This window comes from Thalassophryne amazonica, chromosome 22, assembly GCF_902500255.1.
Source record: "Thalassophryne amazonica chromosome 22, fThaAma1.1, whole genome shotgun sequence".
NCBI lineage: Eukaryota > Metazoa > Chordata > Actinopteri > Batrachoidiformes > Batrachoididae > Thalassophryne > Thalassophryne amazonica.
Window position 1 is genome coordinate 12,884,531 of NC_047124.1, and position 71,072 is coordinate 12,955,602.

General features: G+C 39.9%; 5 protein-coding genes and 1 non-coding gene across 10 annotated transcripts; 1 reads left to right on the plus strand and 5 right to left on the minus strand.

Annotated features, from left to right (window-relative positions):
* Positions 1–6,852: 6,852 nt before the first annotated feature.
* On the minus strand, positions 6,853–13,679 carry asb13a.2 (ankyrin repeat and SOCS box containing 13a, tandem duplicate 2). Its single transcript, XM_034163493.1, has 6 exons — positions 13,368–13,679; positions 12,502–12,689; positions 12,200–12,356; positions 11,941–12,075; positions 10,575–10,766; positions 6,853–7,737 (listed from the first exon to the last, which is right to left on the minus strand). Exons 1-6 carry the CDS (start codon positions 13,546–13,548, stop codon positions 7,571–7,573), a joined length of 1,020 nt encoding a protein of 339 aa, XP_034019384.1. The 5' UTR covers positions 13,549–13,679; the 3' UTR covers positions 6,853–7,570.
* Positions 13,680–14,261: 582 nt separating this feature from the next.
* Positions 14,262–18,611, minus strand: asb13a.1 (ankyrin repeat and SOCS box containing 13a, tandem duplicate 1). Its single transcript, XM_034163494.1, has 6 exons — positions 18,506–18,611; positions 17,173–17,360; positions 16,509–16,665; positions 16,286–16,420; positions 14,797–14,988; positions 14,262–14,666 (listed from the first exon to the last, which is right to left on the minus strand). Exons 1-6 carry the CDS (start codon positions 18,546–18,548, stop codon positions 14,521–14,523), a joined length of 861 nt encoding a protein of 286 aa, XP_034019385.1. The 5' UTR covers positions 18,549–18,611; the 3' UTR covers positions 14,262–14,520.
* Positions 18,612–19,777: 1,166 nt separating this feature from the next.
* gdi2 (GDP dissociation inhibitor 2) lies at positions 19,778–36,192 on the minus strand. Its single transcript, XM_034163017.1, has 10 exons — positions 35,976–36,192; positions 30,116–30,223; positions 28,809–28,908; positions 28,159–28,293; positions 26,420–26,615; positions 26,177–26,308; positions 25,792–25,891; positions 25,194–25,365; positions 23,435–23,634; positions 19,778–20,400 (listed from the first exon to the last, which is right to left on the minus strand). Exons 1-10 carry the CDS (start codon positions 36,018–36,020, stop codon positions 20,248–20,250), a joined length of 1,341 nt encoding a protein of 446 aa, XP_034018908.1. The 5' UTR covers positions 36,021–36,192; the 3' UTR covers positions 19,778–20,247.
* Positions 36,193–38,497: 2,305 nt separating this feature from the next.
* Positions 38,498–44,023, minus strand: ankrd16 (ankyrin repeat domain 16). 2 transcript variants are annotated; one of them, XM_034163024.1, is made up of 7 exons: positions 43,046–44,023; positions 40,779–40,969; positions 40,646–40,688; positions 39,541–39,649; positions 39,300–39,461; positions 39,108–39,186; positions 38,498–38,789 (listed from the first exon to the last, which is right to left on the minus strand). In XM_034163024.1, the coding sequence occupies exons 1-7, from the start codon at positions 43,375–43,377 to the stop codon at positions 38,626–38,628; spliced, it is 1,080 nt and encodes a 359-aa protein (XP_034018915.1). In that variant the 5' UTR covers positions 43,378–44,023; the 3' UTR covers positions 38,498–38,625. The 2 variants fall into 2 exon arrangements, with proteins under 2 accessions (XP_034018915.1, XP_034018914.1); XM_034163023.1 differs by having other exon boundaries at positions 40,779–40,999; positions 43,046–44,020.
* On the minus strand, positions 42,831–42,918 carry trnay-gua. The gene is given in 2 exon segments: positions 42,831–42,866; positions 42,882–42,918. It is a non-coding gene; the product is annotated as a tRNA-Tyr (tRNA).
* glt8d2 (glycosyltransferase 8 domain containing 2) lies at positions 43,191–58,511 on the plus strand. Of its 4 annotated transcripts, XM_034163020.1 has the most exons (11): positions 47,512–47,611; positions 49,481–49,534; positions 49,620–49,674; positions 50,656–50,748; positions 51,278–51,479; positions 53,065–53,182; positions 53,284–53,368; positions 54,794–54,906; positions 55,024–55,190; positions 57,508–57,620; positions 57,705–58,024. In XM_034163020.1, the coding sequence occupies exons 3-11, from the start codon at positions 49,656–49,658 to the stop codon at positions 57,869–57,871; spliced, it is 1,077 nt and encodes a 358-aa protein (XP_034018911.1). In that variant the 5' UTR covers positions 47,512–47,611; positions 49,481–49,534; positions 49,620–49,655; the 3' UTR covers positions 57,872–58,024. The 4 variants fall into 4 exon arrangements, with proteins under 4 accessions (XP_034018909.1, XP_034018912.1, XP_034018911.1 ...); XM_034163018.1 differs by lacking the exons at positions 49,481–49,534; positions 49,620–49,674 and adding an exon at positions 43,191–43,339 and having other exon boundaries at positions 47,347–47,611; positions 57,705–58,511; XM_034163021.1 differs by lacking the exon at positions 49,481–49,534 and having other exon boundaries at positions 47,485–47,611.
* Positions 58,512–71,072: the final 12,561 nt, after the last annotated feature.

Here is a 71,072-nt window from a genome sequence, read left to right on the forward strand (position 1 = left end):
TATTTTTATTTTGTTATTCCTGTCGAGTATCTTCTCCTTTGTAGTGATCGCATGATAATACTGACCCCACAGTTGACACAGCTATTGCAGCTCACAGGTGATCAAGCCTAGTACCAGCTAAGGATGAGAACTGATAAATCTTTATTGATATCAATGCCATTATTGATTTGTTTTATCAGCCCAGTTCTTTGGCGATTTCCTTATCAATACCTGATGAATGTTTTTTTCCCCCCTTTGGAAAAATGTGAGCCTACATGAATTTCTTCAGAACATATAACATATGTAAGAGGAAATGATAACTGAGGCACATGGTCCCATTGGATTGAAAACTTTGAACTGGTTCTCAATTGGAACCAGTTCTCCATTCCCAGTGGGTGGGCTGTACGGACCTACATTAGACCATGGCGCTTTATGTACATGATAGCTTGAAAAAGACTGAAGATCAACGTGAAACTTACAAGAGCATCTCACTAAGTCCTCGGATAAGTTTGACATGGGCGGTGTTTGAATTTCTGATTGCCACCATGTGGTCTAGTCTTGGAAACCTTGTGTGCATATCTTGATAATGACATAATATATCAAAGTGGTTACCTCACTAAAATGTTGGACATGCTTGTCATTGTTGGATCTGTGATAAAAAACATGGGTTTTTTTTTTTTTTACTCCCGGAATGTCTATCACTTAGTTTCACCAAGTGTCCTAATCACTTCCAGATAAACGCATGAGACTGTAAAATAAACTGTCACACCTTCTATCTCAAAATAAAAAGCTGAAGGTATGTAAAGCAGCCAGAAGGCCTGTCACCGGCAGAAACAGCTCTCAGTAACATCTCACAGACACCCGGCTGATATGTTCAGGCTAATTCCATTTTCCTATAAACTATTACTGAACTTAAACAGTGATTTTGTGCCGCTTTGTTCAGTCTTTTTCCCCCCACGTCCAAGCAAACACTCACCTAAATATAGCAAAGCCTCAGAATAACTTTGCCTAAACCATTTTTTTTTTTGTTCCTGTTTGAAACGCAGTCAGGTATGTCCTCAACAAATCATTCTGGTGCTATTTATGAGTTTTCATTCACATTCTATAACCGCTTCACTTAAAAGCATCTAAATAAATAACGAAATTGCCTGTTTCTGCACCTGTCATTTTTAATGGAATGCTGCTGTGTGCAACGCCCCCGTCAGACAACAGGAGGAGTGTGGGCGTGTCACATAGAGCACCTACAAGTCAAGTGGGCGTGTCTTAAAGAGCTATAAGCTAGATAGATGTCTCGGACATTTTAGACCCAGTTACACATTGAAATAACAAAAATCTGCAAAATATGTAATACCTTCCTAGGCATCTTCCTGAAAAACCTAGGCTTATACTATGTAAAATACAGTGAGGAATCGATACACAGATACTGATAAATTAGTTTGTCCCTTCTCGTCTGTCCACACAAGAACTCAAAAACAATAAATGTTAACATTTTCTACCTCGCCAAATACAAAGGGCATATAACGAGGATGAACTAGTTAGACTTTGCTAACTTTGACACACCAGATCAACCTAAATAGCAGCTTTGTTTGACGTACGTAACATAGCTGAAACCTGTCTGCTACATGCTTAACACATCACCTGTTAAACCTGCCTGAGATTATTGTAGGGAATAATCTTATCATCACTTGTATGATGGAAATTTGAAGCAGGTGTGGTTGAGGTTGCATGTAGCTTGAAACAAGCTTGTTACTTTCTTTCATTTCAAAAGCCTCGACCTAGTGGCCATCAAGTCAACTGCTGCTAGTATAAACAAATATAATATGCAAGGCCTTTAAAAATACAAAATTTGTTTTAGGTATTTGCAACTTAGAACAATATCAGGGGGCATTTTTAAGTCTGGTATTCACAATCATTTTATTAGAATTAATAATGAGTGATCATCAGCAAATGCTTTTATGTTGTCACATACCTCAGCACACACAAAAAAAAGTCAAGTGGATTTTTTGTTGTTGTTGTTGTTAGCATTTGCTTGTTTGTTTATTTTGTTTCACAGTTAGGTTTGTAACTTCATAGGAAATCCTTCACGGTTGATTTGACATTTCAAATTTTAATTTTGGTGAGGGGAAAAAAAAAAATCTTAAATTTGAAGGCGTCTGTTATACATCACAGAATTCTAAAACCAGCTCCTGAATGCATACATTTTGCTTGTAGCCTGCACATATAGAAATGTGAAACTTTGAGGATGTTTAACTTGAAACTATCAACATATTAAACGATTAAAGCCAGATAATTCTTGCACAACATGACCCGGATAAGAAGCAGATCTGATCTTATCGGGTGTGTGGTTTGATACTATTTATTAGTTTTTCGAATGTTGTCATTTTCAGATTGAGCTCACAACGTAGACATGACAAAAAAAAAAAAATCCATTATAAACTTTTTTGAAGTGCTGGAGCTCCCTAACATACTTGTGTAAAACAAAAATAAAAGAGGGTTATTTGACAGTACAGACAGTCTTGGCTCTGCTGAAGGTTGCTGGAAAAAGTCAGCTTGAGCTGCAAAGGAATGTGTGACACCAAACTGTGCTTGTGTTTGAAATTAGGCAACAGTGGGACAGGGAATCCCTTCTGAAAATACGAGCAGATGGTTGGGTCATCTGGCTGCTGTGGAAGTGTCGCGCTCTGTGTGTGTGTTTAACCCCAGGCGCTGTCATCCAGACATTTCTGTCAGTCGAGACCAGAGCAGACAAAGTGTACGTCTGGGAATCTGTGATCCTGTGAAACCCTCACTGAAAAACCCTTAAATCAGATACTGAAAACAAAGCTCACTCTCACAAAAGTGCTTAAACAATTAAGTAAATAATTTTTGCTTTCTATTTTTGCTTTCTGCCAACTGTTTTCTCAGATGGATTTTGTTGATTCGTAGACACTTCGCGTAATTTAATATTTGGTATTACAATCCACGGAAAAGAAAAAAAATTCAAATTAGAAGAGGGCTTGGTAGAGTGCATCCCTCCAAGGGTCCACAGTCATCTTTAACTTAAGCCCCAAACCAAATTCCAGTCTCTAGTCTGCTCTAGTGGACCACCACTGTGCTAAAACAAATCACTGTCTGCCAAATCCGGATCCTGCATCTCAACAAAAGTAGATCTATAGATAATTATCAATTCTCACCGAACCATCATCTTTGATCCTGATCGCTTACATTCTGATCTGTAAGTCTTTTTTTTTTTTTTTTTTTAACTTAACTGCTTTCCGTTGAGCTTGTTTGGTACCGATGGTCTATGACTCTGTAATGACTCTGATCACTCTTCCTTTATCATGGATCCTGAACTGTGATCCTTATTGCTGAACGTACATCCCAACCATTCGTTTTTTTGCTCTTTTTTTGCCTAAACTTAGATCCTGATCACTCACCTTTGAGCTTGAGATGTGCATGCCTTTTAATTTTGACATTATTGTATACTTATCTTTTTTGTGACCTTTGATCCTGCACACTTGTATCTGGGGCTGCCCTTTGATCCTGATCTTTGTGTGACCTTTGATTCTGATTAGCCATGATTGACCCTGAAATTTGATCCTGATCTTTGCTTGACCTTTGACTCTAAACAGTTGTATCTGAGACCAACCTTTGATCCTGATCTGTGTGTGACTTTTGATCCTAATCTTTGTGACCTTTGATTCTGATTAGCCATCACTGACCCTAAAATTGGATCCCGATCTTTGATCCTGAACAACTATATCTTAGGCTGACCTTTGAGCTTGATCTGCATGTGACATTTGATCTGCATCTTTGATCCTGTTCACTTATCTTTGATGCTGAACTTTGCTCCTGCTCTTTGTGTGACATTTGATCCCAATCACTTATATTTGAGACTGACCTTTGATCCTGATCTTTGGTTCTGATAACTCACCTTTGATGCAGACCCTGGAAGCTGATCTGTGTTTGGGCCCTATGTGTCTTTTTATTTTTTCAAAGGTCTTCGTCTGTTCTACTGTATCATGCAGCCGTGAAATACATGTCCCTACCCAGTATAAAACTGGTATAGAACATGTTTTACTAAAAAAAAGTTTGAAAATGACAAAATCCCATTACTATACTCCCATAGTAGCAACTATGCCAAACCTCTCTATTTGTCACTGCAGAGGTGGAGGCCACGGCAAGTACTCACGTGAAATAGGAACACACAACTATTTCCAGTCAGGAAGCAAAGCTGTTTTAACTGTGTTATTATCTTGGTGGAGGCACGTGTGCTGAGTGCTCCTCTAGTTTAAACTGATTTCTGGCTGTTGGACTTTGCTTTTGTTCATAAAGTCGCTATAATGAAAACGGATCAAACACTTTATGCCAGGCTAATCAGCTATATGAGCTTTATGTTTGCTCTTATAATGAAGTCACATCTGCTGCTGATTTTCAGATCCGCATTGGACCATCACAGCATCCAGATCCATGTTTATGCCCAACAAAAGCCTCTCCAGTCCCTCAAATCCACAACCTACATGCTTTCCGCTTTCTTTGGTCCGATTCCACGATTATGAATACTGTCTGTTTACACTCTCACAAGCAGATGCACGGAGCCGTGTTTCGTGACAGACGCGTGTAAATCTAAAGACGCACGATTAATTGGCTCCGTGCTGCAGACCGGCCACAGACACAGCAGCTTGTTTCGTTCCATCTGGACCTAAGCGCACCAGAAAACTCTCTGCTGCTGTCTGGATGGAAAACAATTCCTTTGCCTAGGACGTAGCCTAGTGGACATTAAGAGGAACAGCCTCATTGCAGCCTTGAAAGCTGCACAATTTGTCCTGAAACTGTATTTTAAAAAGCAATTTAAAAAGTGGAGAGAATTTAGGATGTTAAAAAAAAACTTCCCAATAAGGGTCTGGTTCTACCCATTTTTAATCATACTAGCAAGCCAAATGGCAAAATGAAAATAATTAAATCCATCTTGTGTTATAAATTCACTCGGCTGGTCCCAGTGCAGTGCACAAACATCTCTGGACAAGTCAGAATCTTTAAGAGACTCAAGATGAAACACAAAAATTTTTAATTGTAAATTTTCTGGTAGTTTTATAATGGGGTACCAAAAAGCCCCAATCTAGAGCCACTTATAGTTTTATGAACAGCCATCACTTTTTAGTACAATGTTGAGAACATTACAGTTTATGATGTTACACTTTTAACAATTACATCATTATTAACCTCAATGTGATGTCCAACTCTTAATATATTTTATCAACAATGCTTAAATAATTTGATCTTTACCATTAACATACACTTTGAATCGAGAAGTCTGCATGTACACAAGAGATGTCACAAGGACAGATTAGAAATCAATCTGGATCTGCTTCAGAAATGTAACCAAGTCCTTCCAAGAAAAATCTCCCCAAAAATGTCTGTCAAAATCTGACTCGGCACCAAATCCTGTTTTTCTTAGATATTAAGAACAATACTCTTCATGGAGTAAAAAAACCCATGAAGCACTCTTCATGGATTTTTTTCCCTCAAAAATACAGTTGTGCAAATCTCAGAAAGTTGAGAAAATGCTGAATAATTCTCCCGCTCGCAATGTTAAACAAAGCGGTGGTGGTGGTGGCAGGGGGATGGGGGGCTGATTCTACCCCTTTCATTTAATGAAAATCAGTTAGTTTTTGCATAATCCTGCTCACAGACAAACAGCACTGAAAACAAAACTTCCTTGGTGGCGGAAACCAGCTGCTCAACGCAAAGCGAGTAGAAATGCTGTGAGGAAACAACACGGACATAAAAACATATGAAAATCAGGTTTCTCCACAATATAAAATTTGAAAGTAATAATTTATTCAATACCTCAAGTGCTCATAATCGACATTTTGGAGTACAGTTTATTAAGATAAATATTTAAGATTTTTTTAATGAGATGACACGATTTTCATAGCACCGTAAAAAAGACAAATAATCAGGACATGTGAGATCATTAAAACATATTCATGTACTTTAATTCTTAAATAAGAATAAATAAATAAATAAATAAAGCTTGCTTCCCGTGCTGATAAATCTGAGGAGAAATATTCCAAACAGTGCAGCGTTCCTAGTTTGGATAAGTTTTCCCTTTTTCTCCTGAGATAACTGGACATTCTCTCCTCCACAGGCTAAAAGCGCTCTGAAAGCCGCCGTGGTTCATGGTGGTTATTTTCGGACTCGGGGTCAGCCTTAATGTGCACGTTAGATAAAGCAGCACAGGCCAGAGATCTGTGCTTTCAGGTTATTTACTAGCTGACATTTTAGTGCATTTTCAACATGAACGCTCGTCCAAATACGCGGCAGTGATTGAAGATTATTTTGAAAGGACTGATATTTCTGATTAAACAAACTGCGGTGGCGTGACATATTTATGGAGTGAAGTGAAACAGCTCGCTGTGGAAACCTGGGTATGTTTCAGCTCTGAATGAGGGCGCACGCAGAGATTTGGACATCATGCATCGGAGCGCAGGAAACACAGAGGTTGTATGTGAGCTGACAGGTGACCTTTGACCCTTGGCAGAACTAAATATAAGAAAGATTTAAGTGGCAGAAAAATCCTGCAGGGTGAACTCTCTGAACTCTTCATGGCCTGCGTCAAAACTGGAAAAAAAGATCTTAAGAGCAAAAATTATTGAATCGTCACACGATATATGAGACAAAACAATTTTTCTACTACACCTGAGCATCCTGACTTTGTGAAATATACCTTAATAACTGCAATTAATGGCATAATCATTCCCAGATGAAGGAAAGAAAAACATTATGGAATCACTGAGTGTTGCACAGCATCATGATGGCATCAAGTAGCCTTGGCATGCACACTGTAAAATGCAGTAAGCAAAAGAAGAAACAGATAGAGTCAAGTTTTTAACATGATAACTGAAAAACACTGCCATCATTTTGTGCATCTACAAATTAAAAGGGCAAGTAATGAACAAACTGTTTGAAATCTGGTGAGCTTTGACTGCCCAGATCAATCGAAAAAGTAACTTTGTTTTGCCTATATAATATCATATAGACTTCCATGCCACCTACTGACTGGTTGGTGGATGGTAGAAATTTGGCACAAGTGCTGCATTTACATTTAGCTTGTCTGCTGCATGCACACACAAGCATGTATCTGTTTGCTTTAATGGTGGAGCCCAAAGCAGTTCCACAAGGTGGTGGATGCAACTATAGCTTGAATGCAAGCTCCATAATATGCCTTAAACCCACTGAACCCAACTGTATCCAACAACTGCTAAGATATATATTTGACTTATTGCGCGTAGATTCTATAGTACCCGTCTCGGTGGTCTCCAAATGAAGTCCTGACAGGCTAAGGAAGTCCTCAGATACAGAGAGCCCTTGACTTTCTCTTGGCTACATCTACACTACCATGGTGCAAGTGAATGTAAACAAACAATTCCATGGAGCCAAACATAATAAATAAACAGCACCTCAGTGTCTCGGTCCCCACTTTGGTGCAGCCGCAAAGAGAAGCAGGTGAGAAGAACAGATTTGTCACTACAAAGTGTCTTGACTGTTATCCAGAGTGTAAGTTGTAAGTGCACCTTTGTTGTGATATTTCTGAGAATTGTGCTGCAGGTCAGTGATTTTCCAGTCTTTCAGCCTCCTGAGGGGATGCTCTCTGGTAGCTGAGGTAGCTGATGATGAACTTTGGTATGCCTAGTTGTCCTATGACCTTCAGAGCCTTGGTGCCCAAGGTATTCCGTACAGCCAACCTGCTGAGCTGCTGCAGGCTCATGGGAGTGCCTGCCCAACAAAAAAAAATTATAATTTAGGTTAGGATAAGGGTTAAATTAAGATTAGGTTCAATTTAAAGACAGGCTAAAGTAAAAATTAGGATTAGGTTGAGATTAAGTGTTTTAATTAGGTTAAAATTAGGCATAGAAGCTAAAGATAGGGTAAGGATAGTATTAGTTAAATTATGGTTAAAATTGGTATTAGGATTAAGAGTAAAGTTATGGTTGGGAATTGAGTAAAATTAGTTCAATTAAGATTAAAGTTAGGTTAATATTAGGAGCAAGGTTAAACTAAATATAGGATTAGACTGTTAATTGAAGATCAATGTTAGGATTTGGCTAGCGTGAGGTTAAGATTAGATGCTAAAATTAAAGTTAAGATCAGATATATGGTTAACAATGGGATTAGGTTAAAAATTTGCATAAACAATAAAGAAAAACATCCTGCTGAGATAGTATTTGTGAATAGGGTCTGACTCAAGATTGTATTCTCCTCACACAGGCCGCAGCTGCACTAAAGTGTCGTAATTGCTGGTTAGTTAAATACACAATGTGAGCAGAATTGTTGTTGTTGGTTTCTAATTATATCAGGTGAAGTACTGAAATTCCTTGTGGCTAGCACAGCCAGCGAAGAATGTGATCCGGACAGACCTTTTTGGTAGGGAATTTGGGACTTTGGGAATCAGAATAATATAGGTATTTATTGTTTTTACAGAAATAATACAGCAATCTAGGGGGAGAAACTAGCCCAACACAGTGTCAGTCCCAAACATGAACAGAAATCTAATCAGTCTGGGAAAATTCTAAGGACTAACTTTTTAGCAGACCACATCGGCCTCACCAGACTTTTAAAAATGAGCAAGAGGTACTGGGTCAAATGTAGACTTAGATCAAGAAGCTAACTGTAGAAGGAGAAGATGAATGATGAAGGTCAGTGAAAGAATGTTGAAGGGGAGGAGAAGTGCAGAGGGAAGGATGGAGTGAAGGAAGATGTGAAGGGAAATGGGGCTAAAGAGCGGCAGGACTGTGCCGTATGAAGAACCTTACTTATAAACATCGACCCCACACAGATGTGGGAAAAGATGAAAAAGTAGAAGCAGAAGGTTACGATAACACAGGCTGATACGAGTGGCATTTTGAACCATTTGAAGTACTTTGAAGTCAGACCAGATAACATACTGGACTAACCGAGCCTGAATGAAGCAAAAGCAGAGACCAGAGTCTTCATCGGCCAAGAATGGAAGACCACAAATCTGTTACACTGGTACAAAATGCAGTCATAGGGATTTCTGTGATACACAAATCAAAATAATGAAAGAGATCTACCAAATGACCATCATACCTTGTCCCAGGCTTTCGAAAAGCCGAGGAACCCACGATGCAAAATGCACCAAGTGAATGAATGAGTTCATATGCATGCCAGTTATAGCTGCAAACCAACAACATACTGCACGTAACAACATTCGGCTCATCAAAGTGTTTCCTCTTAAGAGTTCCTAAAAGCAATAAGCAGTCCTTCTCTGCCATCTGCTGGTCTGACATAAACACTGTTTTTTCAGGTTTACACAACAAATTTTGTAAACCATCTTTGTCATATTAAAACTTTGTTACAGTTCTATCTTACAGCGGGTGCAAGTGTTGTCGCTAGTGTGCAACCAACATGTCTGCATTTCCTTGCTTAGCACCAATATGGTGTAAGGCCTGATTCCCGCATAGTTTTGACTAACGCTGCTCCAGAATACAACACATTAAAGCTGCTGTGGAAAACTTGACCCAGTTCTGCCAACTCATAAGTCTTCCCCAAGACCCAAGGACACCAATGACATACTGCAACACTACCAAGGCTCTAGTACACCATCTAGGAACCCACCATCATCTAGGTTCTAGGCTCTGTCATGGTACACTCCTGTATAATCTTGCTGTATGACTTCACACGACTATCCAAGATTGCCTTCAACATGGCAACAAGAATGCATGATGACAGAAAGTGAATTTCCAAAAGTTCCACCACAGTTTTAAACTGTTTCAAAGTCATGACAGCATATCTACAGTGTTCAAGACACCATCACGACTTTCTCCAGGGCCCAACTCGATTTGCCAGTCGTGTTGGTGTTGTGGTCAAAAATCATGTATGAGAATGGGGCTTAAGTCGCGATACAAGATGTCTCAATGACAGCGAACTATTGTGGAACTTTTCTAAATCCTCTTGTTGCTGTTCTGCAGTCATTCCACCGTCTTGAAAGCCATCCTGGGCATTCTTGGATATTCGTGGAGAGGACTGTACCATGGTAGAGTCTTGATGGATTAAAGCCCTGTTCCCACATACACAATTTTTGACCATGACACCACCACAACTATCAAATCAGGGTGGATCCTGGGAATGGTCTTGAATACTCTTCTTGATGGTACAAGATACTGCTTTAATCATTTTAAAGCAGAGAAAGGAAAGTCTGGGATCCCCTGCTGGAGCTGTTGCCCCCATGACCCGATCCTGGATAAGCAGCTGAAGATGAGTGAGTTAGTAAAACCATCATGGACCTTTTACAAATCCTCAACAGGACGATACCACAACAGACTTTTACTTGAGTCTTGATGATGTCCTGCTAAATCATGGTGGTACTTGGTTCAATCACAATGTAGCATCATCGACAACATAATAAGGTCACAATGTTGTCTTAGAGAAGTCCTACGAGTTGTCAAGATGTGGCCAAGATTCATCACAACTCTGGCATGGTATATTCATAGACTATAATGGTCTTTAAACTGTGACTACACAAACAACATGTGCCAAGTGGTGCAATAATATATAATTAATGGCCAAAATGAGCTCTCGCTCTCTTGACTTACTCTCATAAAAGTGCAAGCAGGCTGCAGAGGGAGAGCCTGGGTTGGTGTAGTCCACAGGTTTCCTGTTGCACTGATCTCTGGCATATATGTTGGCTCCAAACTCCACCAACATCTCAATCATATCTTCTTGCATGTTTTTAGCAGCATGATGCAGCGGAGTCTCGAGTAACCTGGTAGCGTTCACTTTAGCACCTAAAAGAGAAAGCATACTGAAATTCAGACAGTTTCCACAGTTTGGAAAAATTTTCAGTAAGTAAAGAAGCCGAAGAATAGAGTTATCTCTCACTAACCGTCCTCTGTGTGCAGAGCAGTTAACAGTCCAGTCTGTTCAGTGTATTAAGGCGTGAAAAAATAAATTTAATTCCCAAGTGTTTCATTTTGACCCTGAACACTGACCTTTGGTCCCAGGAAAACATAATTTTAACTAGAGCACCGTGCTCGTAGAACGCAAACCTCCGCCAACACAAGTTTCCAAATCCAAAAATTTTTTACCTTGGAAAAAAATTTTCCAAGGTCAAAGTCCTGTTAGAAATGTCTTCTCATAGGCTAAATCAGATGTGATCAAATGTCAGGAGTATATATTTAGTTCATGCACTTGAATCGAAGTTTATTGTGGTGTTTTTCTCTCTCAACTTTTTCGCTTTCTGAATTATTTTTCAGGTAATATTCACAGAACATTGGTTATCTCTGCTACGCACAATTTGTCATTGTTTTTTGGCACTGGGAGACAAACAGGCATAAAATTGGAACCTCCATCCAATTTTGGTGGTGAAGGTGAATCCATAACAGAAAAATGAGAGTGACTGAGATACTTTTGATTGAGATATAATGCAAAATGTACACCAAATGGATGCTTCAATATTAAATTCAAATGTCCACAAAATCCACAATCTGGATCAAACTTTATCAGGTGATAATGTGCACCTCACATTAAAATATGAGACTGATTCGGGCACGTTTATTTAAGATATAATGTAAAATATACACTAAATGGGGTTTTCAATGTTAAATTTACATGTAATCTGGATCAGATCTGGATCAAACTTTGTCAGTCAATAAAGGATACCATCTTACATAACGCTGTCAAATATGAAAGAAATTCAATCTTTTTTGACAGAATTATGAATTTTTGAAAATTCGTCCAATGTTAAAGGATAGGGATTTTTCCTGATTTTGACCTCTGACTTTGAAATTTTAATCAGTGTTTGCCTATCAGGATATGAATGCTCTGTAAAAATTTCATAACGATATATGAAAAATTGTGAGTTCCAGGTTGTTCACAAACAAACAGGGGTGAAAACATATACTCCGCCCAACTTCGCTGGTGGAGGTAAAAATATGTGATTTGATTTGCACTAATGATCACCTGCATTCAGCAGCACTTTAACACATTCTGTGTGTTTAGAAGCACAAGCCACATGCAGCGGGGTCCCGTAGTAAAGGTCATACGCCTCCAGACCGGCACCCACTGCAATCAGGAGCTTCACACAGTCCAAGTGTCCTGAAATATAAAACAGAAAACTCCTGACTGATAAAAAGGCAACATACTGTATGTTACTCATCATACAAAGTTATTTTGAGCATTAAAAATCAACATGGAATGTGAAGTCAGTTAGTGTATTCACCACCCATGCAGGCCTCGTGGAGGGGTGAAGCTGTGCGAGAGGTGAGGGCAGGATTTGCTTTGGCACCGTGCTTCAGCAACAGCCTCACACAATCCAAACTGCCAACTGAACAGGCTTCACACAGCGGGGTGCTCCCGTCCACGTTCCTCGCATCCACCTAACACATAACAAAATGCCATAAAAACGCTATAAGCCTATAAAAGGGAATAATGAAATGAGTTGCCTTCCAAGGCCCACAGCTGTTCTGTGCTGTGGTGACCTTGACCTAGTGATGCTGGCTCAGAGCTGGCCGCCCTACTCACCTGGGCCCCAACGTCGAGGAGCAGTTGGACACACTGGACCTGACCTTGGATACAGGCCTCGTGCAGCGGAGTGATGGAGTCCACAGCCACGATGTTCACTGAAGCACCGCTCTGGATGAGGCATTGCAGTTGGGCAGTCTGACCCAGTGAGGCAGCCTTGTGCACCTCTGTTCTCTCCGACCAGCAGCCTGTAACAGATCACGACAAACACAACACAAAAACATCACAATACTGAACAGGAAATGGGTTGTTACATAATAAAAAAAACAGCTCTAGAATCCTAAAACATTGTTAAACGTGTGAATCGTGTCAACCACAGGAACAGCTGCGGAAGATGAGAAGTGATGTTTCAGGTGCAGTTCTCCTACGTTGCCAGATGGTGGCAACAGACATTCTAAGAATTTATTGCATTTCAAAGTGAAATCCCACTATTATCATCATCAATCAACATAAAAAAAATAAACTAGGCAAAAACTGACAAATTTAAATGTAATTTAATCAATAAGCATATAAGCACGACATATTTAACAAAAATCAATTAATTCAATATATTTCAAGATGGAAGATACGTTTGTCTGTCATATGCCTTTGATGATTTATGACTTTTGTTGTCACTAAGCCTCCCTGTATGACATCATAAAGATTAGTCACAGTTTTAAGCAGTAGTGGAGTATTTTCACTGATTGCTGTGCATTACACTATTCTCTTTGTGAGATGACCTGTGTGTTTGACCAGTTATAAGATCAGTACATATGATTATATATGTTCAAGTAGAGATGAGCGAAATAACCTCGTTGCCAGCTCGTCTTACGCAACAACTCGATATGGGTCAGTATTGAGCAATAAGAGCCACATTTTGTACTCACCAATGTCTCCCCAGAAATACGGCTGAGCATTTTCTATTTCCATCCTCCTCGTTGTCGTCGTCGTTCTCACAGCAGAACACAAAATGTTACACAAACAAAAATGTTGGTCGCGAGCGTGGGGGAAGTCACCACCGTGAACCCTGGGATTTGTAGTTTTTAACGACAAACGTTTATTTTGCATCGGGAACACGTTTCACATAGCAGCAATCACAAAAGTGCCGTGAGAAAACGATCAAAGGCAGTCAGTCGCGAGTTTTATGAACAATTTTAAATATTACAATTTTATCCAAAGCCTCAGGTTTATATTTGGAAACAGATTTTTTTAACCAATGAACTTTGTATTTTGTCAGTTCAAAATTTAACTGTGCAATTCTTCAGAAATGCAAATAAAACTCTCTAATTTTTATACATATTGCCTCCATTTGCAGAGCCTGTAGTAACTGGTAAGATCCTGTTTCATACAAATCATCACCTTTACAGCCAATTTTACTCAAAGTGATGATCTCTATTCACATAATCCTTATATTTTAGCTTGTTCAACTACTTATGGGCTGTGAAAACCAAGGGATAATGTATACAATTTGGCTGTAACTCCTAAATGTTAATGCAATATTTTTTGTTAAACCCCTTGATTTACCATTAACTACAACCACATATTGATTCAATTACATTGTAGTTGCGTACAGAAGCAATGTTAGAGAAATCGTGTCGCTGTCCAAATATTTATGGATGTGAAAAATGTGCTGCCATTAATTAAAAAAAAAAAAAGCGTACCTGAGTTTGCTGCAAAACGCACATTTTTGCATCATGCAGCTAAAACATATAGGTCAAGGGGAAAGGTCAACAAGAGTCATAGATACTTTGACAGAAAACCACAGACGGGATCCAAATTCTGCAAGAAAGGATTTCTCACATACAGTAATCATCAATGATAAATGTGCTTTGAGGCTTGATCATGATGTTTTCATATGACCAAATAAAAATAAGACCCTTCTTACAACGCAGACATTTCAAACGAGCCACTTCAGGGCTAAATTTTGCTTTTAACTGCAGAGTTTCTGAAGTGCACGGACATGACTTTGGGACACATTAACCTGTTTTTAAGCATATTTCAAAGTAAACACCAGTCTCTCTTGAAGAGTCATGGGTCAATCTACACTGGAGTGGGATGATCAGAATACTGGAGGTAGCTGCGGATGTGATGGGATGTGTCAAGTTGACCTATGACTTCTGAGGCTCTAGTACCCAGCATCTTCCTGAGGGTGATCCTACAAAGCTGCTGCAGGCTCAGGGGATGACCTATAGGAAGAAGGTGTCGGTCATTACAAACACAACCACATTTTAACATCAGTTTCAATTTGGTTGGTTTGTTGCAGTGCAGCGGTAACCATAAAGCTGCACAGAGTCCATTTACAGTGCAGCAACTTACTTTCATAGAACTTGAGGCAGGTATGAGACGGAGAAGCAGCTGTTGTGTAGTCGACAGGTCTTTTTCCCTGGTTGTCACTTGCATAAACATTGGCACCAAACTGCACCAGCAGGTCAGTCATGTTCACCATGTTAAGCTGTGCTGCGTGGTGCAAAGCCGTCTCATGGAACTTCACTGAATTCACATTGGCACCTGCAGGGACATCAGGACGGTCTTACACTTTGTGCAGATTCACAGAATTAAACGTTGTTTTTAACCATACAAATACGGTAATAAATCATCAGCTTGCTCTTTTCGGACATGTACGTATAATAAGATGGGAACGTAACAGCATGGTACATGGTACAGAGACTCAGCCAAGAAGATCTAAAGGAAAAATGCACCCCAGTACATTTCAGATAGATATATGCGCTGCGATAGACTGCTGTCCTGTCCAGGGTGTACCCTGCATCACACACTATGACTACTGGGTTTGGCTTCAGGTCTGTTCTAGGTCTGTTGGCCATGCTTCCCTACAAAACAGCAAAATACAATTATTAGGCTTTGCAAATTATAATCCCAATGAAGTTATAATGCCAAAAATTTCATAGATCTTCCTGGAGGGGTCATAAGTGACCCCACACAAGTTTGGATTATACTTGCCACACAGATCAGCTGATTCCTGCAAAATTCTATGAACAAATACAGGACAAATAGATCGACAAATTCATGGTAGGAAACGTTTTTCCAATTAAAATTAAAAAATGGTGCACAAATATATATGCCTGGGATCATAAATGATCCCACTTGGTTGCTTGAGGGTTAAGTGGTGTAAGCGGATATAGAAGGTGGATGGATGATATACTGTATGTATACAAAGATGCACAAATGCAGGTTGTCCTACTACTGCACAGGCTCAGCTGGCTGCTGTCCCAATCCTGGGTACTGCTAGGTTGAACTTTCTGCAAAGTCAACTTTAAATAATGAGACTCAGGTGTTTATTGTTGTTAACAGTTCTGTCCATCTCTGTTGCTGCAGGTAGTAAAGTTAAATGTGTAAAGCTACTGCTAACAGATCATTTTCACAAATATTTCACAATAAAAGCATGTCAACATAAATTCATTTGGAGCAGCACAGTAACTTTAGTCCAACAGAAGTTGGAGTTTTCCGGAAACAGGTTTAAACATTTAGTTGAGACACTGCAAATCGATAGAAGCTTTTGTTTTATTCATGACAAAGTACGATAAAGAAGATCGACTCAAAACCACAACAACATCTTTACTAGTTAAATCAACCAGTGCTGAGTCAACAATCAAGCCTTGTTGCAAAAACTCAACAAGAATATGGGTAGTATGAAGATGGAGGTGGCTGGACTTGAGCCATCATCCTGTGCTATCATACTAAGAAATGTTCACTGGTGCTGGTGGTGACTGGAGATTATTTGGGTTGTGAATCTGAGGGTAGATTTTTCTTCTTTTTTTGTGTGTGTGCTTGCAGTTTTGTTGCTGACCTGAAAGCAACAGCTCCTTGACACAGTCCACACGTCCTTTAACACACGCAATGTGAAGCGGTGGACCAAAGTGGACATCATACGCCTCCAGCTGTGCACCACTGGCTATCATCAGCTTCACCACGTCTATGTTACCTGAGCGTAAGGACGGTATAACTCACAGTGAAAAGTTCTGGGAATGTAGGATTAGCTGAACCATGTCCCAGTTCCGCTGTGTTTTTACCTTGGATGCAGGCTTCGTGTAAAGGCGAAGCTGTGAGAGCTGTCAGGGAAGGATTAACTTCAGCGCCATATTCCAAAAGCAGTTTGGCACACTCCAGACTACCAGAGGCACAGGCGTTACAGAGAGGAGTACTGCCATGAATAGTACGTACATCCACCTGCAAGGAAGGAAGACACTTCCTGAACTGCTGTAATGGTGTCGATTCCAACCCACAACCAACCTTCTGACTTTTTTGTGTGTTATAAAATTTTTTTTTTTTTTGTAGTACTACTACCTTTGTTGATTAGAAAAGGCTTATTGACCAGGCCTTCGTGGACAATGCTGTGATCTTTGTAGAATTAATGGATACCCTGATTGCAGCACTTGAGAGGGTGAGATAAGAACTGGAGTCTCTAGATTGAGACTAAGATCCATGCTTTCAATGTCAAAAGTGTTGAACTTGTAGAGACATTTACTAATTGCGGCAGTGACATCAGGGGTGCCAAAAAGGGGAGAATAAGGAGAAAGACTCTAGGGGCCCATGATGACTGACATATAATACTGCCAGAATAATATGGGGGTGACCCAGTAAGATTTCTTTTCATGGGGCCCAAAATCTCTGGTGGCACCCCTGAGTGACATTAATGTCTTTGAATCCTCTGCCGTTATTGCGGTTAACCCCCACCTGTGCTCCAGCCTCCAGCAGTAGCCTGGCACAGTTTGGATGAGCCTGAATGCAAGCTTCATGTAGGGCAGTGATGTTGTCCACCGTCACCATGTTGACCGAAGCTCCAGTTTCTATCAGTTGTTTTAAGTGTAGGGCCCTGCCATGGGACGCTGCTTCATGCAGGGAAGTCCGGTCTGCCCAGAAACCTGCAGACATGTAAGGTGCTTTTTCAAATCCAATACAACTACCGTACCAAAAGTCTACCTGATCTAAACAGGTATTGTGATTGCTCCAGAAGAAACAGGGCTTAAATGTTGACCTGTTAAAGATGTTTTTTTTTTTTTTGTCTCTATCTTGGGGCGGTACTTTTCCACAGACCAGGTTCTAATGGGATAGAACTCGTAATACTTAACAGCATCGCTCCCCGCCCACCCCCCTTTTCTGTTGGAGTTTCCAAAATCTACAGTTTTTAAAGTGGTGACATTGTGCAAAAACTAGCATGCAGAAAACCTCATGCTATAATCAAACTATAAACCTGAAACAACTTTCACAAGAGTTTATATCTGGACTCCTGTTTTTAAAGGTTGTAGGTTACTTTAAACTTTAATATAGCAGCCAGCGACTATTTTCCATGAAGCTAGTGACTTGATGGAATATTGTACATAGAATGATGCAACACTCCCTCTGTGCCATGAACTTTTCTGTTCCCAGTCTGGCTGTGCATGTTGGGTTGCCCAATGTTGCCCCTCCCTGCATTTATAGAGACAGTATTCACCACCCCCACCCCACCTGAGACTGCAGACAGCCACAACTTTCCATAAATGCATACAGAAATCACATTTAGAGGCTAAAACTGTGTTCAACCAAGAACATGGTTGGACTATAAATCATCTGTCTGTTTTTCCCCCTCTTTGAGAACTGTTATATGTGTTGAAAAGCTTCAATACCTGTCATTCTACTCAATACAGAGGGGGTGAGGAAGGGAGGGTCGGAGAGGAGTGGCCGAGGAAGGAAGCTTTGCTTACATAGTGAAATTTGGGGCAAGTGTGACATCTAATGGCAGAAAAATAATTCATAACACCTTTAAAGAAGAGGGTGTTTCTTAATAATAATAATAGTAACAAGAAAACTTGTTTTTTTGCCATCTTACAGAAGAGGTATAACATGACCCCTTTAACTAGAATGCAGTGTGGTTTTTATTACAATCAGCTACAGTGACGTAATCAAAGGAGAAAGCTGTTGTGACGTACTGTTTACTATCAACGCTCCTCCCAACACCATAATCCCAGCAAAAAAAAAAAAAAAACAGGAACGTATTTAAACCTTGATGTCAGCTATGAAAATTGCTCACCGATATCACAAAGAAAGGACCGGCGCGCAGCTGTCACCTCCATACCGAGAAGATAGTAAAAATAAGAGTTGATGACTTGCAGCAATTTCTTCTTTGTGGTGCCATGGCGGCTGGCAAACTACAAACGTTTGCAGTATACCGCCACCAAGCGATATGGAGGACGAAGCAGTACGACTACTACGCAGGAAAAGTTTTTTTTTTCTACGCAATATTACATTTTTAACAGGTCAGCACTTTTTATATGGCTTGAACAAGATTCCTACATGAATGCCTTTACTTTACAAACACTATTAAGCACTGATTCTCCACAACTTACAAGTGACCGAACCATCAATCCTACAAAAATAGAGTTGCAGGCGTCAGGTTAGGTGGTATGTTTGCACCCAGGGGTCTGAATCTATTTCAGTAATCTTACATAACATTTTGTTAATTATAGCAGTGTTTCTCAGGTACAATATTTGAAATAAATTACAAATCAGTACGTTTTATGGCCTGTCTGAAATTCAAGAGTGAAGTTTTACACACAAAATCAAGAGTCCATCACACTTCTGTCAAACACATTTATTCAAAAAGCAACTGTTCTCTCTACACACTTGCTAAAATGTAAGAAAGAGCCGTTTTTTTTTTCCTTTTGAACCTCAAGTGTGTCTGAACTGTTTGAGTCCAATATTAAAAGCTAAAGATACCCCACAGCTCCATTCTTTTTAATACTGCTGAGTACAGTCGGCCCTTCTCAACTGCTAATATTCAATTTTCTGTCAATCTGCTATCAGTGCTCACATCACCCGCTGCTTCTGCATAACAGAACAACTAATAGTGCACCCTCGTCACCAATTTGCACCATGGCAATCAATCATCTTTGTGTTGGCGGTTACTTTGTTTTTTCTCTTCTGATGCTGGATGTGTAAAATTCATGGCTAACTGGTTCTGGTATTGATATGAAAAGAGCCAGTTGCTACACTCAGTCAATACTCTATTTAAGGCCTATCTGGGTGTCAGTTTTAAAGTCGAAGGGGGGAACAGCGCAACTTTACGGCATAACGGCAGTAATATTTATGACCGATATGCACTGACTGCATTTCTGTATCTCGCTTCTGGAATCACGGCCGTCCCCTCCTTAACTCACAAAATAGCCTCGGACTCGTTTAATTTTGTTACCTGACCGGCCTGATTTCATTTCATTCAGAGAAATGTGTAGATGACGGCGCTACAAACATCAACCCGTAAAGCCAACCCACTTAAAAAAAAAAAAAATAGAATGAGAAAAAAGGATAACTGAGGCATAGATTTATTATACATCTAGCAAATACTTTTAGTTCCATTTCATTTGCTGAAGAGTAACATTAAAAATACTATTTATTCCATTTGGTAGGTTTGGCATCTTTGCTCTAGATATCATCATACTGTGTTATAGCGAGACAGAATACATGCAAGATATCAAACAAACTTTAGTGCAACAACCAGAGTCAGATTATTAAAAGGAGAAAAAAAAAAAAAAAAAAAAAAAGAAGCGTAGCGTCAACCGAATCAGATAAAACAAAAAAAATTGCTCTGTCTTGCTGAACCACATCCATCACGTCATTATCAAATATCTAGATGATAAAAGTCCTTGATAAACAAGATGAAAACACCTGGTTCATCAGACAGCACGCGTTTCTGTCATTTTTATTTTAGTAAGATTCATTATCAGCATTTTTGTCCCCCCCACTTGGAATTTCAGTAGTGTTAACGCCGCTTCGACTCTACTCAGGACAATCGCCAAAGATGTCGCCGTCCTTGCGCTTTACGTCCTCAAAATCAAAGTCGGAGCCTGTCATTCTTTTGAAGATGTCCTTGATGTCGTTGCAGGTAGTCTCAAAGTGAGTTGTGGCATCATATGAACGGGAGATGAAAATCTACATGGAGAAGAAACAAAAAAGAAAACTAAGACCCAAGACTTCAAGTGCTGATACGGTTTAAACTCAGCTTGTTGGGCTTCAGACACAAACAGATACTATACGCAGAAAACAGAAATACACAAACTGTGCTCATCACGAATATCCAAGTTTAAGTTATTTGTGTATTCCAAATTTTATGCTCGGACGAAATATACAATATACCCATCTGCCACCTGCTGGACATTTCTGTACTTGTTGCAAAAAGTTAAGTCCTACACAGGCCCTGAGGCCCATCGGACCCGATTAGAGTCTAGGACTTCTGTTGGACGCACACATTACCACAAGGCGGCAACCTGAGCCCACTGGAATTGAAGCCAACGTGGAGTGTAGTACCTTGACTGGCCACTTGAGGCTGACTCCAAAACAGAGCACTTTCCCATAAGACTCCGTGTTAAAATGTCCAACTTTACAGCAGAAATAAAACACATTTACAGAAAAAGTAAGTCCCTTTGGTTGCTCCTTTGTTTTCACTCGGTTTTGCCACAGCAGATCCGAGGTGGATCTGCATGTTGATTTGGCACGTTTTATGCTGGATGCCCTTCCTGATGCAACTCCCCATTACATGGAGAAATGTGGCAGGGGTGGGGTGTGAACCAGGAACCCTTCCGCACTGAAACTAAGCACACTAACCACTTGGCCACCACCCTCTGCTGAAATAAACATTTTTACAGCCTGGTACAAAAAAACAGTTTTGCTCTCTTTCAACAGTTCCAACATCTAAGATGTATTAAGCCATAAAGTTCTGTATAACTGGGGGCGTGGTTGCTTTGAGTGACAGTTGCTGAGAAGAGCGTCTCTGCGTCTTGTCTTTAGCTCAGTGTCCGCTCGATGCGGCTGGTCACGGAGGCTGTGTCTGCTTGTTTGGAGTATTTTATAACAAAACACCTGGAATAACTTGTTGCACGGTGAAACATGCTAACAGACCAGACGTCTCTGTTGCAGTATTTGCACCAAGCGAAATCCTTGTCAGATTGAATGTTATATGCTTTCAGCAGCTGCATGTAGCTTCATCCATTAGATCCACTTAATGTATGATTACTGAGAAAATACGCAGCCCCTAACTATTAATGTCCACAACAAAGTAAACCATTAGGAGAACCACCACACAGTTGACAAAAATAGCAGTTAATGAACACAGAATGGAGGTTAAGTGGCTGGGCCTTTAAGGAGGGGCGTGTTCAGGGGTCTTTCATCACACATAGAGCCACCCACGCACCGCTCCTTTATGCATTAATGAAATCGTCCTTTAGCTTCTGTGAACATGGTGACGTACAGAACATAGCCCATACACTGGCTTCATTTTGGCTCTTTTGGTTCTCTAGTCTGTTTCACCATTTCCCATAATGCCCCTGGTGGTCACCTGCGCTTCCCAGAATGCACCGCGGTCTCAGCAGAGTTCCGCTGTGGCACAGTGCATGTAAACAATGGCAAAGCAAGGATGTGGATGGCGTTAATTTAGCGAGTTCATAGGCGATTATGATGATTTATATGCTCTCCCAAGTTGAGAGGGTTATCTAGAGGAGGTGTAGCACCTGTGATGGACTTCTGCTGTGCCACGATGTTGTCTTATCATCCATACTTCACGAGATGTGTTTACACTGCGAGTGCTGAGCTCCTGACACCGGAACTCTGTTGAAACCGACCTCTCGCTTGAATCACAGACCGCGAGACGGCGCAAGACGGCGCAAGACTCAGAACAGCGAAACACCAAATAGAAAACCACTGGGTGACGTCGCGCAGGCTCCATCCATTATACAGTAGTGCTCAGAATAATAGTAGTGCTATGTGACTAAAAAGATTAATCCAGGTTTTGAGTATATTTCTTATTGTTACATGGGAAACAAGGTACCAGTAGATTCAGTAGATTCTCACAAATCCAACAAGACCAAGCATTCATGATATGCACACTCTTAAGACTATGACACTGGGCTATTAGTAAAAAAAAAAAAAAAGTAGAAAAGGGGGTGTTCACAATAATAGTAGTGTGGCATTCAGTCAGTGAGTTCGTCAATTTTGTGGAACAAACAGGTGTGAATCAGGTGCCCCCTATTTAAAGATGAAGCCAGCACCTGTTGAACATGCTTTTCTCTTTGAAACGCCTGAGGATAATAGGACATTCAAGACATTGTTCAGAAGAACAGCATAGTTTGATTAAAAACTTGATTGGAGAGGGGAAAACTTATACGCAGGTGCAAAAAATTATAGGCTGTTCATCTACAATGATCTCCAATGCTTTAAAATTGACAAAAAAAGAGAGGCGTGGAAGAAAACAGAAAACAACCATCAAAATGGATAGAAGAATAACCAGAATGGCAAAGGCTCACCCACTGATCAGCTCCAGGATGATCAAAGACAGTCTGGAGTTACCTGTAATTGCTGTGACAGTTAGAAGATGCCTGTGTGAAGCTAATTTATTTGCAAGAATCCCCCGCAAAGTCCCTCTGTTAAATAAAAGACGTGCAGAAAAGGTTATAATTTGCCAAAGAACACATCAACTGGCCTAAAGAGAAATGGAGGAATATTTTGTGGAATGATGAGAGTAAAATTGTTCTTTTTGTGTCCAAGGGCCGCAAATAGTTTGTGAGACGACCCCCAAACTCTGAATTCAAGCCACAGTTCATGACATGTTCAAGGATATGCCCAATTTCATAGCCGTAAGAGTGTGCATATCATGAATGCTTGGTCTTGTTGGATTTGTGAGAATCTACTGAATCTACTGGTACCTTGTTTCCCATGTAACAATAAGAAATATACTCAAAACCTGGATTAATCTTTTTAGTCACATAGCACTACTATTATTCTGAACACTACTGTATACACACACACACAGTCTATGGTTACCACACAACATAATGTTAAACATGCGTCGTGCTTACTGCGATGGATTACACCTCTTTACAGACTGTAACTTGACTTTCACATCATAATAAAGTGAAACAAATGTTTTGGAACAGCTGTGAAGCAGTCCAGTTTCACCTCATACTGGCTGTACCTGGCTTTTCTTGCCATCGTCGGTTGGTTCGTACAGGTCTCTAATGCTGACAAATTTTTGTTCGATGGGTTCCAATAACGCCAAAGCTGGCTTGATCTCTGACTCGGGGTCATTTGTCTCCACAGTGGTGCTGGCAATGGCGATGTATTTACCGGTCGCTGCCACGTTGTGTTCGAAGGAGATCATGCAAACATAGATGTCTAAAACAAACAACAACAAAAACAATCTTGAAAATCTGAGGTTTTAAATGTGGAGTCAAATGTTCTTGGTATCAGAGAACTGTACAGAAAACAGGCGGCTTCTACAAACTTCAACTGCTATCAGATGTCTGAACTTCAACATTTACTTAGCCTGCGGTAGGGGTTCACATCTCTCCCTTATAAAAAGGAGTACACATCTAGATACATGGGCTATGACACAATTCAAGAACAATGCTTAATATGGAACGATGCGTTTTGATTCAGTGTGTTGTGATGCATGTAGAAATGCATTTATCATGATAAATTAGAATAAGCTGAAAGTAACGCTGCCTATTTTCAAATTCACGTTAAAAAAATGACACATAGCCAGTACTGTAGGCATTTCCTCCAAGAGAGTTCATTCGGTTCTTAAGGAAGAACTGGGAATGATAAAACTTTCAGCACGATGGGTCTCAAGGCTTCTCACAGCCGATCAGAAACGCACAAGGTTCCAGATGTCCAGGGAGACCGTTTGGCTTTTTGAGGCAGAGTCGGTTAACTCCATGTGACGATTTGTGATCATGGACAAGACCCGAGTCCATCACTTCAAACTGGAGTCCAAACAAGTCGAAATAACAGAAACATGTGCCTCCCACTGAAGAAAGCCAAAGCCATCTCATCTGCTGAAAAGGTCATGGCCTCTGTCTTCTGTTATGATGAAGGCCTCATAATGGTGGACTATCTCCAGAAGGGACAACCCATCAATGGGGCCTATGAGCTTCCCTTTTGTGACAACTGCGGGAGAAAAGCGGTGTGGAATGGTCTGACAAGGTGTTCCGTTTCACCAGGAGAAAGCTCTGGTCCACACATCAAACATTGCAACGGCTGCCATTCATGAATTACTTCAAACTTATTCTGCACCCACCTTAGTCCCCTAATTTGGCTCCTTCAGAGTTCCATCTGTTTCCAAACATGAAAAGCTTTTGCTTCTGCCTACACCCTTATGTGCACATGGGTACATTGTTAAATTGTTTTCTTTGTTATTTTGAGTCTGTGTGTGCTGAATAAATTAATTCATTTAAAAGGCATCTTGCTGAACTCATTATAATACTAATAATGATGTCATATCTACAGTGGATGACTTCCATGAGCTCCAGGATAAGAACTATGAGAAGAGTATTAAAGCATTGCAGCGACACTGTGAAAAAGTCTGTGGATTGTGTTGAAAAATGAAGTGTGACATTAATTTAGTTGTGGTTTCTTCTTAGTCGGGCTCAAATCTTTTCAATCAGCCCTCATATTTGGGAAGGTGAAATAGTTTAGCATGATAGGACTTGCAAGCATCAAACATGCATGTGTGGCTGGTCCAGCTATGAAAACAAGGAACAGAAAAGCTCAGATTCCAACACACAGAGAGCTCACCTTCATTTTCTGCACGCAACTTCATTACGCTACAGAAACCTTTACACATAGAAACAGTTGCTAGCTGCTATATTACTGACATAACATTTTCAAAATATCAGGCTAAATACCAATAATAATACTGCCAATATGACATGCCACTGCGTATGGGAGCTCACCGTGCTTCCTTTTGACCTGACTCTGGGGGATGATGATCTGGCAGGAGGACACGTTGCTGGTGTTGCTGATGGGGTGATTTAAGATGCAGATGACTCTGATCACCTGACCCACTTTCTTGACGAGATGTGGACAGTAGCTGGGGTCACAGATTAGTTGCTTGCACCGAGCGATCTGCGATTCAGCAAGCAAAGGTCAGAGGTCAAGGGTTATTTCAAATCTCTTCCTTAATCCAACATCGGACTTAAGTCTAACATTTTTCTGCACCTGCAGCAAGTGTGTGTGTGAGAAAGAGAGAGATAAGCACAAGTGGTGTTTCTCAATTGAATAAATTATCGATTTTTATAATTTTCTTAAAATGTCCAAATTGTCTGATTTCAGCTCCTTAAATGTGAATATATTCCAATTTATTTTTAGTCCTCTGACAATAAGTGTAATGTTTTTGAGTTGCAGACAAGACATTTGAGGACATCATCTGGGGCTTTGGGAAACAGACATTTTTCACCATTTTATGGACCAAACAACAAACTGATTTATTAATAAAACAAATCAACAGATGAACTGATAACAAGAATCAAGAGGACAGAGTGTAAAGCGCACCTCTCCCTCAGACTTGACGCCCACCACCTTCCCGTTCTCCATGACGATCTCTTCAATGGGTTTGTTCAACATGTACGTCCCACCATAGATTGCACTCAGCCTGAAATGGAGACACACATCATACATACACAGACTCGGTTTGCAAAGTCCACAGATTTCACCAATTTATGAGCCTCTAGAGGGGTAAGTCGGGGTCAGAAAATGGACGCATGCTCACATATTTTAATGCACAAAATATTCCATGCATGAAGCTGGCAGATTTAAAAGCTCTATTGCATCTCACGGCCACGCTGTGTAAATTTGGAAAAGCACACACAAAGAGCGGTTTTAAGAAGGTAGGGTCAATGTGACAGGTGTGTGACTTAACACTGTGTAATTTGTGTACCTTGCAAATGCTTGTGGCAGTTCTCCCAGTCCATACAACGGATAGAGGTAAGGACTCTTTCCATATCTGGCCAGAGACTCGCTATAAAGCTTTATCCTGTTAATTGTTTGGATGCAAGGTTCGTCCAGATAGCTGGAATAAGATGAATAACATTTAAAATGGGAAGAGATGGAAATATTATCACATTAAATTAAGAAGTTGAGAAAAAGTTAAAAAAAAACAAAAACAGCAAAAAGAACTGACTTGTCCGTGCGATGGAGGGCGAGGGAGTGGCCCGTGAAGTCCATCACCTCAGACCCCAAGTTGTATGAGTTAAAAATGTCCCTCATTTTCCTGTTGGGGCTAAAGCCACCGGTGGTTTTGCTGTTGTTTTCGTCATAGTTGGCAATAAATGTCAAGAAATTTCTAAAACGTCGCTTCTCAAATACCCCCATCAGACCTGTCAGAGACGGAAAGTTCAGGCTGCGGGTGGAGCAAGCTAAAATCTAACACACATGACATGCAGAAGAAGTCATTTAAGCATCTGCTGCAGAATTATAAAAGGAGAACAACAACAAAAAACATGGCAACGATCAAATCTACTGTTTTCAATACTTCTTGCTGTTGTACGGAGGAAAAAAGGAGAAAAAAAAAATCTGAATTTAAACAGCGAATAAAAACAGGCCATTAAAGTTGCACAGTTCCTAGATGTGGATACTGAAGATATCACAGCAATTAATTCAGTCGTGTTTGGGGCTGTCTGGAAAAAACCCAACTTTCCTTATTCAAAAATCACTAGTAATATTCTGCCCTTACTACTTGTAGAATGCAGCAGTTTTCTATGTTGGCAGATAGCTCTGGAGGAAATCACTGAAGAACTGAACAAATTGAAAATATGGACTGACCAAAAATAAATTGTCATTAAACTTAAATAAAACTAAACTAATGTTATTTGGGAACTGCACAACAAATGAGCAAGTACAAATATAGATAGATGGGGTGTAAATTGAAAGGGTTAATGAAAATACATTTCTTGGGGAATAATAATGGATGAAAAATTCAGGTGGAAACCACACATAAAAAAAAAAAACCACAAAACACAAATTATCAAGAAGCATTCTAGTGTTTATATAATAAAAAAAGCAAAACATGTTCTGGGTCACAAATCACTCTGCACTTATTTATTTTATGTTCAAAATAAACCTTCAAATAGTTCAACAGTAAACATCCAGGAGTCACCAGGTAAGTTTGAGACTGTGAGGATCACTGTGAAACTACAATATATAAATAAAAATAAATGAAAAAAAATTACAATTTGTAATGCATTTGACTTTTTCACGTCAACAAACGCTGAGTCATTAATTATTATACTGAACACAAATGCACACAAACATACTGAGATGCAAACTGCTTAATGCTAATTTTAACATTGAAAACGCCATAGACATGCTAACATGTTAGCATCACTCCTGTTTTTAAGTTATAAAATACATCAACTGTTTCAGAAGACCATAACAGGTTAGTTTAACATAAAAAGGTATTACTCATAGACATATTCTGTTTAAGAATTAGCAGGGAAAAACGAAGCAAATGTGAAATAAAAGCCAATAGCTTTGCTTCAAGGGCCCCTTGCTGCCCAACAAGATGCCTGATGGGGAAAAAAAGAAGAAATCCACCAAAAAGCGGACATTTTTCATCCCTGTTCACAGTGCCGATAATAATCCAAAATGCAACAGCACACCAAGCCTTTTCTGGAGCAAACAAATGTAACGTACAAGAGCAAAGCCTTTCACATGACCTGAATTCAACTGAGCATCACTTCACTCGAAAGACAAAAAGTACTCATCTAATTTGTGTGTAAATACAATAGAAGTAAAGCAATTTTTTTCCAGGCAGAACTACAATAAGACACGAAGCAGAGTTTAAGTCAAACAAACAAATATTCCCACGTTCTGACGACGTTCATTCAGTAAATCTTCACTGCGCCTTGTCCCGTGACTTACCTGATGACAGAGCTTCAACCTCATTAGAAGGAACTTTGTGGATTTTGCCAGCTTTGTACACGTAACTTCCCTCAACCACTTTGAAATCCAAGTAGCGAGTCACTTTTGTGTACACCAGCATGGTAGCCAGTTGCCCTGAGAGAAGACGAATTTAAACATCATCTACATATATCAAAACATAACACCCTACACTGGTTATATTTCTGAAAACATTCACACAGAACCAAAAAAATAAAAAATGCAATTACTGTCATCACAGCCACAAACTGTAAAAATAAAAATGAACATCAGGTTTTCAAATTTCCAATAATCCTTTAACTAATAAGGTGTGACGAAAGCTTATGGAAAAATAACCAAATCTAAGATAAAACTAATATTTCGGCAAAATTACATTATTCAGCATGCCTTATTTGAAATGTTACAAAAAGTAAAACATATGCACGATCCAGATCTTGTAAAATTATAACTAAATACTAGGATGCAGAAAAAAAAGCTCATTACATCCTCATGCAGCATCATTTCTAACTATTCCAACTGATTATGTGAATCAGCATCAGACTTTGCCAAACACGGACCAAGGTGTCATTATTTACGGGAATTATTTCATATTTATGTTACAGCATTTATGCCATGAGCTTGAAGTGTCTTACCACTGGCCATGAGGAATTTCGGGACGAGGTCCACATTCCAGTCCCGACCTCTCCCCATAGAGTCCGGAGGGCTGCCAGGAAGATTGAAGTGTTTGTAGACCTGCAAGGACAAAACATTAGACCTGCAGGTTACAATAGTGACAAGAATTTACAGAAGCCAGCTTCAATTCTGTCGGTATTATTACATATTGACAGGTGGGAAGATACATCGTTAGTACAATATTTATGTTGATTAATGCCGTCACATCCACCTGTAGAGATCAGAGCAGATTAACTGTACAACCTCATACATTATTATTTGAAACTGAACTGAACTGCAGTAAAACTGAAATTCAACTCAATGTTATGAAGCTGAATTCATTTGCTTTGAAACTGTTTGAAATTCTTTTCCACCTCTGGATAATTTCCTGAGCTGGCATCCCAACACATGCGGCATGATGTCCCAGACTCCCAGGACCAGAGGCTGGATTCTCTGCTTTGTAATAATCTTATAATGCATATAAGGAGACACACTTCACGTATACAAGCGAGACACAACTGTATGTGTATGATGCATTCAAATGCAGCTCATAAACCAATCAGTGCTGACTTCAATGACCATAAAGTATGTAAAGTTTCTATTTTTTTCCTCTTTTTCTTTTAACATCCATCCAAGTCTATTAAGGAGCTAAAGTATATTGTATTGACTTATTTTAAATTTGTACTTTGCTTGACTAATTTGGTGCAAACAATAAATATCTTATGCAAAAACCCATTATGTTTTATAGGCTGATCTTAAAAAGTCCATGAAAAAAAAATCAAAATTAAACTATGGAATATTATTAATTTGTCCAATTACTTACAGCCGCTGAAAATAGAGTGACTGTGTATAAAAATGGCTGTAATTCTTACATGGTTAATGTGATATCTTCATTAAACCACTTGAGTTAAAGTCGAACAGCGTTTCGAAGAATGTGCTTGATATCAAAATGGTGTCCAAACTGTATGTTGGACACTTCCACGTCATTAAATGTCAAGACCATCAAAAACAGTCAGAGACAGCAACTCACAAAGACCCAGAGACAAACACTAATATGTGAAGGCTGAAAACGTAGTTTTAAAAACTTATTTCTTGCCGTTTTTATTTATCATTTCTTAAGTTTTGTTTTCTATGACAGCAGTCATGCCAGTTCCTGTTTGACAATATATTTCACACAACTGCAACCTGTTATTTAAAGTAGGTCCCACAACAAAGAACAAAACCAGGAACAAATGTGTCAATTAACTCTCATTTAAAAGGTGAAAACTGTAACGTGAAGTCAACTCACATCTTCCAGAGGGGTGATGGAAGCACTCTCTCCTCCATAGTAACTATTCCGGTCCATGTGCAGAACCTTCTTCTCCTGCACAGACATGATGCCTGACAGAATGCATTCCTGATGGGAGGAAACGACACATGTGTGGAAATACATTAAAAACACATAAAACAAAGAAATCTTCCTTTTCCTTTGGAAAGACGAGATGGGAAAAGGTTGTGTTCCTGTGCTGTTCCATGACTGCTGCAAAACTCACAATATCTCCCCGCTTTATAAACAGTAGACATCAGCCCCAACCAGTCCCAGCAGAGGACTGCCCCTCCCTGGGCCTGGTTCTGCTGGAGGTTTCTTCCTGTTAAAAGGGAGTTTTTCCTTCCCACTGTAGCCAAGTGCTTGCTCACAGGGGGTCGTTTTTGACCGTTGGGGTTTTACATAATTATTGTATGGCCTTGCCTTACAATATAAAGCGCCTTGGGGCAACTGTTTGTTGTGATTTGGCGCTATATAAAAAAATTGATTGAATTGATTGATAGACATGCAACAGGATTTTTTGTTTTTCAGTTTGTCATACCTGAATAATCACTATTTATTTATTTTTTTCCTTCAGAGCAGGTAGGTAACTTGTACTGGTCAAGACGATACATGTGTAAAACAGCTGAACATTCAATTAAATACAATTGGTTTAATAGTTGCATTCATCATCTGATTAGTCAATTAATCAATAGGATAATCACTGGATTCATTGATTAACAAAATAAGTGTTTGCTGCAGCAGCTAATTTTTTTATTAATTTTTGTTTTCAGTTCTGCTTTGTTGTAGTTTGGTGCACAAATGCAGAACTGCCCCTTATAGGTCTCTCCACAAGTGTTTATAACCCACAAAATATACTAAATTATGCAGACAAAAGGTTCACTATTGGGTACGAGAGAACACTTCTGTTGTGTCACTGTGAGCTTTCAGGTGTCATGTGACTGAAGCAGACCTACGTGGTGCTTATATAAATATAGGCTCTGGAGGCAAAAAACAGTGGATTATGTTATTTTTGGAGTGTTTATCTATGATAAACAAGCATTTACTAGCAGAAATGTAAAAGTCTTCACAAAAAAAGTACAGAGACGGTATTCATTTTTAAAAAGTCAATACATAAAAGTAAACATTTTAAAAGCAAAGCACCTGGTGACCACGATGGGGCAGAGCAGAAAACCGCTGCTGGACAGCAGAGATTATCCTTCAGTCACCATCTCATAATTTTTTGCGTAGATTAATTAAGAGATTGATCTGATTTTAGGCTTTTTTGCATCATAAAGAACTTGAGCTTCTACAATAAACTAACCAACTGGAGGCGATTTAACACTGTGTGCAAAACTCCTGTCTGTGTTCTGCGCACCCTTGAGAGAAAGATGGTGTATTCATGCAACTTCATGTCAAACGTCAAATCAAATCAATTTTATTTATATAGCGCCAAATCACAACAAACAGTTGCCCCAAGGCGCCTTATGTTGTAAGGCAAGGCCATACAATAATTACGGAAAAACCCCAACGGTCAAAACGACCCCCTGTGAGCAAGCACTTGGCAACAGTGGGAAGGAAAAACTCCCTTTTAACAGGAAGAAACCTCCAGCAGAACCAGGCTCAGGGAGGGGCAGTCTTCTGCTGGGACTGGTTGGGGCTGAGGGAGAGAACCAGGAAAAAGACATGCTGTGGAGGGGAGCAGAGATCAATCACTAATGATTAAATGCAGAGTGGTGCATACAGAGCAAAAAGAGAAAGAAACACTCAGTGCATCATGGGAACCCCCCAGCAGTCTAAGTCTATAGCAGCATAACTAAGGGATGGTTCAGGGTCACCTGATCCAGCCCTAACTATAAGCTTTAGCAAAAAGGAAAGTTTTAAGCCTAATCTTAAAAGTAGAGAGGGTGTCTATCTCCCTGATCCGAATTGGGAGCTGGTTCCACAGGAGAGGAGCCTGAAAGCTGAAGGCTCTGCCTCCCATTCTACTCTTACAAACCCTAGGAACTACAAGTAAGCCTGCAGTCTGAGAGCGAAGCGCTCTATTGGGGTGATATGGTACTATGAGGTCCCTAAGATAAGATGGGACCTGATTATTCAAAACCTTATAAGTAAGAAGAAGAATTTTAAATTCTATTCTAGAATTAACAGGAAGCCAATGAAGAGAGGCCAATATGGGTGAGATATGCTCTCTCCTTCTAGTCCCCGTCAGTACTCTAGCTGCAGCATTTTGAATTAACTGAAGGCTTTTTAGGGAACTTTTAGGACAACCTGATAATAATGAATTACAACAGTCCAGCCTAGAGGAAATAAATGCATGAATTAGTTTTTCAGCATCACTCTGAGACAAGACCTTTCTAATTTTAGAGATATTGCGCAAATGCAAAAAAGCAGTCCTACATATTTGTTTAATATGCGCATTGAATGACATATCCTGATCAAAAATGACTCCAAGATTTCTCACAGTATTACTAGAGGTCAGGGTAATGCCATCCAGAGTAAGGATCTGGTTAGACACCATGTTTCTAAGATTTGTGGGGCCAAGTACAATAACTTCAGTTTTATCTGAGTTTAAAAGCAGGAAATTAGAGGTCATCCATGTCTTTATGTCTGTAAGACAATCCTGCAGTTTAGGTAATTGGTGTGTGTCCTCTGGCTTCATGGATAGATAAAGCTGGGTATCATCTGCGTAACAATGAAAATTTAAGCAATGCTGTCTAATAATACTGCCAAAGGGAAACATGTATAAAGTGAATAAAATTGGTCCTAGCACAGAACCTAACGAATCAAAGGGGGAAGCCGTTAGTTACATGACAACAGTAAATTACACCGAGGAACAAGCTGAGCGGATTCCATTTTAATTACTGTGAACACACCCCACCTCCCGCCTTCAGAGCTGCCCTTCAAGTGCTGTCAGTTCAGATTGGAGAGTACTTTCACTTCCTCCTCCTCTGAGGAGCCCCACCCAACTGTGGTCTGAAGCGACACCCTGTCTACAACAAACTTCAGCTCTGGTTCCATGCCAGCTATATTAAAGCACCACGGTGCAGAGATGTTTTTTCAGATCAGGAAACTGTACGAATGCAACGCCTTGAGCTTGACAGGAAAAGTTTCCCTGTGTTGCAGTAAAGTTATCACAAGGTTTCCATATAATCCTTAACCCATGTGTAATTGACATCAAGCCAGGCAGCTGGCCAGTACTGTAATCTTCTCTGCAAAAATATGGTTAAAGCAGAGAAACTTCATTCTCCAGTAAGCAAATATCTAGAAAAGGGAAATGGCTTCCTAACAGGCAAGTTCTGACAGTGCCTGCATGAAGTGCAACTTTAATAAAATTCAATATTAAAAGTACATTAAAGCTGTCTAATCATAATGAGATTTCACTTAAAGCTGCCTATTTTTTAAACAATTAAGGTCATAAAAAAGGTTGCCTTTGGCATGACCACATGGATTAAAAATACAAGACGGTGGAAACCATGACACACTTTCTGTAATGACATCATATATGGAGGGCTTTTACCAGACGTAAAATTAAACCCCGATATAGGCAACAGACACAGCGAGTAAACCAGAGATGATGGGAAGAACTCAGGATCAAATCTGGACATATTGCACACAAAGGTTTTGTTGGAAATCTGCTAGATATTTAAGACACAACTCATACAGGAACCTTTAGCCTACGCTTCCTCCATGCCAGCTACAGGCTCTCACAGGACAAACTCACAGGATTTGACGTCCATCCAAAACAAATACTTTACCAGCAATACAACTATCTGCAACTTTACAATAAAGTACATGCCTTCGGCTGCTCCCTTGACTGCACTCGGCGTCACCACAGCAGGTCTGTGGTGGATCTGAATGCTGATTTGATGCATGTTTTACTGCGGATGCCCTTCCTAACGGAACTCCATATTACATGGAGAAAAGGCACGAATGGGTTTGAACCGGGAACCTACCACACTGGAAATAAGCATATTTACCCGCTTGGCCACCACCCCTGCAGCTGCAATTTTACAATATACCACATAAATAAAAAGGTGCTTCATAATAACTGTATTAGTTTTCTGGAAAATCACCTTTATTCTTGGTTCAATTAAAAATGGCTGCAAAAAGTAACTTTGGGGTACAAACAAATGTCAGAACAACAACTGACAATTGTCAAATTGTGTATTTTGGCTAAAATTTTATTGGGGTCACATTTCACATAAATGGACAGTTCTGATCAAAATATTGGGATTTAAACCATAAAGTAATATTTGTTCGTTGTGTATTTTTTCAGTGTCAAAATCACATTATCGATACTTTAAAGCAATTTCTAAATTAAAAATTAAATGAAGCAAAAAAAATGGTCATTCACTGCAGAAGTACTATTAAAAAATGATATATGTCAAGAGTATAACAGCAGCAAAGTATTTAATGCAACAATACATTTTAAAGTGTTTATATATATTATATATATATATATATATATAAATAAATGGGTCATTTTCCCACACACAATCTCCGTGTTTTTCTGGTGAGACCTGGCAACACAGTGTTTGACACACGGTCCAAACTAATCCCCTAAACAGGATTAATTCTCCATTCCACATAATGGGGCTTTATTTATTATAACACAATTAAAATCTGATTATTTTTAAAACGATACTATGTAATTCTCCAATCGCAAACAAGTACAGAACGAAAACTTAAAAGCTCTTCACTAAGACACACTAAAACAATAAACCACAGTGTTAAAGATCGAGTGACCTGGCAAAAAAGACTACTGTAACCACGCCACTAAGCGGACTAACTAACCGACAAACGTCCAGATAAGAACAGCAAACTAGCCGTCTTTTTGATTTCTGCGCTCAAATTTCAGTGCGTGTTTACTTTCAACTCTATGGTGCTTCAACATCAAGAGACAAGAAATACGACTACATCCGGCTGGGAAATAAAACAGCGTCTGCATCCGACTTGCCGCTGTTTTATAGTTAATCGCAACGCAAATTATATATATATATATATATATATATATATATATATATATATATATATATATATATATATATATATATATATATATGTGTGTGTGTGTGTTTGTGTGTATTTAAACAGAACAGGCAGTATAAAAAATATTTACACAGAAATTGTTGAATATCTATCAAAATAGTCATCCACCTTCCCGGTGCAAAAAAAAAAGAAAAAAAGAAAAATAAATAATAATAATAATAATAATAATAATAATAATAAAAACATGCATTTATCAAAGAAATACACTATATACAAATGTAAGGTTTTGGCTAAAATGAGATAAAAAAAAAACATTGGCCACTATGTCCAATTTTATTTTTGTTCTCTAATAATACACCAAAAATAATCTGGTGAGAGAAATATTTTATATTCATTCAAGTACATTTTTTAAACATAGTTACGTGGTCGTTATTTTATTTACGTAGGATCTGAATGTTGTTGAAAATAAAAATAAAAAAGTTCATAGCCCTCTGAACACAACTGCTTGATTTACTATGTTAGTATAGTACTTCTGCACCAGTGGCATAAAAAGGTCTTAAACAACTCCATGTTACTTTTATTGCCAAACAAAAACAACAACAAAAATCAATCAATCTGCAAATATTTGCAGTAGTTTGACTATTCAGTCTGGAAACCGTGTGCTGGAATTCCCGTAAAGGTGGAATTAAACCCGCACTGAAATTTGAAGTGCGACTAGCTTGAGCGCGGTAGATAACCGGCTAGTAAACAGCAAACCTTACAGCAGACAGTTTCGCGTTTACGTTACATTAAATATTGATATATAGTTTTTCGAAGTTTTAGGCGACTCATACTGCTAACACGTAGTTTCCCAGTAGCAGTTCTTCCTCACCGTGAGTCCGGTTCCCAGGACAATAACGTCGTATTCTTCATTCATTTTTCCAAAATGTTAACTCCTCCGGCCCTGCGTGTCGAGAAAAGAAAGGCAGCAACTTTGCAGAGCTGGAAAAGAGACGCGCTGCGAGTCAACCAAGTGAAGTTACACTCGAAGCCCAAATGCTCGACACAGTATCGGCCGTTCGAAGCCGAGGTGTCGACTCTGCATGAGCCGTACGGAAACAGGAAGTGTAGTCGCATTGGCAGCGACGAACCACGTGACAAGGAAGCTTCATTACGTCATGTAGAACATTCTAGCCTTTTAGCATAGACAGTCTAGGTTCTAGCCGTTCTAGGTTGCAGGACCCACCTTTCTGATCAGGAATCTGGTTTCAGAAGGGGAAGCATGGACTCCCATTTCCGTCGTAGAAAAATGCTTGTGGTCATAACGCAATGCTGAAATATGCCTTCCATCTTTGAATTTGTCCAAGGTCTGTGTCCCAAGAATGTTCCCTGTGAATTTGAAGAGCCTGGCAGTAATAGGACTGGAGTTACAGACAGATGGATGCAAGGCCTTTGCAATACCGATGGCCATATTTTGGTCTAGAGTAAAAATTATAGCATAAAAAGTTTCAAATTTTACTTTAAAAATCAATCAATCTGCAAATTTTTGTAGTAGTTTGACTATTCAGGGTCACGGGCGCTCCGGAAACTGTCAGTGGCACAATCTAGAACAACAAATTGGGGGGATAAAGTGCGAGGCCCGCAAGGCCGAAGCCCATAGGCCGGGGATCTGGGGGCCGCTTTAGGCCCCCAGAAGCCAATGGTTTCTAGATAAGCTCAGATGCATTCTGAGCATCCAGAACAGCAATTTTAATGTTTTGAGAAGACCATAAAGTGGACACTATTTGACTTATACAATTTGAAACTGTGGATATAAGTACTTTATTCTGAGAATAGCCAGCATTGATTTTATTAACATCCTGGTGTAAATAAGGTATCACCACATGTGTAGAACTCAATAAGAATGATAGGTTGAGTTTTAAAAAACAACTGCAATGTGGTAAAATGTATTCATAAATATGAAAGAACGGGGTGTTAATAATTATTAACTATCGCATACTGTATTTTTTTCCTCAAGATTTGTTTTTGCATAAGTTTGAAAAAACAACAGATCATAAGTTTAAGATAAATTACTTATCATGAATTTAATTTTCGAAGTGGCACTAATGACAACACTCATACTGAACATAATTTCGCTTGCATAGACTGATTTTGGAGATCAAGCAATAATTGCAGATGGGCTTTCTGAGGTCCCAGATAGCTTTTCTGATTTCCTTTTCTAACTTTCAGAATTTAGTAAATTAGCATATGGTCCATTGATACTTATGTGTAGACACTAGTCCCTAGAGGCAACTATTTTTGGTTTCAAATCTGGGCAAATGCAGTCCCAGAAAATTCAGAATGTGACAAACAAGAAACAGGTGTTGGAAACAAGTCAATGCTGCTAAAAATACAAACTTGCAGGAACAAAGATACTATTCTGTCATGGTTTTGCACATAAGACTGGCATAGCATGTTTCAAGTACACAAATATGTCAGAAGGTGGGGGGGGCATACCATATTCTGTCCCCCCTGGTTGAAAATGTGGGAGGGACATGTCCCCCCTATCCCCCACCAAATTGCGCCCGTGGACACAGTAATACCTCAAACACACCAAGCGCAGATCTGTGATGATGCGTAAGTGACGTATTTGTGTTCCGTCCTTTGTGGCGTGTACCAGAAGCATAATACATTGTGCTGCTAGTTTTTCAGAGATATTTGCTTCTACCTGTTTCCACCTCAACATTGACACTCGATAGTGACATATTTTTTAAACCTTGATTTCCAGAAAAGTAAGATAAAACACCATTAAAATTGGTTAAAAGTAGACATAGTATAAAAATACCTGAAAAGCACAAAATAGTAAATTAGCTTGGTGTAATCAAATTATATTGTACCTTTTAACTGATAGTACTCACCTCCCATTCTTATACTACCTGCAGGGTCAATCCATGCCTTCTCGTCTTTGTAGAAACAGCTTAAGATATTGTACAACCCCTTGTATTTTTCGACTTCCAGTATAACCAATTCACTGTCTACCATTACCACGTCTTCTGGTTTGGTGCCACCAGTTATGGCTTGTTGTTGTTTTAGGGATGAGAGAAGTTGACAGGAAAAACTCACAAATATATGAGTATTTAAAGTGAAGCAGAGCATAGATATGCTGCTGAAACATGCCATTAGTGCTGATGAGCTAGCAAGTATCAACTATAACGGTGGCTATCAGGTCCATCCAGGATGCAGAAGGAGCGCAGACAAATCTGGTGTGTTTATGGAGTAACTTCAAAACCACTCACATGTTGAGAGAGAGAATGAAGAGTGTCTGCACACAGAATCCTTTCTGCTGAGTTTGGTGCCGAGTTTTCCCAAGCAGCGCCTTGTGTCCGTCAGTGAGAAGTCGGCACCAGTCAACGCTCAAAAATACACAGCTACAGATACGATGTCATGATTTATTACATTCTCCACAACCATTCAGCCCAGTTACAACAAGAACCGACTGAGTGCATGCACACAAACAAATGCGTGTGTGCGCTCCGTGTGATTGCAGTATACACACAGTTTATTTACAATGTGTCTGGTGAACATCTTTCAAACACTCGCACCACATCCGGCTTCTTAGCAAGCTGTCGTGCAGTTGTACCAGATGCATCTTCTGTGTCCTGCAATCCGAGGTGCAACAGAGTCCAGACTGCATCTGCATGCTGCCCAATGCATGCCATATGGAGCGCTGGGGGGTGGGGTGGGGCAGAAGTTAACACAACCTTTAGACTGTTAACTGTCATCTACTACTATAAGCAACAGGTTGACCAACATTATGTCCCAAGTTTCTTGAATTGGAGTAATATCGCCACCTGGTACACATTTACCTTTAATGCAGGTACAAAATAATTAATGTAGGTAAAATACAATTTCATCAAGAGCTCTAGTTTATGCATATTTTGTATGATCGGTGAACATTTGAGGAATGACTGCTCATTTTGTTGTGTTCCTATCATTATTTGCATTTCATTTCCTGTGCAGCTGAAGTGTGATTATTTCTACGTACCAGTTCTTCCTTTTTTATCCCGAGCATAAAGATCTCCTCCCAAGTCCAGCAGTGTTTTGACAGTGGAGGTGTGGCCCTCCTATAAAAAAAAACACAAGAAAACATAAAGTCACTCCTGAAATGTGTATATATGGCTATAATAGATAAATTCTGTCCCAAGGAAGAAGATTTGTTCCAAAAATCAGCGCTAACCTTTGAGGCATAATGCAGGGCCGTGAGCTGGATGTCAGTCGCCGTCTGATTCACATCTACTTTGAGTTCTCGCACCAGGAACTGCAGTGCCTCCTCCTGGCCGGTGACTGCAGCCTGATGCAGCGGCTGAGTGCCGACTGTGTCCGCTGCAGTTGGACAAGCCTGCAGGTAAACACAGTTCAGGTCATCACTGTGCTGTTCGCAAAGTTCGGGACAGTACTGAGAAGGAGACGCTCTCTACCTGGTGTTTCTCTAAAAGCAGCCTGGCGATGGAGATGTGCCCATTTCTGACGGCGTCCATGAACGGCGTGACTCCACAGCTGTCGGTGCTGTCTGGAGCGTAGTCACATCTAGAAGCAGGACGGTGAAAATCATTAAGTGGGAGAGAGCCGTAAAGTCACGTGTGTCCGAGGCAAAGATCAGCACAAGTCGAGAAAGGTCAAAGTCATGCCACTCAAATGGTCAATGGACTCCATTTCTATAGTGCTTTTCCTTGTAGTGCAGAAGTTTAAAGAGCTTTACAGTGATGCCTCACATTCACACACATAACAATACTGGTGTGCTTCCATGCAAGATGCTCAACTGTGTACCAGGACTCACTAGGGAAGGACCTCGCTCAATGGACCTTAGTGATTTTCCTGTCTGACTGGGAATCGAACCACATTTCTAACTTCTAGACCATTACCTCCTCATTTTGCTATTTTCAGGAACTCGGCAGGCCTCCCTGCACTTAACGTGGCCCATGCAGACTCAACGGAACGCACTGTCCAGTTTTTATTCTGTGCATGAACAAATGACTCCAAGATTTCGGGGAGGTGACGGTCTAGTGGTTAAGCGTTGGGCTTGAGACCAGAGGATCCTCAGTTCAAATTTTCAGCCTGACTGGAAAATCACTAACGGCCCTTGGGCAAGGTCCTTAATCCCCTAGTTGCTGCTGGTGTGTAGTGAGTACCTTGTATGGCAGCACCCTCACATCGGGGTGAATGTGAGGCATTATTGTAAACCGCTTTGAGCGTCGATGCAGATGGAAAAGCGCTACATAAATGCAGTCCATTTACCAATTATATGTCAAGAATGCATTAAATTCAGCCAGAGCTACATCGAGTTGCTGAGGCGTCTGGAAGTTTACCAATGTCTAGCAACAATTGGCTTTTCCTGACTTTTGCGAAGAAATGTGTCTGCTCGGAGGACTTGGTCTTGAAACTGGTTTTGGAAATCAGCCACCATGTGTTGAGTTGAAACTCAGCACCAAACCCCAGGTGTAAAAACCAGCTGAGCGCCCCCTTGCTGCCATCCAGTTGTTGGCGTGGTACTGAAAACTGAGTGCATTAGAAATTTCTGCCTACCTCTCAAGCAAGATCCTCATGACCTCCTCACATCCGTGCATGGCTGGATGGTGAACAGAAACAACAGGAATTATCTGATGGTACCCAAGCTTTTTCATCCAACCATATTCAATGAGATCTGAGTCTGTTTCACCTGCAGTGTGTAACGGTGTCCTGTGCGTCTTGCTTGCCGTCCTCCAGACTTCAGGAGCGACCAGGAGCAGGTGCTGTATGACCAGAGGATCACCCTCCCTACAGGCGATGTGAAAGGAGTTCCAACCATCCTTGTTGTGTAGGGTGGGGTCGGCGCTGTGGCTCAGTAGCTCCTGAATCACGCCGAGGTTCCTCCGGGTGCAAGCCATCATCAGGGGAGTCCTGATGGACAAGACGTGACAAACATTTATGAAGCCAGTTTTCTCATTCAATGATAAGAAAAACAATCAATAATCTCAAAACATTATTATTAAAAAAAATCCAGTCTGCAAAATTATTATGGCATTCTGGCTACAAACTATATTTGTTTTTAAAGATGTCATGACATAATAATATTGTGTAACAATATAATATCACAATAACACAATATAACACTAGAGCACTGCACTCACAGAGCGCAAACCTCCGTCGACGCTAGTTTCCAAGTCCACAAATTTTTACCTTGGAAAAAATTTCGTGGTCAAAGTCTTGTTAGAAGTAAATAAGCTAAAATATCATACAAAATATGGATCAGAAGGGTTTTTCAATGTTAAAATCAAATAACTGCTAAATCTGCTATTCAGATCAAATTTAGTCTATTCAATGAGAGTGCCATTTTGCACCTCATTGTCACAAATAAGAGTGATTGAGGCACTTCTGATTGAGATATAATTCAAAATGTACACCAAATGTACATCAAATTTTCAATATTAAATTAAAATGTCCATAAAATCCACAATCCGGTGTTGCTGACTGAACGGTCCGCCCCTAAAAATCGGTCCACCTTTTGCATGCCACATTTCAGACCACAGCAGCACGTCTGAAATGGAGTCTCTTCACCCAAATCAATCAAAGGGATTAATGGGATTATTAACCATCAGATGATAAAGGTAAAACCCCTTAAATCATTCTAAAGTCAGTTTTAAGCAGAAACGAGGCGAAATTCCGTGACGCGTTGAAATGTCCGACGCGCAATGAACGCATCAGCTAGCGGCTCTGTGCTCTGATCGCTTCCGCTGCCTTTTCTGATGAAATAATGCTGAATTTATGTGGAAATGATTGTTGTACAAAAGCTTCAGATATCTGTCGCTGAGATAGATGGCTGGTGTGCAGTTTGGGGCAGAAACTAGGTGTGAATCTGTGAACCGCGTCATCAGGGGGGACCGATTTTTAGGGGGACTGTTCGGTCTCCAACACCGGATCAGATCTGGATCAAACTTTGTCAGGTGATAGTGAGTGCCGGTCTGCACCTCACTTTCAAATAGATTTATTAATTTGCACCAGACAGTGGGGCACGTTTGATGAAGATATAATGTAAAATATACAGTAAATGGGGTTTTCAGTGTTAAATTTAAATGGTCACAAAATCTGTAATCTGGATCAGATCTGGATTAAATGTTGTCAGTCAATAAAGGATACCATCCTACATAACAATCTCAAATATGAAAGAAATTTGATCTTTTTTGAATGTTATGCATTTTTGAAAATTTGTTCAATGTTAAAGATAGCAGTTTTTCCAATTTTCCAAGATTTTTCCTGACTTTGACCTATGACTGACAATTCAATCCCTTCTTGCCTATCAGGATATGAATCTTCAGTAAAACTGTCATAACGATACAGTATATGAAAAATTGTGGGCTCTAGGCTATTCACAAACACAAATGGGCGAAAACAACCTCCATCAAGTGTTCTTTACATTTTACAGACACAAATTAAGTGTTGTTTTCTATGTTTTATTACATGCTGATTCTATTCCAAGTCCCAACCACAATTATATTTATTTCATTTTTTGGCATATCTATTTTTTAATTAGACATCAAACAATAAAAGTGTGCACAACTTGGTGCTTTTACTTTTAAAACACAGAGTGAAGCCAAAGAAACTCCAGACATCGGGGTGACTCATCTTTTAAAAACGTGACTTTCACGCAGCAGATATATTTAGAAAAGTAATTAGTTATGTTGTACTTTAATCTCTACATTTAGGTTGAAGAAAGGAAAAAAAAAAAAATCTCTCCTTCGAGCCGGATTCGAACCAGCGACCTAAGGATTTCAGCATTGAACCTCTACAGTCCTCCGCTCTACCAACTGAGCTATCGAAGGGAACTGATGTCCTAACCCAGATGTGGTCTATATAAACTGGACAGTGGGCGCTAGCAGCTCATATATTTTAGAAACAAATTTTTGTATTTTTTCTGGGACGGTTCTCGTTATTAGTAGTCTTCCTCACCAGTCAGCTTTCTTTAAACTGTCCACTTTAGCTCCTTCTCGGAGCAGATAGCTCACGCAGGCCTGGTGGCTCATCGACGCCGCTTCGTGCAGCGGCCGCTTGTAGTCGCTGTTGTACACCTCCACGTCCACGCCGATCTGCTTTACCAGATAATCTACGACGTCCAGGTGTCCGTGTCTGGCGGCGTAGTGCAGCAGCGTGTCCCCGGAGCGGCCGAAATGTGCAACCCTGACTGTCTGAGTCCATCCGCACGATCGTATCTGTCTGTCCAAAGAGTCCAGCTGTCCCTCCTGAGTGAGTTTCACCAGCTGCTTTGACGCTTTTTCGTCCATGTTGCTTAAAATGTGACCAGCAGACACTCCGAAGTATTTGAAATCATGCTGGCTTGTTTACCAGCGCTCTTATTTTGCCAAATATATCGTGGCCAACCGTGATCACACACATTGTCTTTGTAACATATGTGTTCTTGAATTAATTTTACTGTTAGCACTTTAAAACTGCTTTTAAGTACAGTACGTTGATAATTATTAGTTTATTACTGTGTTCTAACGTAGTATGGCAACAAAATAAAACCCAATGGATTAGTTTTAGTCGTCCTAGCCAGCAGACCCGCCACTTGAGAATTGTGGGAAGTGTAGTTTTTATTCGTGGTGGCGAACGTGGAACGTTTGAGGGTTCGAATCAAGTGAAATAGATTCGATATTTTGGAACGATCAAAACGGTGCCACTGACATGTCGTGGCCAAATGCATTTTTAATTTACAAAGAATAAAAAGAGTTGTGAAGTTAAAACAGTCACTGTGTTGAAGCTGAGAAAGTCCAACATTTCCTGAGATAATAATGGAATATTGTTTGAGAAAATGAAACTTTGTTTTCAGGAGGAAGCACATACGAGGTCTATTAGAAAAGAAACCAACCTTTTTATATTTAAAAAAAACTATATGGATTTGAATCGTGCAATTACGTCAGACAAGCTTGAACCCTCATGCGCATGCGCATTCACGCCTGTCGGTTGCGTTCGCCTGTGGGCAGGCTTTGAGTGAGCACTGGTCCACCCCCCTCGTCAGAATTCCTTTGTTTGACTTCTTCCTGAGAGACTGGCGCTTTGCTTGATCAAAATTTTTTCTGAAACTGTAAGGCACATCCAAGTGGACACCATTCGAGAAATTCAGACGGTTTTCGGTGAAAATTTTAAAGGCTGATGAGAGATTATGGAGTGTTACTGTCGCTTTAAGGACTGCCCATGTAGCCGGACAGCGCGCCGCGCCCCGAGCCGCCGTCGTCAGCCTGTTTCAAGCTGAAAACTTCCAAATTTAAGCCTCTGTTGACCCAAGACGTCATGGGAGAACAGAAAAGTTTCAAAAGAGGTCAGGATCAGCAGTTTATCTGGACATTCCACTGTTAAAGGAGATTTTGTAATGAAAGACGTGCGGACGGATTCGCGCAAAATCTCCTTTAACAGTGGAATGTCCGGATAAACTGCTGATCCCGACCTCTTCTGAAACTTCTCTGTTCTCTCACGACGTCCTGGGTCAACAGAGGCTTAAATTTGGAAGTTTTCAGCTCGAAACAGGCTGACGACGGCGGCTCGGGGCGCGATGCGCTGCACGGTGCCGTGGGCTGTCCTTAAAGCGACAGTAACACTCCTTAATCTCTCATCAGCCGTTAAAATTTTCACCAAAAACCGTCTGAATTTCTTGAATGGTGTCCACTTGGATGTGCCTTACAGTTTCAGAAAAGATTTTGATCAAGCAAAGTGCCAATCTCTCAGGAAGAAGTCAGACAAAGGAATTCCGACGAGGGGGGTGGACCAGTGCTCACTCAAAGCCTGCCCACAGGCGAATGACGCAACCGACAGGCGTGAAAAAACTCACGCATGCGCACGAGGGTTCAAGCTTGTCTGACGCAATCACATGTGATTCAAATCCATATACACTCAACACTTTTGGTTTTGCTCCCATTTTGTATGAGATGAACTCAAAGATCTAAAACTTTTTCCACATACACAATATCACCATTTCCCTCAAATATTGTTCACAAACCAGTCGAAATCTGTGATAGTGAGCACTTCTTTGCTGAGATAATCCATCCCACCTCACAGGTTTGCCATATCAAGATGCTGATTAGACACCATGATTAGTGCACAGGTGTGCCTTAGACTGTCCACAATAAAAGGCCACTCTGAAAGGTGCAGTTTTGTTTTATTGGGGGGGGGGGGGATACCAGTCAGTATCTGGTGTGACCACCATTTGCCTCATGCAGTGCAACACATCTCCTTCACATAGAGTTGATCAGGTTGTCAATTGTGGCCTGTGGAATGTTGGTCCACTCCTCTTCAATGGCTGTGCGAAGTTGCTGGATATTGGCAGGAACTGGTACACGCTGTCGTATACGCCGGTCCAGAGCATCCCAAACATGCTCAATGGGTGACATGTCCGGTGAGTATGCCGGCCATGCAAGAACTGGGACATTTTCAGCTTCCAAGAATTGTGTACAGATCCTTGCAACATGGGGCCGTGCATTATCCTGCTGCAACATGAGGTGATGTTCTTGGATGTTGGCACAACAAAGGGCCTCAGGATCTCGTCACGGTATCTCTGTGCATTCAAAATGCCATCAATAAAATGCACCTGTGTTCTTCGTCCATAACAGACGCCTGCCCATACCATAACCCCACTGCCACGATGGGCCACTCGATCCACAACATTGACATCAGAAAACCGCTCACCCACACGACGCCACACACGCTGTCTGCCATCTGCCCTGGACAGTGTGAACCGGGATTCATCCATGAAGAGAACACCTCTCCAACGTGCCAAATGCCAGCGAATGTGAGCATTTGCCCACTCAAGTCGGTTACGACGACGAACTGGAGTCAGGTCGAGACCCCGATGAGGACGACGAGCATGCAGATGAGCTGCCAAATTCTCTGAAAAGCCTTTGGAGACGGCTTATGGTAGAGAAATGAACATTCAATACACAAGCAACAGCTCTGGTTGACATTCCTGCTGTCAGCATGCCAGTTGCACGTTCCCTCAAATCTTGCGACATCTGTGGCATTGTGCTGTGTGATAAAACTGCACCTTTCAGAGTGGCCTTTTATTGTGGGCAGTCTAAGGCACACCTATGCACTAATCATGGTGTCTAATCAGCATCTTGATATGGCACACCTGTGAGGTGGGATGGATTATCTCAGCAAAGAAGTGCTCACTATCACAGATTTCGACTGGTTTGTGAACAATATTTGATGGAAATGGTGATATTGTGTATGTGGAAAAAGTTTTAGATGTTTGAGTTCATCTCATACAAAATGGGAGCAAAACCAAAAGTGTTGCATTTATATTTTTGTTGAGTGTAGTTTTTGAAAAAATAAAAAGGTCGGTTTCTTTTCTTATAGACCTCGTATATGTTCAATTATGGCCTGACACAGGTCAAAATAGCATTTTGCTTTGCTTTAGACAATATCCACATTAACATATCTAAGAAGATGGCTAGCAAGGCTCGGCTTTACAGACATCGCAATTTATGCGAACTTGATATTTTGCAATGCATCACCAAAATAGGGTGGCCAGATGTCCTCCTTTTTACCACAAATTGCGATGGTTTCCGGCGTTGTTATTGACAGTCCAGCTTCAGTTTTGAAATGTGTGTTTTAAAATATGCATGTTTCAAATATGCATTTCAAAACTGAAGCCGAACTGTCAATAACAACGCCGGAAACCATCTCAATTTGTGGCAAAAAGGAGGACATCTAGTCACCCTATTGCCAAATAATTAACGCTCCCCACAACTCTATGAATATGTGGTATATAGACTAGCTGAACCTTGGCTAACATTATTGCTGTCTCAAGTGAACAAAGTTGTTTTTTTTTTTTCCTCTCTATAATAAGCAACAGTGACCTCCAGTGGCGACCTTGCAATTAGCAACAAGTCTTTCGAAGCAACTTGATAGCTTGTCTTTATTTTATTTGGGGTTCAAGCTCTGCTGGGCTGTTGGCCACCTGCTGGGCATGTCGGGTATTGCTCCAGAATAATCATCGCACGTATGATATAAATTAGGAGCAGGTGTGATTGAAATTAGCTTATTTATCAGTTTCTGTAAGTTCCAAAGTTTGTTGGCCACCAAGGCTACTATAATGGCTTGTAAAAAAAAAAAAAAATCCAACAAGATTTTGGATTTGCAGGAGTGATGTTGTCTGTGGTGAAAGTAATCCCACAAACATATTTCAGAATGCAATTTCTTACATTCTTTGAATAGGTAAAATAGCTCAGACATTTTAATACTATTTTTTAAATTCAAAGCATGACTTCTGCCAAGAGGAGGAGATTATGTTTTCCCAGCAGATGTGTTGAGAGCTAATGCAGTTTCTGGCACGAAGATAGTGAGGAATCAGCTGCAGTGAGCAAGATGAGTCACATCTGGAGGCAAAAGGAAGAAGGGAAAAAAGCTGGGAGAAGAAAAAAATGGGATTGTTGGTGAGGGTTGAGCCTCAGTCCTCAGTGTTTTTACAACATGGACCACAAACGCCAGGATCTAGTCTGACCAACTCCACTGCTGTGTTTTCTCGTGAGTACATGTTTATTATGTGCTTTAAATAGTACTGACTGATTATTTCTAGCACACCAGTCATTTGTGTTGTTGCACTAAGACATTGCTGTTTTTCCAGAAAGTTGCTTTATATGCATTTTATTTTGTACCTTTTCTTACAGCCTCATTGAATAGGGGAAACTTTTTGTCCTGCAACAATAATAATAATAAAAAAAATCAATATTTTAATAAAATAGAAAATCTGTAAATGTAACCAAATGGTTTTAGCTTTAGTTGCTTTGATGCATATCATAATATTAATTATGGATTCTCTGGCAAAGAAAAAAGCAGTTCTTGATTGACAGAAATGTAAATAAACTAAACAATTTGTTAGACAGTTTCTTTCTTAAATAAGAATTTTCTCGTTTTCTGTTTTATATTTTAAACCATTTAAAACCAGATTATATTTCGTTTTGTTGAGTTTTCCATCATCAGCTCTGAATCAATATTAAAATGGTTTAAACTGAATTCAGTGTGTTTACATTAGATGTGGTCTGTATTAAGCAGTTTTTAAGATGTTTTATTTCATAGATAAATTGGTTTAAATGCTTTCAAGTTGCTTTAAACAGCCATTAAATCAGTTCAACACAGATAGCAGCTGTTTTCAACTGGTTTGAAATATTATAAACCAGAGGTGCCCCATTTATTTTCTTTGAAGGACTATAAATTAATGTGCATGGAGGGGTGCAGACAAAAAAATCAGTATTGAGGTGGGGATTATGTACTTATTGCATTTATCATGTTTTATCGGATATTAACATTATGAATCTAAAATAAAAATTCAACATACTAAATGCATAACTCTTTAGTTTGTTTAACAGTGATTTATTCATTTGCAAATTGATTGGCAATTGCCATTGTGGGCCGCATTTAGCCCATGGACCCCCAATTGAGCAGCTGTGGTCTAAACCAATGGAAAAGTAGTTTAAATTCATTTTAAATGGGATCATTTTGTTGTGAGATCATCACACATATAAGTAGAGTTTGAGCATGAAATGGGATGCTGTGTTCTGCATTTATTTTTGTATTTATTTATTTTTTGCTTATTTTTTTAATTTTTGAGACTAAACTCTGAAACAGTTGTGCAAAATAATCAGGTGCAAAAAAACAGAATTGCATTGCATTGACTATTTCTGGCCAAATGAACATATGATGCAACATATTTGTTCATGTCATTAGTTAAAATCAGTAAAAACATTGATGTTATAACATTCAAAGTATCAAGCGTCGAGAACATGAGTGCATTTGTAACTTGCATGGACTGTCGTCTTCATCCAAACCGGCAGTGGCATCTTGGACCTTTGTGTTTCCTGGAAGGTCCCTCTGAAGCAGATCAGTTCCAGATGTTGTGAGCTGCTCTAAACAGCGACGAACAAAGAGAAACAAATGCACACACACTACGGGCTCTGTTCCACTCCTTCTGACGGCCCGATGCACGTTTCTGAGAGAAACTGAAGCGTACAGATGGACTCGTCATAATTAATATATCTTCATAAGTGATTGCTGATCACACGTGAGGAGAAACTGCAGACGTCATTTTGTGTGATGTTACAACATCTGGAAGGCAAACACATTTCAGGAAAAGTGCAACCACATGTGTTGACCAGTGTCTCTCTGCTGAATATGCAGTCTGCCGGTCCATAAGTATTTGGACAGTGACCCACTTTTTTGCGGCGTTGCCTCATAAAATGAAACAGTCAACATGTGTTTGTAGTTCAGACTTTCAGATTGAATTAAAGTGTTTATTTAAAAAAAAAATACTGCATGAAACATTTAGGAACACTGAATTTGCATGTGTAGCTAAAATGCGCGTGCACTGTGTCCATTTCATTATTCTCTTTATTTCAGCTGCGTTGCCAGATTTTGATCCTGCAGGAAATAAGCTGATCCGTCACCTTTCTGGTGCACATCACTCACTCGTAATGTCAATAAATTATTCACTTTCAGTTTGTATAAAACCCCACTTTATTTGAGGCTTTCTTTTCAGTTTCTTTGCAGGCGTCGCTGGACACAAGCGTGAACGATGGCGCTTCTGAGAAAAAGTAAGTGAAAGTGTGGTCTCAGTTGGCATATGACCTATATATTTGATAGTTTAACTAATACTACTTTTTTTTTATTAAGCAAGCACCCAGTGGCTCTCGAATCTGATATGATCTGATTTTTCAGATTAGTTACGGCACCTGGATGAGAGCCGAAAGAGAAAAAATGTGCAGATGGGCATTTGATCTCTTTTCTGACAGGCACCTGGTGTGCAAGGAAAACAATAAAATATCACCTCAGCAGGAACATAAAAAATTTGGGTTTTGACTGAGATTTGTGGCAGAGAGCAGTGAAACCTAAAATGATCTGAGCTCTGTTTGTTAGAGGGATAAATCCATTTTAAAAAACGTGATGCATGTTTTATTTTTTTTTAACATATCTCCAAGTAAACTTTTAATAGAAAGAGTTTTAATTTGATTGGCAAGATCAACTTAATCAAGTTCAGTTTTTAAGTACACATCCCACAATAATCTCATTTTTACAAACTAGAGGCACACATGACTGAGTACATACTTCCAGCACACATGACTCAGTACATACTTCCAGCAAAGCTCCACAGTACCCTGTTAGTCCTTTATCACCTATGCCTATATTTGAGCAATTTCCTCTTAAATGACAAACCCATGCAATAAAAATGTGATGGAAAACCTTTTAGAACTTTATTTACAAGATATTTCCATCGCTACCCCTCCACTCAGGGGCTTTTGAGCAAGGCGCTTAAACCCAAGCTGCTTGTTCTCGGCAGGTTCCATGTGTGAATGTGAAAAGGACCGAACAAGAGAGCATTACGCTCAGCACAACTACCCTGTCAACAAATAGGTTTCTTAAAATGATGTGTTTTACACTTCTAGACCACCATACCAGTAGACTCTATTTCATTCAGATTCAATCAGGATTTTGTCCGGGTCATATTTTACACCAGCTGGACACGTTTGAAAATCTGAACAGTTAAAACTCTGTCAGTGTCTCTTGTTCTGTGCCAGTTAATCAGGTTCTCTTGGTACTGCTGGTGCTGACGGTGTGCGTCCTCCTACACAGCAAGCTGCTCAGACCCTCCAGTCAGCACAAACTCTCAGGTAAACCAACTCTATCCAAATCAAGTTGATCACCACCAATGCAGCTCATTTATACTACGATATCGTTGATTTAATACTATGACAGGTTTGATCTGCCACTATCTGGAGTGGGACCATTGCACCATTAGCTTTCTGTCATAGTGAGGGGCATTCTAGATGTCTCAGGTCAGGAGGTCAGATGTGGGACACTCCGTTGCCAAGCATGTCTGTGCAACGACCTCATGAGTCTCTCGATCTCAAACGTCGAGGACCCAGCTCTACTGCCACAAACAGGCATACATGACCATGACCAGAATGCCACTGAAAGCCTGGATCTTATTCTTGAACCTGTGGCACATCGTCTGCAAATTCAGCATAAACAGTCAAGGTTTTTGATTAAATTATTTTGCTGTTTACTTTAATTCATCATGTAGCTGTTCCACATTCATAACAGATAAAACTAATACTTTGTAGTCAGATGTCTCATTGACACTTCACGCTGTTCTGTGCAGAAAACAGTAAGATGGTCTTCTACTGGTTTTCTTCTCAGATCACCGGAAGGGCGCCGATAACACCGCTCGGGCTGCAGCCGTGAAACCTTCAGAGCCCGATAATTTTGTGCCCATCATCATCTGCGCATCAGAGGAGCGTATGGGTGCAACCATGGCAACCATCAATAGTGTCTATAGCAACACGGATGCCCGCGTGATCTTCTATATTGTTACTCTGCGTGATTCCGTCAAACTGACAAGGTCTGGAAGTGTCTGCAGTCATGCATCTGCAACTGTTTTCATACAAGTGTATGTCATAGTGTTTTCCAGGCCACCAGGGTTTTTCCCAGATAATTAATTTTACCAACATGTTCCATAATTTAAATTATTTAAAATGTGTGATTTATCATTGTAAGCTCTGATAATTGTACAGGATTAATTTTGTGTCAAAAGCATCAACTGAAATTTCCTGCATACTATGAATCATACATTTAAACTATGAGAATTGTATGGGATTATATTTGTGTCAGTGTACTATGAATCATTAGAGCACTTGGTGAAATTCTGTTGTACTTGCATTAATGGGAAATGTCCACTAGGTGGAGATATTGCTCCATTTAAAGAAACTTGAGTACAGTGCTATGGGACACGTCAAATCTGTTGCTTATAGTAGTAGATATGTATAAATCATGAGAATTGTATGGGATTATATTTGTGTCAAAAGCGTGTACTATGAATCATTAGAGCGCTTGGTGAAATTCTATTGTACCTGCATTAATGGGAAATGTCCACTAGGTGGAGATATTGCTCCATTTCAAGAAACGAGTACAGTGCTATTGGACACATCAAATCTGTTGCTTATAGTAGTAGATATGTATAAATCATGAGAATTGTATGGGATTATATTTGTGTCAAAAGCATGCACTATGAATCAATAGAGTGCTTGGTGAAATTCTGTTGTACCTGCATTAATGGGAAATGTCCACTCAGTGGAGATATTGCTCCATTTCTAGAACTTTGAGTACAGTGCTATGGGACACGTCAATTCTGTTGCATATAGTAGTAGATATGTGTAAATCATGAGAATTGTACGGGATTATATTTGTGTCAAAAGTATGCACTATAAATCAATAGAGCGCTTGGTGAAATTCTGTTGTACCTGCATTAATAGGAAATGTCCACTAGGTGGAGATATTGTTCCATTTCTAGAATCTTGAGTACAGTGCTATGGGACACGACAAATCTGTTGCTCATAGTAGTAGATATGTGTAAATAATGAGAATTGTACGGGATTATATTTGTGTCAAAAACATGATCTCCAATTTTATAGGTACCACCAATCAGTTTTAAACCAGAAGAAATGCATGACATTAGATTTGTGACAAGAATGTCAACTTAAATTTCTTGGGTACCACCAGTGGTCTCCAAACTATTCCAGAAAGGGCCGAGAGGGTGCAGGTTTTCTTTGCAGCCACTGACTTCAGCAGGTGATTTCACTGATTAACATCACTTGGAGCAGGTGGGATGAGTTCATGAGTGAAATCACCTGCTGGAGTCAGTGGCTGCAAAGAAAACTTGCACCCTCTCTGCCCTTTCTGGAATAGTTCGGAGACCACTGGGTACCACCAATCAATTTTAAACCATGATAATGGTATGGGATTAGATTCCAAACACTGTAGATTTAAACATGTTGGGCATAGGTTATAATAATAAATAGCATTTCCAGATACAATTTCATGGTATTTGTGAATATAAAATCAAGTTATTATGCAATCATGACTCACATTTACTATTAAACCCAGAGTGAGGAAAACCACAAAGCAGCCTAATCTCACTTTCCTCACAGGCAGTACATACAGAAGACGAAACTGAAAGCCATCAACTACAAGATACTGGAGTTTAACCCCATGGTTCTTCGAGGAAAGGTGAAACCAGCCACTTCCCGACCTGATCTGCTGCATCCTGTGAGTCCTGGGTTTGGTTTTGCATGCAAACATTATGCATGCACAGATGAACTTCTGACATTATTTACAGTTTTGAAATTAACTTTGTTTTTGTTTTGCAGCTCAACTTTGTGCGCTTCTACCTGCCTATGCTAGACATCAACCACAAGAGGGTGATCTACTTAGATGATGATGTCATTGTGCAGGGTGCGCATGCATGCAAATTAAAATGCCATCAGGAACAGACCCAGGATTGAACCTGAAATCTGGATCTGGTGGTCAGACAAATGTTAAACTAATTGAGTTATTGTTAAGTTTTCTGAATGCTCTTGGGCTGTCTTGGATTTTCTTTGTATTTTGATTTACAACATAGGCGGCTCTAAGTCGGGGCTTGTTGGGGCTGTTGACACCCCCCCCCCCCCCCCATTGATTTCAGAAGCCTCACCACAACACTATTGAAAAATTAACATTTGCCATTCAAAATCCAGTGGTTTCAGTTTTCATTTATTACCACCACCACTGTTCTCTGACTGATTTTGTCCTCTGGTGCCCCTGGTTTGCGTAGCATCCACGTTGTTTATGCATAGCATTTGGATCAGCTGAGCAAGTTCTTGTCAGTCACATAATGCAAAAATGTGTTGGGATTTTTTTCTTCATTATACTGTTTGCTTTGATGTGCTAGCATGATTAAACATGGATTGTTTCTTTATCAGACAACTCAGCTCAGGAAATAGAACCTAAAATTTAGAGGTAGCCTATAGTATGTCTTTTGTTCTGATTTTAGGTTTTGCGAAATTTACCAAATTTGCATTTGTGTTCTGTAAGAAGGGTGATTGTTTCAGTTTATTAATTTATATAGCGCCAACTCACAACAAAGTCACCCCAAGACGCTTCACACAATTCACAACAACACAAATTAATCTAAAATCAAAATTAAAAGCAAGAAAAACACAATAAAAAGATAAAACGTAGAATAAAAAGAAATTACAAAGCAAACACAAACAGATTAAATTAATGATAAGAGTCTAAAAAAGTGGTTCTTCAGTCTTGATTTAAAAGTCTCCACCGTGTCAGACTGCCGAATAACAGCAGGTAGATTGTTCCAAAGAGTCGGACCATGGTAGGAGAAGGCTCTATACCCCACAGACCTCTTGTTCATCCTCGGAACACACAGAAGCCCTGCGCCCTGCGAACGCAAGGGCCTCGCAGCTACGTAGGGCTTAACCAAGTCTGCCAGGTAGGAAGGTGCCAGTCCATGAACAGTTTTATAAACCAACAATAAAACTTTAAAATCTGATCTGGCAGAAACCGGTAGCCAATGAAGGGATGCCAGAATGGGAGTAATGTGATCAAACCTTCTACATTGCTATGATTTTTAAACAATTGCTATTGCTAGTCCTATCTGTTCTGTGTTGTATGTGTGACTTAACATGTATGGAATAAAAAATAATTGAAATTTAATTGAAAAAGCACATTTGCAAGTTAACTACAAATCTGTCATTCCACCACTAAATAATCATGCCCCACCAAGTAAAACATCTCTGGAGCCGCCATTGATTGAAGCATTATAGTTACACAGATTATAAAGTGTGTATATATTCTATATCATTTGCGGTTTTTCTCATTTTTCAGGTGACATTAGCAACCTGTTCCACGTTAGACTGAAGCCAGGCCACGCTGCTGCTTTCTCCACAGACTGTGATCTTTCCACCACACATGAGATTGTGCGCAGCGTCGGCATGCAGGTCAGCAACTTTTATTTCTTTAGGCATTTCAAGGGGGGATATTTTTACCATCGTACTATCCAAATTCCTAGAACCCCACTTCTGTTGGTAACCCTGACATCTGTGCTTGTGCTGCAGACAACCTACATGGGTTTCCTGGACTACAGGAAGCAGGAGGTTAAGGATCTGGGTATCAACCCAGGCGAGTGTTCGTTCAACCCTGGTGTGTTTGTAGCAGATATGAGTGAGTGGAGGAAACAAAAGATCACCAAACAGCTCGAAAAATGGATGGAGGAGAATTTCAGGTAAAAGCAGTGATTTTGGACGGCCATGTGGAGAAAGTTAAAGGTCAATACCGTATTTATCCATGTTGGAGCCCAATATAATCAGTTTGTATACAGGAAACCACTTTGAAAAACATTCAATTGGGGTGACTCAGTGGTGTGTGTGTCTGTGTTCCCAGAGTGAGACCATAGTATGCCAGCATTGTGACTTCCCCAACTGAAACCAGTGTTAGTCTCTGTAAACTGCAAGTCCAATATAGGCCCAGAGGCCCATTGGTGCTGGCGATTATGCCCAGATACTTCGGAAGTAGATGAGAGTCTATGACTTCCCCTGGACAGGACGGGAATCTAATGTAGGCTACTTCCCCAGCCAAGCCTCATACCCATTTACAGTTGGCTGGATGGGTACAATACAAATAAAGAGTCTTGATGAAGGGCACTGAACCAAGTCAAGTCAAGTCAAGTATGGCTTCTCCAGACACATCTGTCCAGTTACCACGTGACTCCACAAGCAAGTTAAACACTTTCACTACATACAGATAGACTTCTGATGGTTGAATCCAGGAAGTTGTGAAAAGCTTGAATCTTAGTCTTGATCCAGGACAATCTCAAACCCAGACACTTTGATTCATCACTCAGCTTCCCAAGTGCTATCACAGTATCCATTGATTCCGCAAAGATCACAAAATCATCTGCAAAGTCAACTTCAGTAAACCATTCCTCTCCAAGAAAAGCACCCAAGTTAGTGGTTTCTACAACCCTACCAGACAGCCAGTCCATGAAAGCATTGAACAGTGTAGGAGCCAGAACACACCCCTGAACTGCACTGCACTGAACCCAGGTCTACATATTGGTAGTTCAACTCCTAAAGTTGTATGTAAAAGTTTGGGCACCCCTGATGATTTCGATCATTTTCCTTTATAAATCATTGGTTGTTTGGATCAGCAATTTCAATTAAATGTATCATATAGCAGACAAACACAGTAACATTTGAGAAGTGACCTGAAGTTTATAGGATTTACAGAAAGTGTGCAATAATTATTTAAACAAAATTAGGCAAGTGCATAAATTTGGGCTCCCCAACAGAAAAAATACATCAATATTTAGTAGATCCTCCTTTTACAGAAATAACAGCCTCTAAACGCTTTCTATATAGTCTGGAGTCTGGTTGAAGGTATTTTAGACCATTCTACTTTACAAAACATCTCCACTTCAGTCAGGTTTGTTGATTTCCAAGCATGGACAGCCTGCTTAAAATCACACCACACACTTTCAATAATATTCAGGTCTGGGAACTGAGATGGCCATTCTAGAACGTTGTTGCTCTGCATGAATGCCTTAGTAGATTTTGAGCAGTGTTTAGGGTCGTTGTCTTGTTGAAAGATCCAGCCCCGGCACAACTTCAACTTTGTCACTTATTCATGAACATTGTTCTCAAGAATCTGCTGATATTGACTGGAATCCATGTGACCCTCAACTTTAACAAGATTCCGAGTACCTGCACTGGCCACACAGCCCCACAGCATGATGGAACCACCTCCAAATTTTACTGTAGGTAGCAAGTGTTTTTCTTGGAATGCCGTGTTCTTTTTCAGCCATGCATACCGCCCCTTGTTATGTCCAAATCACCCAATTTTAGTTTCATCAGTCCACAGCACCTTATTCCAAAATGAAGCTGTATTGTCCAAATGTGCTTTAGCATACCTCAAGCGGCTCTGTTTGTGGCGTGTACGCAGAAAAGGCTTCTTTTGCATTATGCCGTCCTACAGCATCTCTTTGTGCAAAGTGCGCTGTATAGTTGAAAGATGCACAGAGACACTATCTGCAGCAAGATCATGTTGTAGGTCTTTGGAGCAGGTCTGTGGGTTGACTATGACTGTTCTCACCATCTTTCACTTCAGCTTATCTGAGATTTTTCTTGGCCTGCCACTTTGGGCCTTAACTAGTACTGTGCCTGTGGTCTTCCATTTCCTCACTATGTTCCTCACAGTGGAAACTGACAGCTGAAATCTTTGAGATAGCTTTTCTGATCCAGACAACCCATGATTTATAATATAAAGGAAAATCATGAAAATTATCACAGGTGCCCAAACTTTTGCATACAACTGTATATCACTAAACTACCTGCTCTGCACTGGAAGACAGGTGAGTTTATTCATTTTATGTTCCAGTTGTATGTGTTTGAATGTGGCTGTTAATGATATAATGGTTACACACTGTATTAATGGTATAATTCTTGCATATTGTATTAATGGTATAATGGTTTCTTATTGTATATACTGGGCTCTAACGGGTTTACTCACTCTAAGCCAGAAAAATCCCTTCTTCCTTCCACCAGGCACAATATATATAGCAGTACGATGGCGGGTGGCGTGGCAACTCCACCCATGCTAATAGTGTTTCACGACAAATACACCACACTGGACCCACTGTGGCACATCAGACACCTGGGTAAGGCCACTAGCCCTTAAAAAAACAGCTCATGAATAACTGTTCAAGCTATATTTTTAGAAACCTCATGCCCTGTGTGTTCAGGTTGGAGTCCAGATGTTCACTACTCAAAGGACGTCCTAAAGGAGGCACTGCTGCTGCACTGGAATGGCCCATACAAACCCTGGAGTCACCCTGCTGTTCACACAGACCTGTGGATAAAGTGGTTCATCCCAGACCCCTCCGGCACCTTCTCCATGTTTCTACGTTAGAGTGATAGTTGAGAAACTGTGGCATAATAATATTAATAATACAACTTTAAATACAATAAAAACAAAATGTATTATTAATGATAACATAAATAATATAAATTTAATCATATAAAATAAATGTTCAAACTTGTTCAAAAATGTCAAATTATTTTTATTTGTATTATTTAAAATAATAATAGTGATGATGGTTAGATATTTTATAGTAATATACAACTATTTAAATATTATTATTATTATTATTATTAAATATTTAATTATTGATATAATGTGCAAATAGTATGAAAAATATGTTCGTAATATTGTATTGTGTACAAAATATGACTAATGTTTCCTCAAAAATTGAATATTGTGGTGACATAACTGTGAACATATAATATGAGTGAGACAGAATAGTAGCAGGAACTTTACGTCTTAAACTGCGGTATGCTCGATGAAAGTTGCAAACTGATAATTAATTTATAAAATTAATTTTTGCTTTGTAAATATGGCAAAGAAATGTTGACATTAGCCAAATCCATTACTGAGTGTTTCCAAATGCTGATGCCTTCACTGAGATGATTTTTGATAAATCACTGTAATTAAAAAAAAATGTTTGAAGTAACATTTATAGCTGGATGCTCCTGAGCCAAGAAATTAAAAAATAAATAATTAAAAAAGAAAAAAAAAAAGATGTCTTTTATTTTATAGCATTTCATGCTTGTAATCATATTTTAAACTCCACTGTCATTTTTGGGTTTGTTACCTCTGGTAGACTTTAATAAGCAGATAATAGCAGACGTTTTTATAATTTATTTTATTGACTTTAGATCGCATTGCACAAATTTCTTTTCGTGTTGAAATTTTCAAAATAATTTTGAACTCAAATTTTTTTGGGGGGGGGGGGGGGGGGGGGTTGGTTGTTTGGTTGGTTGGTTGGTTGTTTTTGTCGTAAAACAGAACCATCCCTGGTTCTCAAGACCAGGCACCTAAGTGGCTCTACTCTACTCTTTTCTACTCTCCTATTTTACACTTCCTTTATAGATATTTAGATATACCTTTATATACTAGCTTAGTTCCACCTTAGAATTGGAATATAATATATAAAATATACCTTACTGAATTTTCATGTAACAACCCAAAGCCCATCAGTACTTTATATAGTAATTTAGGCTTTAAGTGTCAAATGCTTGTGTTTTGTGTTTGTGTGACAATGGAGCTCACGTCTGTAGGAATCTGATGACATTTTCCTTGTGCGCTGGTGGGTGGTGTTGAACACATCAAAGGTGATGGTCCACATCATGTGGACATCATGTTTGAAGTTCAATGTGTTGTTGAACCACATGTCACTCTGGCAGGATAACAGGGTTGGAAACGTACAGGCTACATACAGTACTATAGTACAGTACTGGGACAGTACCTGAAACATCTGCCAAAAGATAAGACTGCCAAAAATTAGGTTTAAGGGGACTGTTATTTTGAACTTTGTATGACAAACAATAATATGGCCACATGACATCTGTCAATGGAGCTGGTCAATATCATTGACTCAGTGTTTATTTGAGCAGCTCTCGGCTTTTCCAGTTGTCACAACTCAGCTTTTGACTGATGCATTAATGAAACTCTGATCATTTCAATATGTTCAAGAAGCAGCAGCCTCTTTTTGAATGTAAGCAAAAGTGAATCTGGCCAACACAAAATCTGTACATTCTGCCAGACTGTGAGCTGGAACTGTTAAGGTTTCCGAGTCAGATGGCGTCATGGCAAGACTTCAGAAGTCTTTGTATTCATCTGGCAGATGCCATCTTGACAGGAACATGAAGGAGTATCCATTATTATGCAAGCTCTGCATGAGTAGGAGGCACTGACCACCTGGTACGCACCATTTGGGCAAGATCTTGTGGCTTGGTAGAACCAAAGAGAGGATCTTGCTATTGATTCAGGACTATGAGTGGGATATGTGGAACTTGCCACCGTGGGAACTTGAACAGGAACAGCAAGCATTACAAGAATTGGATTGTTGTTCCATGCTGAAAAACTTGGATTGGCCTCCACGGAATGTGCAGTCATCTCCAGGCAGGCAATCTCAGACTGGTTACTATTTGATGAGAGTAGGACTAGTCACAGGCTGGTCGCCTTTGCAGACAAGCTCAGGATATGTCTCTTTGCTAATGGAGACAAGTCCACGTCCTCAGGCAGGCTCTTCTGACTTAGCCAGAGTAGGAGGGACTGAAGCCTTGAGTTTAACAGCTGGGCAGACTGGTAAGCCAGAAGCTATTTTGTAGAAAAAGGGGGTGTTTGTTTCTGTAAAATTCTTTCTGTGCTTATAATGTGGGTCTTTTTCAGCACTAATCTTTCTGAGTTGCACAATGCATTACACAAGGTATAGCAGATGAAAAGATGTTTAATGTTTTAAAGTCTGACCAAGTTTCACCAGATGCCAAACCAAAAAGCTTATGCATCATGTCTTGATGTTCTGTAGTACATGGTCTAAAACACATCTCATTTGTGTCATGTCTGCACACACTTTGGTTTGTAGAGGATGCATATTCTGATTTCAAACCTGAGCAGAAGGGCTAGATTAATGGTCCACACCATTCATCATCATCAAATGTGTGTTGTTGGCTTTCGGTAGGTATATCATAACATCAACCAATCACAAGTGTCACATCATTCACTCTAAACACAAGTGTGCAAGGATGTGCTGTAGTCATGGTAATCCCTTGGTCGAGATGCCTGTACGTGGGTTTGTTTAACGTGAGAATGTCATGGTGCTTGAGAGATCCTTTGATGATCAGGTTTTGAGGACCTGCAGCCTTCATCCATTTTCATAGCTGTTGGGTTACAAGCAATTACCACCTCCACTTGATCCACGACTGAGGACTTCTTGTTTCACTAGAGCCCCGTTAGACACCTCATGTTCAGGGTTCCTGTTGGACCTTCATGGTTATCGTAGCAGCCACAGGACACACAAGGTCCCCACCACATTTCTCCCCAACAGGCAATCCCTTATTTGATCAGTTACCCAGGTATCATGATGAGGACGAATGGTTGGATTTTGACACCCAGTGCTGTAATATTGAATGATGAAAGTGAAAAATATGGAGAGGATTCTTGATGCACGGCGACATCATGTTGGACATTGCCGTGACAGTTGTGTAAACATCTACGTGAATGTTGCGTCTTTTAACAGCTATATCCATCTTTCTACCTCATTGTAATGTTTATTCCTCTGATCACTTCTTTGATCCTGATTGCCAACCTTTGATCCTACTCTCTTAGCTTTGATCCTGATTACTAATTGCTTTACTCCAGTAATAAAGATCAAATGGATCGCCATCAATGTTCAAAGGTAAGATCTGCTCCTTCATCCAGTTCTTTTTTTATCTCAAGATCTCCACCAAAGTTGTTTGGACTCCAATGAAATCCTTTTCAGATAAAAGCAAACAAACTAACAGAACTTGAAGCAGTAAAGTCAGATTTAAAAAAAAAAATCTCTCTGTCACATTAGGATTTGATGTGAGTCAGTGTCAAGAGTCAGCAAAGAATCCAAGTCTCCAAAGAGAAAAAAAAGTGGCTTCCAAGGAGACGATGTGCGGGACTGCACGTATTCACAGCGACATGTAAGAGCGTGCGTCTGTGCATGTGAGTATAGGGGATGAATAGTTTGGGTGGAGGAGGCTCCGTTAATGGCACTTTTAGGGTTTAAGAGGAGTGCACACGGTGTATTTGCACAGAGTCACGTTTCTCTTTGTGTCTTGCAGACTGCGATGTGTGTCCTTGCCACCAAACCTTACCAGTAAGAAAGTAGCTCGCACAGACACAGCGTAATCGTGGTTGGGATGAACCTTTATGTCACATATGTATGTTTGTGTTTTTACTGATTTATTTTTGAATAGTAGTTGAGTCAGTTCTGTTGACAAATGACTGAAACGTTAGAATACCTTTTTATCATATTCAAATCGTATTCAATGTTCATCAAGATGTCAAAGTTCTCAAGATCACTAACATCCACTTCTGCCATTAAACAACTCAATTCATGAGTTTTCATTGAACAACTCAATGATGCTCAAAAAATAGACACACATGGTTTGGCTGAAAAGTTCATAGATTAATCCTGATGGCATTCCAGGTTGAAACGATATGCTGCCCCCCTGTTGAGATCCATGTACTGTGCTACAGCACTTGGATCTTCTTTATGTTGATGCTTTCATCTTGATGGTAGAACAGGTCTTCAAAGTAGATAGGATGCCATCATTGCAGGGAAATGTTTCCAGTTTGGAAACACATGGAAGTCCAATAGTGTCAGATTAGAAGATTATGCTAAGCGGTCAGACACCTGGGAGGCACAATCATGCAAAGTAGTCATGGCAACCACTTGTCTTGACTTGTGAACTGGACCATTGACCTCATGACTTGACAAGCTCTTCCCAGGCATCTCTCATCCCCCATAGGCTGAGTTCCCAGAGACATGAATGTCACATACACAGACACTGCTGATGCCTGATTCCATTGAAAGCCTGGAGCTTAGTCTTGATCCGGGAAAATTGCAAAGCCCAGACATTCCGACTCCTCACTTAGCTTCCCAAGTGCTGCAATCAGGACCTTCATTGATTCCGTAAAGACCACAACTTTTGCAAAATGGATGACAGCAAACCTTTCCTCACTGACAAAGACACAAGAGTCAATGGACTCCGTGACCAGAGTAGATACCCAGTCCATGCAAGCACTGAAAAGAATAGGACCCAGAACACATCCCTGACAAATAGTACCATTTTCTAAGGACTCATATACTCAGAGAAAAAGCAACCTAGTCCACAAAGAAGCCCAGCCAACATTCACAACTGCCTTCTATGAGTACTTGCAAGGATAGGGTTGATGGCTGACTTAATGGTTGATGTTACCTGTCTCCCAAATGAAAGCAAAGATTACTTTGAGCACCAGAAGTACAGTGGAGGAGGAGAAGAAGTTCAGCCATAGTGACACAGGTGTCTGCAGGTTTACTTGCCTTAAGCCCTTTTACCACCTTTGCAATCTCACTGAGATTCAGTATTTCACAGCTGACTGGAGGATCAGCCGCAAGAACCCTGGCACTGAATCTGCCCAACATCCTGGCAGGAGGTTCAGGTTTATACAGTGATGAAGGAAACCCAACAGCAGAGTCATCTATTAGGACCATGCCATCAATCGCAATGACACCATTGGGGTGAGTCAAGGCTTAACGATGAGCAGAGGTGTCAAGTAACGAAGTACAAATACTTCGTTACTGTACTTAAGTACACTTTTTAGGTATCTATACTTTACTCCTTTACTTATTTTTCTGCCTACTTCTGACTTCTACTCATTACATTTTCACACAACTATCTGTACTTTCTATTCCTTACATTTTTAAAACAAACAGCCTCGTTACTCTTGGCTTCAGTTTAATGTTTATATATATATATATATATATATATATATATATATATATATATATATATATATATATATATATATATATATATATATTTCACGTCATGTGCGCCTGTAATAAACTTTTCTGCAGCGCGGCTTTGCTTTGAACCGTGAACCAATCCAAGCAGTGGTTCGCAGATTGAAGCAATGCTTCGACCTATTGCTTCGTTTATTCTTTCTTTCTTTCGCTTAATTTTCCCCTGCTAAAACCCTAAAGAGCATACGTCTGTGAGTATTATTTATCTTTTCTATGTTAAACCGATCTGTTATGGTCTTCTGAAACAGTTGATAGATGTATTTTATAACTTAAAAACGGGAGCGACGCTAACGCGTTAGCATGTCTATGGCATTTTCAATGTTAAAAGTTAGCATTAAGCAGCTCTCCCCTTACCAAAAAGTAGTATATGCAAGTATGTTTCAAGTATACTTCTAGTTTACTTTTTATATACTTATCAGTACTATTTTTTGGTAAGGGTCGTCACGTTCGGGTACATTTGTTTTCAAATTGTAATTCTTAAATTTATTTTTGTTTATATATTAATAATCTAATGATTATTATATACAATTTTAGAGAAAGAGGCAAAAAGAACCTGAATAGAAACACAACAGAAAATATAAAAGCAACTAACAATGAACATACATATATAAATACATACATAAATAAATAAATAAGTGTTACCTGTGAACACCTAGTGACTCTGACACCTAATGACAATTTGTTTCGGTCAAACCATATTTTCAGTTTGTTAATTTCTTCAGTGATTTCCTCCAGAACTATCTGCCAAACTAGAAAACTGCTGCATCCTTGTAAGAGCAGAATACTACTGGAATGAATTTGAATAAGGAAAATTGTTTGGTTTTTTTCTCACTAAATGGATGCTGCACTCACTGCAGTTTATTGTCTGGAATAGTCCCAGATTGCATTTCAGAGCTTCTAGAATTCAAACATTTTCATGCAGGTGGTGTTGGGGGATAATTTTGGGTTTGGGGTCTTGGGCCACATGTAGAACGAATCAGTTTTTAAATTAAGCTTTCAATTCATATAGTGGCATCTACCTTTTTTTTTTTTTTTTTTTTTTTAAAGGTTACTTTATACTTTTATACTTTAAGTAGGTTTTGGTGCACATACTTTTTCACTTTTACTTGAGTAAAGAGGTCAAGTTGATACTTCAACTTTTACCAGTGTTTTTAAACTGCAGTATCTATACTTCTACTTAAGTAACAAATGTGTGTACTTTTGACACCACTGACGATGAGCGTGCAATGTATCATATTGTACTATGAACCCTGCACTCCTTATAACATCTCACTTTGTTGAGTCATTTTCAAGTCTGCAGAGATTCTGCTTGCGTCTCTGCAGTCACGTTCTCGTCATTGTGTTGGTAATTCCATTAGGTGTGTCTCCACTCCTGGAGGCAAAAAAAAATGGGAGGCAACTAACTGCTAGTTGCTTACTCATGCAGATGATGTTTTTGTCTGGGCTCAACAAGCTGCTGTAGGCACATTTACCATTCTGTTCCATTCTCTTTCCAGTTATTTATTGACTCCGTGTCCATGTGGTCAATGTGTATGTGATATATTGAGGACTTCTTGAATGAAGGTAAAAATAGATACAAAAGGTCACCTCACTAAGACCTCTAACAAGATCAGTGTTGGGTGAATTTTAATTCTAGTGTATGGAATAACACCATAAGGATTTCATGGGTCAGATGGCACTTGCTATGGAGACTATACCTTGATAAGACCTCCCACAAATTTGACATTGGGCTCAATGATACAAGTTAGAGTCACACTCAAAAAATGGCTCTTTTGATGAACTCAGTTTAGTTATGTGCAGGATTTCCATCTAATAAATATATGTAGCCCCAACTCAAAACATATCCATGCAAGACAATGAGATGGGACTACATATATTTATTGGACAGAATCCAATCCAATGAGTCAGTTTTTTTTTGAGTGTATCACACAAACAAATGACTCATTGGATGAACTCAATTCAATTATGGGCAGGATTTCCATATATACATATGTAGCCCCAGCTAAATTAAATGATCTTGCATGGATGTGCTTTATTTGAGTTGGGGCTACATATATTTATTAGATGGACATCCTTCACATAATTGAATTGAGTTCATCCAATGAGTCATTTGTTTGTGTGATACACTCAAAAAAACTGACTCATTGGATTGGATTCTGTCTAATAAATATATGTAGTCCCATCTCATTGTCTTGCATGGATATGTTTTGAGTTGGGGCTACATATATTTATTAGATGGACATCCTGCACATAATTGAATTGAGTTCATCCAATGCATCAGGTTTTTGATTGCAGTATTGCCCTTGTTCTGCATTAAAATTGGGGTAGTACACACACAAAGTACTGTACATCTTACATCATTTATCTGATTTAAATGGAACTAACCTAAAATTAATTCTAACAGTGTACACTATGTGCTCATACTCATTGTTTTCTCAAATAATAAAAAACCTGTAGTATATATATATATGGCTATTACCTGCAAATTCCTTTTCCTTCAGTGCTTTATTAGTGTATGTTACAGTATGTGATTGAAATAGTGTATGATCTCAGAATGAAGCAATCCCACTGATCTGGAAAACCTGGAAACTCACAGAATGGCTAAATTTACACCACATAGCCGCGGAGACGTGAGTCTATGTTTGACAGAACATGTGATTTCAGCGTCACATCTCGTTTTTCCTGGCGAGCCGTCTCATGTTGGGAATTTGGCATCCAGTGTTTGTTTCCACCCACACTTTGTACTGGCATCAACAGCACAACTGCATGTCTGTTTCTCACAGTGCAACAACATGATTAACATCAGTCCCATCAGAATGTTTCTGTCACTGTTACAGGTTCAAATTTTAGTTGTTGATTTTCTGACTGACAGGTTACATCAACATCAGTGTGCTTGTTTTTGAGAACTTGACTACAATGTTCAAAAACCTTCAGATTAATACAGCTTTAACCTTTCAGAAAGGATTTTTGCAACACAATCAAGAGATTGTGTTGTAGAGCAAATACAAGCTTGTAAAACTCCCCATGTACATACAAGGTATTATTATTATTATTATTATTATTTTAGTGAAAAAACATAGAGAAAGCATCTGCAAATGCTTCATCACAGTGGTTTCCGTAGGAGGATGCCTGCATGGGATTTTTTTCATAGACAATAAACAGCTAAATAGTTTATAATGTATGTAGAAAAAAATTACTCACCTCCAGCAAGAATCAAGTCCAATCTGCTATCACAGATCAGTTCTCGCTCTCTGTGTGTATATATATATATATATATATATATCAAATCAGCAGAAATAAATCTTGTCTCCCAGTTTTCTGGAAAGATGCTGCAGTGACATAAGATTTATTGATCCCTTGGGAAGACTCCCTCAGGGAAATAAGCGAAGTGTGCAATGCATCTGAGCATGTGAGGGTCAAATGGGGTCAAAAATTCCAGCTGCAAACACACATTGCTACCATTAAATTTCGTATACGGTAGCGTTAGCGGACTGTGAAAGTTAAGGCTTACAGGGATTGTTTCAAAGGCTTTAATCCTTAAGCAACATTTTCAAATGCTCAAATGGAATTTATAGGTTTGAAAGGTGGCTGAAAACACACAATTGCAAGGCTCCGCCGAGTTCACCCAAAGACGGAAAGAAGAAGAAATGTGGTTGTAAACCTCTGTTCATTCTACACAATTTCACCACAGAAAAGAAAGATCCAGATGGACCTAAAAGACGGACTAAAATTGTAAGTTTCTTGCACACATTTATTTTGTCAATATCCTGAAACCGTGCCAAATTATAATGTGGCTGATGACGCTGTTTCCGTGCATCAGCTTATGACTGTAATGTCACGCCATGAATGACGTGGCGCGTAATATTGTAATATTGACATGTTCTATAAATGAACTGCATGCATGCACATATCACTGTATGGCTGTCAACGTATCAAAACAAATGTGACACCAAAGAGGTTATATGTGAGACCCACCTTCCTTGTAGTCATTACGAAGCCGGTGGAGTTGTGATTTCTCATCCCTGCTTAGCAAATATTCTGCAATATCCACAGTTTCAGACCCTGGACTTCGTCTAACTATCCCTCAGTTGCCTTAAAGGGGTCAGAAATCTGTTTATCTCCATCTATCAACAAGGCCTGGAAGTCATTTTCGACAGCAGCTCTCTTCCTCCTTTGTCAGCACCAACGGTAGCTTCTGTACCGATGCAGTACACGCAAGGGCAGCCAGCTCTTTTTCCATTTCTGTCTACTGCCGTACACAGTCCTGGTTGTAACAGGCAATCCGTGGACTTACAAAAACACTTTAAACTGTCAACTTTCCAGCAGTTGAAATTGTCCAAATCATAGCACTCCTTGCTGCTTTCCGCTGTCTTTGAATGTGGATTGGTAGCCGAAAAATTTAGCGTACCCATAATGCACCACACGGCCCGAGATGCGCACTCCACTTATTGAGGTTCCAGCAGCATTGTATAGCAGCACACAGGATAAGAAGCACACAGAGTATCAAAAGTGAAAAACAAAAAACAGTTTGCAAATATAAATATAAATGCAAATACACAATATAAATACTAGACATACTGACTAATACTGATTTACTGGCTACTACTGTTTCTCTCATTCTCATTTCCAATCTCTGTCTTCCGGAAAACTTCAGGGATTTTCAGGAATAATGTGCTTAGACAAGCCAGACCAAAAAAAGTGGTCTGCTCTGAAAAAAAGATGCCAGGTGGGGCATTTTTTTTCTGGAGGTGGCTACATGCAACCCTCACGTGCTCTGTTCTCATTTAGAACAATTGAAAGAAGATGCTGGTGACCACAAAAATAAAAAAAATAAAAAAAACACTATATGGACATGGGGCTGCAATCACTCTCCAGCAGTGCTAAATGTCACGTTGTATGAAGTAACCCTTTTGGGTTCATAAACATAAAAAAAAACATTGATGTGGATGCGATGACAAGTCTATGGACCCCTGTTCAACGCTGTGGAAATCATCCAGCATTTTTCCACACTTAATCATCTGCAATTCTGTATAAGGGTTAAGTAAGGAGTCATGAAACCCCTATTGTTCTTTTCCATTAGGTGACACACTTTCTCCTTCTCCCCATAGATTTGGCACCAGCCTGGGTGATGTGACGCCACTCCCACTGCTGGACCTTATGGTATTTCTTATTTAAATATTGATAAAACGCAGCAGCAGTCTGATAACAGAAAGGCACATGGATGAAATTAAACCAGAAGGTGGGATGTGATTTATTCAGGTACTATTTGAGAAGGAAACGGTTTTGTGAGGGCACAAGGCGGCACTGATCTTTTACATTTGTTCCAGCTCAGTTTAAATCTGTCTGACCTGCACAGCTAAGCCTCATTTTTTTTTTTTTTTTTGGCAGGCTGCTGGGATCTCTGTTTGCTCAGCTCAGCAGAAAAGCAGACAATATTGGAAGCTTCTGGGTAAAATGACTCAGCTGCACAGAATTTTGTTCTACATTCATCCATTGCCGCCACGTATCCTGGGATGAGTCACAAGGTAACAAGGTCACTGCCAGATCCTTCTTGAGGATCTCAAGGTGTTCCCAGGCCATATGTAATATGTTGTGCCATTAATCTGTCCTGGGTATCCAACTCGTTGGAATACCTGGAAAAGTCTTGACAGTAAGATGCTTGATCCAGCTTAACTGGCTCCTTTCAGCATAAAGGAAGAGCAAGTCCACACACAAGCAACATTAGGCATCTGGAATTAAGAGCAGGTGATCTAGGAGCCAAGATATTGGGAAAAACCCCCACTTTAAGCCACATTTTTAAAAATCCAAGATGGCCGCCATGCCGGTTTTTCGGAAAATCCATCTTCTGGTTGGCTCTTGCATACACTTTACAAAAATGTGTAGTTATACTAATCTCCAGAAAATGCCAATGAAATTACGTAATTAAGATGATTAGTCTATGAGAATGTGAAGGATTGTTTCATTTTTCTCATACCTGGGCAGCACGGTGGTTTAGTGGTTAGCACCGTTGCCTCACAGCAAGAAGATCATGGGTTCGATTCCCACCTGTGGCCTTTCTGTGTGGAGTTTGCATGTTCTCCCAGTGGGTTTCTTCTGGGTGCTCCAGTTTCCTCCCACATTTAAAGATATGCAGGTTTAGTGAATTGGAAACTTTATAAATGTCCAGGTTTCCCTTGCAAAAGAGGGTGGCTGGAGAAATGGTGCAGGGACGGTATTCACTCTACCCTACTGTTGATCTATTGGTCAATCTTCGTTCCTACTCTCACCTGTGTTCATGAGAGTTGGGCCACAACCGAAAGAACTAGATCACGGGTACAAGCGGCTGAAATGGGTTTCCTCAGGAGGGTGGCTGGTGTCTCCCTTGAGATAGGATGAGAAGCTCGGTTATTTGTGAGGAGCTCAGAGTTGAGTTGCTGCTCCTTTGCGTTGAAAGGAGCCAGCTCAGGTGGTTTGGGCATCTGGCATGGATGTCCCCTGGGTGCCTCCCTACACTGAAAGAAATGATACTTTGGATTAACTTAAAAAAAATTGATTGATGTTACAGTTAATTTTTTTAGTTTCTCACAATGTACATTTATGATTTTGTAAAGTGATTCCAACAGATTTAAACTTTCCATTAGACCAATGTAAATAAGTACTTTGAATGACGTGCACTGTGTTTCACTTTTTTCAGTGTAGGGAGAAGATCGTGGGGGAGACCCAGGACTAGGTGGAGAGATTATATCTCCACACTGGCCTGGGAATGCCTCAGTATACCCCAGTCAGAGGTGGTCATTGTGCCCCATGAATGGGAAGTTTGGAGTCCCCTGTTGGAGTTTCTGCCCCTGTGACCCCATCCTAGATAAGCGGTTGAAGATGTATGTATTTACCATCAATAAGTGAAGGTTGTGTCAATATTTGACTTTAAAGATGTCATCACCTTCCTTCCTCATTCTCTTACCTCCCCAGTTACACCAACCAGTGAATGCTCTGCTGATGACCAGACCTCCTGTCACTCAATAACCAGTCACACGACCTTTACCACATGGCTTATGTCCAATGGTGCCCCTGTCGTGTTTGTCATCTTTGCAGTGCATCTGTTAGTTTTGTCATGCAGCCGTTTAATGAACTACTTTTTGGGTGGTTCTGGGGGGACATTTAGGTCATAACAGCCTGGTTGAAGACACAGTACATGAAGGTTGGTAAAACTGACTAAAACCCTCTTTGAAACAACATATTCTCTTGGTGTTTTATCTGTTGTCTTTTGAGGTCACCACAGTGGATCATTCTGTCTGATTAATCATGACTTAGGTTGAGAGTCATGTGACCTTTACCATGTGGCTTATGGCCGATTATCCTAACCCTCCCTCACATCTATAACCGTCCTCCTTGACCTTTCTCATTTTGTCCTGCTTGGTATCCTTCTCTTGATATACCTCTGCACATATCCAAACCATCTCAATCTCACTTTGTCTCCAAACTGTCCTACCTGCACTGTTCCTTGAATATGGCCATTCCTATTCCTGTAAATCACTCTGAAGCAGCATCTTCAGCTTTCTGACTCCAGTCTTTTGCTGGTGTCACATCCTCCAAGCCATCCAACAAAACGAGACTCACTACCAACTTTCCTTTTCACTCCTGTAGATAACTTTTTATCACAAATCACTTCTGCCTTTCTTCTCCATCCACTTTGAATAGTTCACCCCAAGTATTGAAACTCATCCACCTTCACCTCCTTTGCTCCGTGCAACTGCA

Coding starts and splice junctions, on each gene's coding strand:
- asb13a.2 (XM_034163493.1), bottom strand. CDS start 13,548: ATGCAAAATAAACGTTTGTCGTTAAAAACTACAAATCCCAGGGTTCAC. Junction 12,690..13,367: donor GTATTTCTGGGGAGACATTG/GTGAGTACAAAA, acceptor GATCTGTTACAG/GCTGCTGGTCGGAGAGAACA. Junction 12,357..12,501: donor TCCTCGACGTTGGGGCCCAG/GTGAGTAGGGCG, acceptor GTTATGTGTTAG/GTGGATGCGAGGAACGTGGA.
- asb13a.1 (XM_034163494.1), bottom strand. CDS start 18,548: ATGGAGGTGACAGCTGCGCGCCGGTCCTTTCTTTGTGATATCG. Junction 16,666..17,172: donor TGCTGGAGGCTGGAGCACAG/GTGGGGGTTAAC, acceptor CCTTCCTTGCAG/GTGGATGTACGTACTATTCA. Junction 14,667..14,796: donor CTGCCTCAAGTTCTATGAAA/GTAAGTTGCTGC, acceptor TTCTTCCTATAG/GTCATCCCCTGAGCCTGCAG.
- gdi2 (XM_034163017.1), bottom strand. CDS start 36,020: ATGAATGAAGAATACGACGTTATTGTCCTGGGAACCGGACTCACG. Junction 30,224..35,975: donor TCCTGGGAACCGGACTCACG/GTGAGGAAGAAC, acceptor TCCTCCCATCAG/GAATGCATTCTGTCAGGCAT. Junction 25,366..25,791: donor GCGTCAAGTCTGAGGGAGAG/GTGCGCTTTACA, acceptor GCTGAATCGCAG/ATCGCTCGGTGCAAGCAACT.
- ankrd16 (XM_034163023.1), bottom strand. CDS start 43,377: ATGGACGAAAAAGCGTCAAAGCAGCTGGTGAAACTCACTCAGGAGGGA. Junction 40,689..40,778: donor GACACCGTTACACACTGCAG/GTGAAACAGACT, acceptor TTCACCATCCAG/CCATGCACGGATGTGAGGAG. Junction 38,790..39,107: donor GGATAAAAAAGGAAGAACTG/GTACGTAGAAAT, acceptor CCCACCCCCCAG/CGCTCCATATGGCATGCATT.
- glt8d2 (XM_034163018.1), top strand. CDS start 47,509: ATGGGATTGTTGGTGAGGGTTGAGCCTCAGTCCTCAGTGTTTTTACAA. Junction 50,749..51,277: donor CAGTCAGCACAAACTCTCAG/GTAAACCAACTC, acceptor TTTTCTTCTCAG/ATCACCGGAAGGGCGCCGAT. Junction 53,183..53,283: donor GACCTGATCTGCTGCATCCT/GTGAGTCCTGGG, acceptor TTTGTTTTGCAG/CTCAACTTTGTGCGCTTCTA.